This window comes from Vicia villosa, unplaced genomic scaffold (genome assembly GCF_029867415.1).
Source record: "Vicia villosa cultivar HV-30 ecotype Madison, WI unplaced genomic scaffold, Vvil1.0 ctg.000663F_1_1, whole genome shotgun sequence".
NCBI classification, from domain to species: Eukaryota; Viridiplantae; Streptophyta; class Magnoliopsida; order Fabales; family Fabaceae; genus Vicia; species Vicia villosa.
The window spans coordinates 602,235-674,323 of record NW_026705295.1 but is presented as its reverse complement, the minus strand read 5'-3'; the positions used below and the strand labels follow the sequence as shown (position 1 = coordinate 674,323).

Here is a 72,089-nt window from a genome sequence, read left to right as displayed (position 1 = left end):
GTGAAAAGTGACTTATTTTTAAATTAAAAAAATATATTCAAGAAGTCGCCACTTTTAACGAATTAAAAATATAAACTGAAGCTACTGTGATTCGAATCATGTACCAGAATTAGTTTACCTCTCGGTTTTCAACTAAAATCAACGGAATAGATTGTATATTTTTTAAAGTAAAAAATCATGGCGGGTCTAAAAATTATACTCCCTTTGCCCCAAATTATATTCCCCTTGTCCCAAATTATATGTCACTTTATAATGTCAATACACATCATTAATGATTTTTTTGCCTAATATATCTTCTACTATTTATTTCTTTTTCTACTTTTAGTTCTTTTAATTTTGATTTGCAATATAATTATTGAAAGATATTTTTGTAAACTTTTGCATAAAATGATAATTATATTTCTCAATTCGTGTGAAATGGATAAAACATCTTCCTTCGATTTTTTTATATGTGAGGTGAAATCATTAGTGATAATATATATATATATATATATATATATATATATATATATATATATATATATATATATATATATATATATATATATATATATATATATATATATATGGCATATCATATGAGAATGACTTTTTTATATGAGAATGTGAGAATGAATCTGAACCATTGGATTTTAAAATAAATGGTGGAGATTATAAGTGAATCTTTTTTTCTCTCTCCTCCATTATTAAAATAAATGAAGTAGGAGAGAGAAAAAAGATTTAATCATAATCTCCACCATTTATTTTAAAATTCAATGGTTCAGATTCATTCTCACATTCTCATATAAATATGGCATTCTCATATGATATGCTCTCTCTCTCTCTCTCTCTCTCTCTCTCTATATATATATATATATATATATATATATATATATATATATAAAGTGAGAGTATTTTATAATGAGAGATCAGAGGAAGAAATATCAACCATTGGATTCATCAAGAGAGATAATGTTAATACATTAATGAGGTTATTAATTTCTCTCTCTTAATGAATCTAATGGTTAATATTTCTTTCTCTCATCTCTCATTTAAAAATGCTCTCACTTGATATGTTCCATATATATATATATATATATATATATATATATATATATATATATATATATATATGGAGCATATCAAGTGAAAGCATTTTATAATGAGAGATGAGAGGAACAAATATCAACCATTGGATTCATCAAGAGAGAGAAATTAATAGCCACATTAATGTATTAACATTTTCTCTCTTGATGAATCCAATGGTTGATATTTATTCCTCTCATCTCTCATTATAAAATGCTCTCACTTGATAAGCATATATATATATATATATATATATATATATATATATATATATATATTAGTAGTGATATTAGCACATCATTACATATCTATTGCAATTCGCAATGGGTAACAGGAGTCTTAACTGTAATAGTAACTGCCCTAACTGCTTTCAGTTATTCAGTTACTAGTATAGTGCTACTGTACAACATCCCCATGTTAGCTTAGCTTGTTGCTTGTACATTATATATATATATATATATATATATATATATATATATATATATATATATATATATATATATATATATATATATATATATATATATATATATATATATATATATCATAATGTGCACCTTATCAATACATGGGGAATATTACCTTCTCCCTATTTTCTGCACCACTTTCAGTTTATAATATGGTATCATCGCAATCCACCTAATTCCTCATCTTCTTTCTTCTTCTTCTCTCTATGCTTTTCATGCACCTGCTTCTCCCTTCTTCGATCCATTTTCATGGCGCCTCCGCGAAATCACCCTCTATCCAACAATGATGTTGATTATGTGTACTATATTCACCCCAGCGAAGGACCTAACTCGGTCAAAATCACCCCTCTTCTCACTGGTTCCAATTACCTTTCATGGTCTCGATCAATTCAACGTGCACTTTGAGCCAAAAATAAATTAGCATTCATTGATGGTTCGATTGAAACTCCAACATTCGTTGATTTGAACTTTGCAGCATGGCAACGGTGCAATTATATTATTCATTCTTGGCTTCTCAATTCTGTTTCTGAGCCTATCGCATAAACCATCGTTTTCTTGGAAAACTCTCTTGATGTTTGGCTTCATCTTAAAGAAAGATTCGCTAAAGCGGATTGAGTTTGTGTTGCTGCTCTTCTTGTTGAACTAAACACAATGAAGTAGGGTGAAAGATTTGTTCTTGATTACTATACTTCGATGCTTGGTCTTTAGGAGGAACTGAACTCACATCGTCCTCTACCTGCATGCACATGCATGCAACAATGAAGATGTGAAGCAATGCATTCTCTCGACTGTTCCGTGTTGAAGACCAAATCATTCAATTCCTCACAGGTTTGAATGACCGTTTTTCCGTTATTAAAACTCAAGTCTTACTTATGGAACCTTTACCATCCATTAATCGTATTTACTCCATGGTTGTTCAAGAAGAGAGTAACCATGTAGCTTTACTTCCTAAGCCAGAGATAGTAACATATCTTGATGAATCTGACACACTTGTTAACGCTTATGATTCAAGAAAATTTCCAGATCGTAATAAGCCTTCTTCTGGTTACAAGAAATAAACTCGTATGTGCGCCTATTGCAATCGCTCTGGGCACACCGTGGATGTGTGTTATCGAAAACACGGGTTTCCTCCTCATTTTGGTAAAAATAATGCTTCTACAAATTCTGTTAATTCTTCAGGTGCAGAAGATTGTTCACAGTTGCATGCTGAAAATGGTAGTTCATCAACTGTTCAAGCCAGCATTACTCCAGATCAGATTTCTCAGCTGATTAGCTTGCTCCAAAATTCGACTCTATTGCCTCATCCCTCACCTCCCAACCATACCTCTAATTCTAATCAAATTTTCATTCTTAATGAACCTAAACCAAGTAACTCATCAAGTATCCATTTCATCTCTAACTTGATTTGTTATTACTCATGCATATTCCAGCTTCTGGATTCTAGACTCGGGAGAAAACGATCATGTATGCTCTTCCCTTAATTTCTTTTACACTTACTCTTCTATTCCACCAGTTAATGTCAGCCTACCTAATGGCTCTTCAGTGATAGCCAAACATGCTGGCACAGTCATTTTTTCTCCACATTTATATCTCACAAATGTTCTTTACATTCCTGAATTTTCACTTAACTTGATTTCTGTTTCCAAAATGTGTAAAGCTCTTCATTGCACTTTAAATTTTTTTTACCACAAGTGTATTGTGCAGGACTTGAAAACGCAGAAGATGATTGGTTTGGCTAATGAAATCGATGGCTTATACAAACTCTTGCATGATGGTAACATTCAGCTTAGTCACCCAGCCAAACACATTACCTCTCCTTCAGCTTTTTCAACCAGCATTAATAAAGTCTCTACTATACCATTACAATCTTTATGGCATTTTAGATTAGGGCATTTGTCTCATAATTGTTTTTCTAAAATGTATCAATTGTATTCCAACATTAATCATGATAATAAAGTTGTTTGTGACATTTGTCATTTTGCTAGACAAAAGAGATTACCATATCAGCACAGTAGTTCTCGTGCTACAACTCCTTTTGAGTTAATACACTTTGAAATATGGGGACCTTTAGCTATCACATCCATTCATGGCCACAAATATTTTCTAATTGTCCTTGATGATGTCTGTTAGAATCCTAATTGTACATATTTTGTTCATAGATTTTGTGGTATTCCTTAACTCTTTCACCAAGTTTTGATTCCTTTTAGTGTAATAGTATATAAATAAATAACATTTTGTTTAGATTGTACATAAGTTAAGTTTTATGACTTTTCTTTTATCTTTATATAGGTATTGATGATTTTGGCAAGCTTGTATTGAAAGGCTTTGATGGAAGGAGCTTGGAAAGAGGTCTTTTGGCTGAATGAAGAAGATTTGTATCAGCAAGTCCGTTCAACGGACCATAAGCGCGCTTATGCATCAAAATTTCAATAACCCCGCTTGAAGCGAGGCTTGGCAGAAGCAAATCACGTTGTTGAGTCCGCTTAGCGCAGCCATCTCGCTAAGCGGAGGTTGAAGACAAAACAAATATTTTGGGATGTCCGCTTAGTGCACCTAGGCCGCTTAGCGGACCTACTTTTAAGCCACATGTGGCTAGGCACTTAAGATGATATTTTTGAGGGTTTTCCACCAACTTTTTCATAACACTTTCTACCACAAGTTAGGGCAAGAGAATAGAGAAGAGAAAAACCATTTCAAGTGTATCTTCAAGATTTCAAAGCATCTTTCTTCATCTTTCTTTGAGTTTGATGCTACCAAATCTTATTTTGTTGCTTGTTGTTGAAACTTCCATGGCTATGGAGAGCTAAGTTTCATCTTGTGTCAAGATTAGAGGTAGTTAGTTTGTAAATATGTATTTTCTTTGATCTTTTGTCTATGAACTTGGTTGATGACTAATATATGGTGAATATCTTGTTATTCATGTTCTATTTGTTGTTTTGGATCACTATTGAGAGATATATTTCAAATCTTGACCTAAAGGATATTCATCTATCAATAAACAAACTCTAGAGATACATTTGTGAGTTGATAATCACTTGTATCAAGCTTTTAAGATTATCATGTTGATTGTCGGCATGAGAGATCATCTGACGGTTAATATGATAATAATCACGATATTGCTTTAGAGATAAACAGTATTGAGAGGATACGAGGTTGTATTATTTATTAATAGGTTCATATACATGATTATTAGAATACATATGAAGCAAACTAATGAACACTAATCTTGGCACAGTTTTCTCAAATCATTTTCAAACCCTATTTTATTGTCTTTATTTACTTTTCATGTTTTTTACATTTTATGTCACCAAACTTTTACCCAACCTTAGCTCAAAATATACTAAACTATAGAACAGCGGTAGTATCGCATCCATCCCTGAGGAAACGATAAAGGAAATACTTACCCTGTCAACAATTTCTCACGTTTTACATGGATCATCCTTTTAAAATCCAAAGCTAAGGTTTCTCAACATGTTCAACACTTTGTTACCCTCGTATAAAACCAATTCCATACTTGCCCTAAGTTCATTAGAACCAATAATGGTCCAGAATTCTTAATGCGTTCCTTTTACATGGCTAAAGGCATCATTCATCATCGATCTTGCGTAGAATCTCCCCAACAGAATGGGAGAGTTGAACGTAAGCATCAACACTTACTCAATGTTGGTAGAGCCCTTTTGTTCCAATCACATCTCCCTAAATCTATTTGGTCTTATGCTATTTCTTATTCCACATACATCATCAATAGAATCAAGACTCCCCTTCTTAACTATGAATCCCCTTACCAAAAACTTCATAATACTTTCCCTAATGTCAACCAGATCAAAGTTTTTGGGTCTCTGTGCTATGCTTCTACCTTACAAAACCATCGCACCAAACTTTGTTGTAGAGCAATAAAATCCTTATTTTTAGGTTACCAACTTGGCTTCAAAGGTTTTGTCTTACTTGATCTTTCCACCAATGAGATATTTATCTCCAGAAATGTCACATTCTATGAGCATATTCTACCCTATCAATCTTCCTCTAATGATACTTCTCCATCTTGGGAATATTTCATTGACATTCCCCATCTATGCCCAGTCCTAAGCCTACCACTTCATCTGACTCAGATGTCATTCACACCTCCACCTCTACAGGCATTTCTCCCCATAATCAACTCACTTATTCTAATGCTGAAACCTTTGTTGACATTGCTCCAAACTCTCCTCCTCCTTCACCCCCTCGTGTTTCCTCTCGATCCCGACACAAACCTCCACATCTGCAAGATTATGTTTGTGCCTCATTTCATGATGATCCTCACCAATCATCCCCAGGTACACCATATTCCATCTCTAATTTTTTATCTTATTCTAAACTTTCTTCTGCTTATCATCTCTACACCTTTTCTATTACCACACAAACTGAGCCCAAAACCTTTAATGAGGCAAATCGGCTTGAATGCTGGAGACAAGCTATGAAAACTGAGTTAGATGCTCTGAATAATACTGGTACTTGGACAATTGTCGACCTTCCATCAAAATGTCAAACCAATTGGCTGCCGGTGGGTCTACAAAATTAAGTATCATGCATACGACAGTATTGAAAGGTTTAAAGTGCACTTAGCTGCCAAAGGTTATAATCAAATAGAGGGTTTGGACTACACTGACACTTTCTCACCAGTTGCTAAACTCACAACTGTGAGACTTGTCTTAGCTTTGGCTTCAATCAATTCATGGCATTTGCATCAGCTCGACGTCAATAACGCATTTCTCCATGGAAAATGGCATGAAGATGTCTACATGATTGCTCCTCCGGGTGTCACTACACATAAGAAGAATCAAGTGTGCAAACTTTCCAAGTCACTCTACGGCCTCAAGCAGGCTAGTCGTCAATGGTATGAGAAGCTGACTTCATTACTTGTATACCACGGATATCAATAAGCTACTTCCGATCATTCCTTGTTCATCAAGTATTCTAACACCAACATAACAATTCTTTTAGTCTACGTTGATGATGTTTTACTTGCAGGGAATTCTCTTGAAGAGTTCACATTCATTAAGAACACATTGCATGCGGCTTTCAAAATCAAAGATCTTGGCATTTTGAAGTATTTTCTTGGCTTAGAGGTTGCACATTCCTCTCAGGGTATTTCCTTATGTCAACGAAAATACTGCTTAGATCTTCTCACGGATTCAGGATTACTTGGTTCCAAACCTGCCTCAACCCCTTCTGATCCTTCCATCAAACTTTGTTTTGATGATGCTGATCCCTTTCCTGACATCCCAGCTTATCGTAGACTCATTGGTCGTCTCATATACTTGAATACCACATGTCCCGATATCACTTTCATCACTCAACAGTTGATTCAGTTTTTATCAAAACCCTCAATCACACATCATAATGCTGCATGTCGTGTGCTTCGGTATCTCAAGTCTTGCCCTGGTAAAGGTTTGTTTTTCCCACGTAGTTCCAGATTGTGTTTACTTGGTTTCTCGGATGCAGACTGGGCTGGTTGCAAAGACACTCGTCGTTCCATTTCTGGATCCTGTTTCTTTCTTGGACAATCGCTTATCTCGTGGCGCACCAAAAAGCAACAAACCGTCTCCAGATCTTCCTCTGAAGCAGAGTACCGTGCCTTGGCTGCTGCCACATGTGAACTCCAGTGGCTCCTTTACTTGCTTCGTGACTTGCATGTTACTTATGAGAAACCGCCTGTTTTATATTGCGACAACCAGAGTGCTCTTCATATTGCGGCTAACCCCGTTTTTCATGAGTGTACTAAGCACTTGGAGATCGATTGTCACATCGTTCGTGAAAAATTCATGCCTGGTGTTATGAAACTTCTTCCTATTTCCTCCAAAAGTCAACTTACTGATTTTTTTACCAAGTCCTTATTACCACAACCTTTCAACTTTCTCATATCCAATTTGAACTTGATTAACATTTATCAAGTGTCAAATTGAAAGGGACTCTTAACTATAATAATAACTGTTCTAACTGCTTTCAGTTATATATATATATATATATATATATATATATATATATATATATATATATATATATATATATATATATATATATATATATATATATATATATATGGAATATTACTTTCTCTCTATTTTCTGCACCACTTTCAATTTATAATAAGGAGTGTTGCCCCCATTAAATCTTTAACCCAAGTTAAGTATTGTTATATATACTGACACTAGAAAAGACTTCAATCATATACGTTTAACATAATAAAACTAAATTTAAAATTTTTCAATAAATTATTAGTTGGGTTGTTTATACGGATGAATTAATAAAAAAATGTTTGTTTTTTAATAAAGACGATTATAGATACAAAAATCGTCGGAGATATAAAATTTATTTACATTTTGTCTTTTTTAAATATTTAGTTATAATATAATTTTTATTAAATATTTTGATATTATGAAAATTTATTTTAAAAAATAACATTATATTTTTATAGTTTTAATTTTAAATTTTACATTTTAATATTATATTGAAAATAATAATAAAAAATATTAATTTTATTATTTTAATTTATAATAATTATTACTTCTACAATGTTAAAGTTCTGGGTTGGTCCCTGATTTCACTAATCATATCTTAATTGTTTTCTTTAAAACTTATTGTTTCGAGTTCAAATAAGTCATGCAAACATCATCATATATAATTCTATGAATGAGCAATCCATAAATGAGTAACTTATTAGCAAATCATTCTGCATGACGAACGAACTGTCCCACAAATTAATTTTATATATCAATCATTCATAGCAATCATAATTAAAAGATGATGAAATGGTCATTGACATTCTCACCATTAAGTTTGAAACAAACCATTAAGTTTTTAGTAGGTTAAATTAATTATAACGTGTTTTAAATGTAACATATATCATACGCAATTGCTTACATAAACTAATATAATAATAGTCTTCATCAAAGCTCATCAAATCAGTACTATAATTTATGATTAATTAGTTCAACAATGAAATTCAGCAGTCTAAGTTCTAACTAGTAGCTAATATAAACGTTAAAATAAAGAATAGTTTACTTAAAGAGGTTCAAGAAGTTATAATTGTGATTTGGAAGCTTATAAGTGAATAATTGCCCCTATAGTCTAGGATGATGAATAAAATTGTTACTATAGTCCAAGAAGTTATATTTTCACAATTACTCAATTTTGTCCCCAACAATTTTCGAAAAGCCACCATTTTAATAAGATTACCACACAATTCTCTCACTCTCAAAACCCCACAAAACTTGTATGGTGTACATTTATTTTCTTAAAATTTTCCAACTTTAGTGGACATTTAAAAAAAATAATATTCACATGAATTATTTTTATCTTTTGAAAGGTCTAATATTCATATAAAATATTTTTTTAAAAAGTGAGTGGATAACTCAGCTGTTGTATACGGTAGTATAGTTAAAAATATGTAGAGTAATGGTATAGAGTTATTATAACCTAACTTTCTGAATCAGACACATTTTTTATCACTCACTAAAATAAGGTAAACTACCTTCTGATCAGTCAATTCATAAAAAATAATTTTATAAATAATTTCCTTCCTTTTATATCTTTGAAAACTATGGATTTGTCAAACACGTTGATGACTAAATAGAGGTTTTTATCAAACAAAACTTCATAATTACGGTCACAAAATTGACTAATGCTCAATCTACTAACCAAACATTATTAATAGAGGTTAAGGAATTACCAATAGTACTCATACTAATGATCTTCCCTTTTTGACCTCCTCCAAACCCCACACTTCCTTCCTCTTTTAGAGTTAGGGTTTGGAACATATGTTTTTTTCATGTCATATGTCGTGAGCAGCCATTTTCTAGATACCAGGACTCCTGCTTTGTTTCTCCCTTTAAGCATATATGTAGCAAACACAATTTCAAATTTAGGTACCCATAATGTTATGGGTCCTTTAATGTTAGTTCTGACACACTTTATTTTATTTTGAGCCTCTTTCTTATAGTAGGGTCTAGACTCATTCCAGACTTTTTATTTATAATTTTTTTGTCTTGGATAAGTCTTAACTTTGGCTTCTGAACCATTTAGAACCTTTGGTCCAAAAGTCTTGGGTTTTGGTTTCTTCAGAGCCTTTGACTTGAGAGTCTTGGGTTCTGGTTTGTTCAGAACCTTTGACTTGATAGGCTTGGGTTATGGTTTGTTCAGAACCTTTGACTTGAGAGTCTTGGGTTCTGGTTTCTTCAGAACCTTTTACTCTTGATTCTTAGGTTATGGTTTCTTCAGAACCTATAACTCAGCCATCTCAGATTTTGATTGGTTCAGAACCTTACCATATTAGCAAAAGGCACAAAATAAGTATCCAACTCTCTTTGAGTAGTGCTTGAAGAAGAGCGGTATGAGGGTTTTTTTAAGGTAAGAACCTTGGGTTTAAAAAAATTTCATTGTAACCTAGAGCTTCTCCTTTGCTCTTACTTACTCCATGGATCATGGAAGCAAGTTTTTTTCTTTCAAAACCAGTTATAATAAAATCTTGAAGATCTGTTTCATGCTCACTCAAGGGTTTATCGGCATCTTATTGAGCAATATGATCTCTTTCTAGAGATTTAATTGTATTTTGAGAAGAATTTAGTTCTTCTTTTAGAAGATCATATTGCTTTTTCAATATTTTCATGTGTATTGCCTTGTCATCGAAATGACTCATAAGGTCTTGAATACAAGAGATATGATCAGAACGAGATAGATTAGAAAATACCTCATCTTCTTCTTTAGACTCGAAGCTTGAATCTGATTTAGATTCTATGTCAGAGGATGTGACAGCCATTAGTGCCAAATTGGCTTTGTAACACCCTTCTAATACCCCGTATAAATGTTTAACAATAATCAGAGTAAAACATGAAAAGGGCATTACAACTTCCATATAATTAAAACAATACTCATGTCATGCCATAAAAGAGAACGTTAAACCAAAATTATTCAAATTATCATGTTAACACAGCGGAAATATCTTTAACATCTGAATAATTCAACAACCAAAGTCATAGACTTAAAACACCACCATAATTAAAACACCCAATAAAAAGAGTTTAACAAGTAACTCTAAATAACGTCCCCAGTGTTACACGACCAGAGCATGACACGGACCCAACCGACTCTAACGAATTACTTGACGAGCTAATCCTCACCAAGTACAAAAGCTACTCCTCAATCTAAAAAATAACAACAGTAAGGGTGAGTCTCATTCACATTTAACCAATGTTATAAGATATAGATAATAAAACATCAATCACATATTATTCACCCAATTACAGTTACGATCAGATTCACAACCACCCAATTAATCACAACCAATACACAATCACACGTATTATAACATTGGATAATCTTCCATTCATGTTATAATAACACAAGTAGCCTAATGCAATGCAACTATATGCATGTGATACCAATTCTGAGATAACCCATCTCACCGATCCACCATCGTCAAGGATACGGCGACACCCACTCACTAATTCCACACAATGGGAATTAGCTACCACTATCCACCATCGTCAAGGATCAGCCACATAATGATTATGAAATGCATGTATCAACCATAACATGTTCATCATCAACATTAACCAATCAAATGTCATAATCATCAACCAACCCAATATTCAATAGTCACACACAGTTATGCTATTTCTCAACCATAATAAAATACATATTTTACATCAACAATATATTTATATTAAACACCAATTACAACCACAACATCATAACAGGTAAAACATTCATTAATGTACCTGTACGCATAAACCACCACAACCAAATAAAATTGAGTGTTTTAAAATAAAATCGATTCACGACCCAAAACACTATTTTATTATGTAGATTATTTTATTAGCTTCACTATGCTCAAAACGGCACCAAAATCCGATTTACGGTTTAAAAGTTAGGAGTTTTCAAAGTTAAGAAAAATTTAGAAAAAGTACGTGGAACCCGGTTCCTCCCTACGTGGGAACCGGTTCCTGAAATCCTTCAGAAACTCCTCTCTGGTTTTTACTACTAGGAACCGGGTTGTACCTACATAGGAACCGGTTCCTGCTGAACAGAAATCCTTCGCTTCTGATTTTCACTACGGGAACCCGGTTCCTCCCACCTGGGAACCGATTCCTGACGTTGCTGTAGCAGAAAAACTCCATTTTTCCAACACCGTAGAAACCCGAATCCACACCAATTCGCACCCAAATGTATTATAACACCAAAACAGCAACCACAAACACAATTTAACACATTTATAATACATTTCAACCATCCAATTAATACCATACATGATCAATACAACATTATCAATCAATTCTCCCAAAACCTAACATTTCTACAACCTAAGCATAACTCAGTTGACATAAATAACATGTTCAATTCCATCTTACTACCTATAATCCCATAATAGAAGATAAATGGAAGAGTCCCCCCTTACCTGAAGGTTGATTCTTCGCTCTTCCTCTTTTCGCACTTCTCTGCTTCTCTTCTCTTTCACGTTCAAACTTTCTCTTCTCCTTGGTTCTATTCCTCTTTTCTCACAATCCCTTTATTTTGTGAAAAATAAAATAAAATAAAACCATTCTAATTAGTAATAGGGCCTACCAACACACCCCCTCTTTACTAATCACAGCTCAAGCCCATTTGCTTAATTTCTTAATAATTCTTAATAATTCCAAATAATTCCCCATAATTCAATTAAATTAATTTTAAATTAAATTATGAAAAATACGGAGTGTTACAGGCTTCTCCTTCATCTTTATCTGAACTGTCTTCATTATCAAGTTCATCCCATGTTGCCATGAAACTCTTCTTGAATTTACTTCTGAAGCTGTCCTTCTGGAAGCCTCATTTCTTTGGTTTGTCTTTCTACAGATCAAAACAACCAGCTTTAAAATGACCAGGCTTCTTGTAGTTGAAACATCTCTTATGATCATTCTTTTTGTCTCTAGAACTAGAGCCTCTAAAGCCATTACTTCTACTAAAGAATCTCCTGCTCCTTTTAGCTAGTTGTTGAACCCTTTTGATGATAAAGGCCATTTCCTCATCATCAGAGTCACCATCAGAACCTTCTTCATCAGAAGCTTCTTCTAGTTTCTAGAATTTTAAGGATCTGACAGCTTTACCACCAGATTTCTCTACCACTAATTTTAAAGCAATGATTTGGATTTCTTCATATGCTCATCTCTATTCAGCTCCATCTCATGGCTATGAAGGTTTCTTATTAGACTTTCAAGGGTCAACTTGTTCTGGTCTTGAGCCTCCTGAATAGTTGTGACCTTAGGTTTGTATATAACATGGAGACTTCTTAAGATCTTCTTAACATGGTCAGATATGGTATAACTTTTATTCATAATATGAAATTCTGATACAAGAACTTAAAACCTAGAGAACATAGTTTCAATATCTTCATCATCCTTAATTCTGAACATCTCATAGTATTATACTAGAAGGTTGGCCTTTGCCTTTTTTACTTGTTGGTTTCCTTTATAAGTAGAACACAAAGACTTAAAGATAGTCTTAGCATTTGAATCATCAATGATTTTGATGTGCTCTGTAGCGGTAAAAAAAATACCTGAGCATAATCGCGCGCTCGAAATATAAAAGAGTCGCCACCAAACTTTATTTATTCCAAGAAGGAAAGGGAAAATATCGATAAAACCCGCGAATAAAAAAGAAAGGATAGGATGGTCATCGCAACCAAATTTAGGTTCGGGAATCGATTAAGCAAGGGGAAGGTATTAGCACCCCTCACCTCCATCGTACTCGATGGGACCCATTTAGTTAGTTTCGTGTTTGAGTGTTAGCGTGATGTTTGCATTCTTGAGCTTATTAATCGAGAAAAGGTAAAAGAAAAGGTTTTTAGGATTTTTTTATTATTACTGTGAAGAAAAAAAAGAAAAGATTTTTTATTATTATGCTCGCCAAGACGTTTGTATCTTGTGCCTACATATTCCCTCGTGCAATGGGAAAGTCAGAGCAACCGTAGTTAGGGTGGAGAACCACGAAAGGTTTATTGGTTAATTTTAGCGAGAGGTACTCGATCGCTTTCAAATGGAAATACTACGCGCACATGGATATGAGATCACTACAAGAATGGATGACTAAATCAAGGATAAAACAAGATTTTGGCCATCATCGCATTCGAGTGAAAGATATTCGATCTTCACATGTGGAAGTATGTTCGCATTGAAAATTGACTAAGTGTCTCATTTATGAAAAGAGTTTTAAAATGAAAAGGCCATAAGGCAAAAGGTTTGAATAAAATCGAAGATTGTTTTTTTTAAAGGGATGTTTAGTGAACCTTTTGAGTATAGGTGTGCACCTAGCGCGTTGTTCACCCAAGATATTCAAAAGGATGCGAGTCCAATTGTCACTTGTTATCCACGTTGGTAAAAGAGGGTGTTCGCAGACGTTTAGTAAAGGATTGAGCATAGGTGTTCACCTAGCGCGTCTTTACCCAAGGTGTTCAACAGGAGTGAGTCCCATTGTCACTTGTTGTCCTTGTTAATAAAAGAGGATGTTTGCGGATGTTTAGTAAAGTGTTTGAGCATAAGTGTTCACCTAGCGCGTCCTTTACCCAAGGTATTCAATAGGAGCGAGTCCCATTGTCACTTGTTGTCCTTGTTAATTAATTTGTTTTGATTCAAAGGATCAAGGTATTCAAGAGGTGTTCATTTCTTGTCACTTGATCACTTTGATTTGATTAATGTATTTTAATTCAAAAGATCAAGGTATTCAAGAGGTGTTCACTTCTTGTCACTTGATCACTTTGATTTGATTAATGTATTTTAATTCAAAAGATCAAGGTATTCAAGAGATGTTCACTTCTTGTCACTTGATCACTTTGATTTGATTAATGTATTTTAATTCAAAAGATCAAGGTATTCAAGAGGTGTTCCCTTCTTGTCACTTGATCACTTTGATTTGATTAAGAAAGGTTTTAAGAAAAAGGTGTTAATCCAAAAGAATCGAGGTATTCAAGAGGTGTACACTTCTTGCCACTCGATCTTTCGGTATGGTTTAAAGAAAGTTTTAAAAGAAGAAACTCGACGTTGGATCGAGAAATTATTTGACGACTTGACGTTGGACCAAGGTTTATTGATTTTTGGATTGAGATTAATCTAATATATTTTGAAATATAAAGGAGAGAATAAAAATCTAATTTTAAAGTAAAATATTTTTTTTTGGATTTTTAATAGTATGAGAAATAAAATCTAAATCCTAACATTAACATATTTTTGGTTATTTATGAAATATTCTAAAACAAAAAAAACAAACAAAATTATAATGTCAATAAATATTATAGTAAGAAAATAATAGAAATGGAGGTGCAAACTGTAAAGTGGGCGCTGGGCCTCACATTTTTTATAAGAGCAGCTAGCAAGCAAAAGAAAGAGAACGATACTGGGCCTAAGAATGACCGGCCCAGCTTACTAGCAAAACCAAAAGACAAAAGGAGGAGAGATTCGGGTGGGCTGAGACTGTTTAGGCCCAACGTGAACTAAAACAACAGCCCTAAACCTATGAGGGATGGCCGCGCCTCTTCGTCTCTCAACATGATCTCTTTCTCTTTTCCATGCTAATCTATCATTTCTTCTGCAGAAGAGAAAACGGCGCATCTCTCAGACCCTCACTATCTCTCACGATTTCGTTCTCTCTCGATGCTTTCAATGAACAAACAACAACAACACTGATTGGCCCTCTCTCGGTTTTGCTCGCGGCTCTCTCTCAATCGCTCTCGTTGTGAACAAAAACAACAATGATTGGCCCTCTCTCAAATTCGAATCAAATATTCCTCTCTGCTATGAACTCACGACAACAGAAAGACCAAGATTCTAGAAACTTTGATTTAAACAACCAAAACTCAACAACATTTTAATATCCAAATCAAGCATTTAGAGATTACAAATTCAAACCGCAACAATACGATAATATGCTACAACAACACTGAATAAAAATGAGGGAAAATGAAGAAATACTCACTCCAATCGTTCTGGGAGGTGACGATCCACTTAAGGTAATCTCGACTCCTGTTGTTCTTGTTGTTTTTCGAATTAGAAAATATTGGCACAAAGAAAATTACCGGGACGAGTCGCGTACTAGGTCGCTTTCTTTAAGATGTTTCACCGTACTGCCAGTAATAATGCAAAGCAGTTTGAAATACGATGACGTCTCCAGGATAAAACATCCCGTTCAGATAATTCGACAATCACTTGCACTATGATGTGTCGTTCGAATTACACCTTCAATGGTTTAAAAACCAGTCGTAGTATCTGGAATAAATTCCAGTCGAAAATCAGAAAAAGAAAATATAGATGAAGCAGGGTAGAGAGAGGAGGAAGAATTTGGTTGTGAATTCTGGAGTCGTGAACAAATGAACGAAAGGAATGTATTTATAGCCAAAAAAGAATCCAACCGAGTGGAACAAATCGTGGGCGAAAATATAGTGGAAGAGTTGAACCGGCCTAGTCAAGGTAGCCGTTATTGACTTGGTCAGCAAGCTTGGAGGACAAGTAAACCTAGTCAAAATATAGGTTAAGACTTAGTCTTATGACACGTCACCAATTCGTATTAATTAATATTAAATATTAATTAATTTCATATTTAATAGTATTTAATTTTTACCGAATTAATTGATTATTCAATGATAATTAATTTCCATTAATTCGGGTTCCAAAAAATTAATTCATGTAGACCGAACCGAGCCGAGCCGTCCGGACGGATGGACGGCGGCGGCGCGCGCGCGTGTGTGTCTTCTTGGCACATTGGTGTGTCCTCACTCCTTTATAAAATTGTAGGTGCCCTTGGGCCCAACAACAATTGTTCAAGTTGGAATATATATACACTACTAATATTTGTGTTCCCTCCAATGTGAGACTTAAAATGAACCTTTTCAAATTCATCTCCATATTAGCTCTTACTTGTGTTCATTTATTGCTCATTTAATGTCAATAAATCTTTCCAACTCTTCCTCCAAGTTATCATCATTCCAAGTATTCCAACAATCCCCCACTTGAATTTAAAAGGTGATTTTAGAAGTACGTTAAACGTTTCTAAGATTGTGCATAAGCAAAGGTGTCTACGACTTGAACCTTTGTGTAGCAAGTAAGATTCTGATTCAACAAGAGTGACACTATTGTCTTGAACTCTATCTCAGACATCAGACCTGCACACAACCTTTTCTTAAGGTGTATTCTTGATAGCCCGTGCTTTTAATGGCCCTGCACGTGTATCCCGGTTTAGTGAAGGCTCTAGGAATTCTGCCTCGAAATTCCATAGGAACCGACCTCAGTTCCATAATCACATAGGTGAGTCTACCAAGAGTACTCCTGTAGCCTAGGTACTCCCTCATAAAGAGTATAGATCTCATTAAGAGTTTCTATTATCTCATCCTCTTATTACTTCAGGATTCATGCTTCTCATATTTACTCTAGCATGATCTCTACATATTACTCACAACTTGTTATTACCCATTGAACCTATTTCTTGAGATCTCCAGTCATTTAGGTCGGGTTACCATCATGAGCTACTCAGTTCTGTATAGGCATTAGTCCCATCTTCTTGGATGTATTGTGGACTTTCTCTCTAGCTAATCCTTTCGTCAAAGGATCTGCTAAGTTTTCATCAGTGCGTACATAATCCACTCTTACAGCTCCTTTAGAGATACAGTCTCTAATAGTGTTGTGCTTTCTTCTAATTTGACGTCTTTTACCATTATAATAACGGTTATCAATTTTTGCAATAGCCGCGGTACTATCACAGTGGATCAACACAGCTGGCATAGATTTTTCCCATAAGGGAATCTCAGATAGCAAGCATCTTAACCAACTTGCTTCTTCACTAGCTGTGGCTAGTGCTATCATCTCAGACTCCATGGTAGACTGAGCCAGGATGGTCTGTTTCTTTGATTTCCAAGATACAGCTCCCCCAACTATACTAAATATATAGCCACTAGTAGCTTTAGAATCATCCGATAGGGTGTTCCAATCTGCATCACTGTACCCTTCTAGTACAGTAGGAAATTTCTTATAATGTAGGCCGAGATCCAAGGTCCTTTTAAGGTACCTCATGACTCGCTCAATAGCTTTCCAGTGCTCATTGCTCGGCCTACTCGTAAACCTGCATAACAATCCAACGACATATGCAATGTCAGGTCTAGTACAATCAGTGGCATATCTAAGACTGCCAATGATGCTCGCATATTCGGATTGTCTGACACTTGAGTGCATGCTGGCTTACAATCAAAGTATTTATATTTCTTTAAGATCTTCTCCACATAGTGAGATTGATCCAAAGAAATTCCTTGTTCGGATCTTGTGATCTTGATACCAAGAATCACACTCGCTTCTCCGAGATCTTTCATATCGAAATTTTTGCACAATAATGATTTCATAGCATTAACGGCATGAATGTTTGATCCAAATATGAGCAGATCGTCTACATATAGACATATGATAGTGCATATGTGATTCTGAGATTTATAATAAACGCATTTGTCACTTTCATTCACTTTGTATCCATTCGATATCATTAAGTTATCAAACTTTTCATGCCATTGCTTAGGAGCTTGTTTTAGTCCATACAGAGACTTATCTAACTTACAGACCTTGTTTTCTTGTCCATGGATCACAAATCCTTCTGGTTGTTCCATATAGATTTCTTCTTCTAAGTCACCATTTAAAAAAGCAGTTTTAACATCCATTTGGTGTACTATTAAATTATAAATAGCAGCAATTGAAATAAGTACCCTAATGGATGTAATTCTAGTGACTGGAGAGAAGGTATCAAAGAAATCTACATTTTCTCTTTGTCTAAAACCCTTGGCTACAAGGCGAGCCTTGTATTTACCAATAGTTCCATCAGGTTTTAGTTTCTTTTTCAAAACCCATTTACAACCGATTGGTTTGCATCCAGGAGGCAAGTCTACTAAGTGCCAGGTCTTGTTAGACTCTAGAGAATCTATCTCATCATTAATAGCTTCTTGCCATAAGTCTGCATCCAGCGATGACAAAGCTTCTTGAAGATTTATTGGATCTTCTTCTACAATATAAGCCGCATAGTCAGGCCCATAGTCTTTAGAGACTCTTACTCTTTTACTTCGTCGAAGTTCTGTTGCTACATTGTCGTTGCTTTCTATGCTTCTTATCACAGGAATGTGACTCGATTGAGTGCCCCCACTATTTCTCAATTTGAAGGAAAATTTGTCTTCATAGAAATCAACATCATTTGATTCTATGATCACTTTTGCATTTAGGTCATAAAATCTATATGCCTTACTGTTTGCTGCATACCCAATGTATACACATTCGCATGCTCTACTAGCGAGTTTAACTCGTTTAGGATCCGAAATTCTGACATAGGCCAGACAGCCCTAAGTTCTCAAATAAGACAAGTTTGGTTGTCTTTTCTTTAATATCTCATATGGTGAGATCTTAATTTTTGACTTGGGTATTCTATTCAGGACATAGCAAACAGTCAATAAAATTTCCCCCCACCAGTGAGGTGCAGCACCAGAATTCATCATAATTGCAACAACAAGTTCAGTAAGAGTTCTATTCTTTCTTTCTGCTTTACCATTCATTTCAGGAGAATATGGAGCAGTCGTTTCATGTACAATTCCATGTTTAATATAAAATTCATTGAATAACCCAGAATCGTATTCAGTTCCCCTATCACTACGAAGTCTCTTAATCTTCTTATTAAATTGATTCTCAATTTCAGTCACATATATCTTAAACATGTCAAGCGCTTCACTTTTATTTTTCATTAAGTATACATAAGTATAATCAGAGCAATCGTCAATAAAAGTGATAAAATAACGTTTACTATTTCTAGTTAAGGTTCCATCTAATTCACATATATCAGAATGTATAAGATCTAGGGGATTAGATTCTTTAATTATTGATTTATGTGAAGTCTTAGTTATTTTAGCTTGACTACAATATTCACATTTATTAGAATCATTCACTTTTAATTTAGGAATTAAGCCTAAGTCGCTTGCATTAGAAATAACTCACTTATTAACGTGACAAAGTCTAGCATGCCAAATATTAAAATCACACAAAGAGTAAACGGAAGGAGAAACTTTATTAAAATCAACATTCAACTTAAACATGCCATCAGCGGCGTACCCTTTCCCAACAAAAATACCATTCTTAGTGATGGTGTACAAATATGCCCCTATGGTTTGACTAAACCCTGCCTTATTTAAAAGAAAACCAGAAACAAGATTCTTCCTAATTTCAGGAACGTGCATGACGTCCTTCAAGATCAAAGTCTTTCCTGAGGTGAATTTCAGCTCAACATCTCCAATTCCAGCAACATTAGTGGTGTGAGCATCTCCCAACAGCACTTTCTTATCTTCAGCAATGGTGTATGTCTTGAACATAGCACGATCATAGTAGACATGACGAGAGGCGCCAGTGTCTATCCACTAACCATCACTTCCATCTACCATGTTGACTTCAGTGGTCATAGCAACAAATGGCTCATCAGTCATGTTAATCTGAGCATTTGAGCCAGCAACAGGTTTAGGCCTGCTCTTACATTTTTTTGCCATATAACACAATTTTCCAGAATTGTAGCAAGTGAAAACCGGAGCGTCATTTCTCTGAGGTGGTGGTTGCTGCCTAGCAAATGGAGCAGATGGGGCCCTAGAGGGATTCCCATTCTTAATTCGGTTCACAGCATTGCGGTTCTGATTCTTTAATGGTTAGCCAGTAGGCTTCAGAACCGCACCGAATTTCTTTTTGTTGTTAGTAACAACTAAGACTTCATATTTTTGATCTTGTCTCCGAGCTTCCTCTTCAATTCGGAGGCGAGTAATCAGACTCTCGATTGAAAATTCTTTTGTTTTATGGCGAAGCACGTTTTTGAAATCTTTCCAACCAGGGGGCAGTTTGTCAATAATTACAGCAATTTGAAATTGTTCATTGAGGGGCATACCTTCAGTAATTATTTCATGAGCTATTTTCTGAAGTTCGTGGCTTTGAGCTTCCACAGATTTTTCATCCACCGTCTTGTAGTTCAAGTAGCGGCTGACAGCATATTTCTTCGCACCAGCTTCTTCCGTGCCATACTTCTGTTGGAGAGCTTCCTAAACCTGTTTAGCAGTGTTGTGATTACTGTAGTAGTCATACAGGTCATCAGCAAGACTGTTCAGAATATGATGTTTACATAGGTAATCATTTTCTTGCCATAGGGCAATTTCTTTTCGGAGCTGTAAGTTATCTGCTGCGGCTTTTTCTTTGGCAGCAGAGTCTCCATCAGATGTTTTGGAAACTCCATCCTTTTTGGAGGTTCCGTCTGATTCAGTAGTTGACTTACCATTAGTTATTTCGATTGATCCAGAAGGAACAATAGGGATATCCTCAGTCAGAACGTGTGCAACCTTTTTCAGAGTTAAGAAAAACTTCATCTTTGATTGCCAACGTTTGAAATTAGATCCCTCAAACTTGAATGGTTTGTCATTCACAGAAGCAGACGCATTAGTACCGATAATTTCCTAAGTAGCCATGGCAGTTACAAAAACGTCTTAAAATTGTTGTTTTTCGAATTAGAAAATATTGGCACAAAGAAAATTTTCGGGACGAGTCGCGTACTAGGTCGCTTTCTTTAAGACGTTTCACCGTACTGCCAGTAATAATGCCAAGCAGTTCGAAATACGACGACGTCTCCAGGATAAAACACCCCGTTCAGACAATTCGACAATCACTTGCACTATGATGTGTCGTTCGAATTACACCTTCAGATGGTTTAAAAACCAGTCGTAGTATCTGGAATAAATTCCAGTCGAAAATCAGAAAAGAAAATATAGATGAAGCAGGGTAGAGAGAGGAGGAAGAATTCGGTTGTGAATTCTGGAGTCGTGAACAAATGAACGAAAGGAATGTATTTATTGCCAAAAAAGGATCCAACCGAGTGGACCAAATCGTGGAAGAGTTGAACCGGCCCAGTCAAGGTAGCCGTTATTTACTTGGTCAGCAAGCTTGGAGGACAAGTAAACCTAGTCAAAATCTAGGTTAAGACTTGGTCTTAGGACACGCCACCAATTCGTATTAATTAATATTAAATATTAATTAATTTCATATTTAATAGTATTTAATTTTTACCGAATTAATTGATTATTCAATGATAATTAATTTCCATTAATTCGGGTTCCAAAAAATTAATTCATGTAGACCGAACCGAACCGAACCGAGCCGAGCCGGCCGGCCGGACGGACGGCGGCGGCGGCGCGCGCGCTTGTGTGTGTCTTCTTGGCACATTGGTGTGTCCTCACTCCTTTATAAAATTGTAGGTGCCCTTGGGCCCAACAACAATTGTTCAAGTTGGAATATATATACACTACTAATATTTGTGTTCCCTCCAATGTGGGACTTAAAATGAACCTTTTCAAATTCATCTCCATATTAGCTCCTACTTGTGTTCATTTATTGCCTATTTAATGTCAATAAATCTTTCCAACTCTTCCTCCAAGTTATCATCATTTAAAGTATTCCAACAGTTCTACTTTGATTCTCCTTCTTCTTCGGACTTCGGTATGATTCTGAGTTTTTGTTACTTCCACTTCGTGATGGCTTCAAATCCATTGGTGGTGTGAGTTTAAGGTTGAATGAAGGTTATGTGATTGAAGGCTGTGGACTTGCAATTTATCAGGTTTTGCTTTGGGAGGAAGCTTTGAAAATTAAGCGTGATTCTCTCTGTGTGACTTCCCCCCTCTCTATTGTTTGTGTCTGTGTGTTGCAGAGTTGAAAAGGTTGATATGGTAAGGTAAGGGTCTGGGAATGGATCGATTTGGTTATGAAGATTGGAGGAAGACTAGTTTTGAATCTAAGCAGAGTTTCTGTTCTTTTTTTTCCCGATTTGTCTTTTCCCTTGCTGTTGTGATGAATCTTGTTTATATAGGCTGAGATTAGGTTTTTAGATGTAGAATTGGGGAAAATTTGGGATGAAGTTTGAACTTTTATGGAAGTTGAATTTGGTTATTTTCTTGTGCAGGTTTTGGTTTAACCATTTTTGTGCAATTTTTGGATGCATTGTGCAGAGCTATGGTGCAGGGTAGCAGGTTTTTGGCATGGCATGAATAGAGATGTTGAGATGTGAGAAGATAGAAACACAAATATGGCTGCATCAAAAAAGCAAACGTGAAAGACCCCAATTTTTTTAATTATTATTTTTTATTTTAACAATTACAATAAAAAAGGGACATAATAATAATAATAAAAATAATAATAATAACTAAAATAATAATAATGATGATAAAAAAGTGTTAAAACAAAATAGAGAATAAAAACTAATTTTTTTTTTTGAATTCAATGAAGAATCTCTCCCTTTTTATGCTTTTGTACATTTTGAAGCTAATTGAAAACAAAAATAAACCCTAAATATAAATAAAGATAAAATGCTACTAATCTTAATAGATGAACAAAGTCAAATTAAAAATTAAGACACAAATTTTTGAGATATATATTTTTAAAAAGATAACAATAAGAACAAATATCTGTCTAAAAACAACACTCATATAGAAAATATGCAAAGATGCGAATGCAAAGTTATTTTTTTGTTGACTTTAGAACCAAAAATCAATTTTTTTTCAAAATATGCGACGATGTGATAATTGAAATGCGCGGGGCAAAAATTGGGGTATGACATGCTCATAATGAGGTAGAGCATCCACCATAATGCATTTAACTCTATGATGTTTCATGCAAGTTTTCTTATGAGCTGGTGTGAGAGTTTTCCTATCAGTTGCCATTCCAACACCATTTACTTCGATGTCAATGCCATCTTCAAGGATATCCCACAACTCATCATCAAGACCAATGATATATGTGTACATCTTTCTTTTTCACCATTCAAACTCAATGGAGTAACCACTGAATGTAGATGGTTTAGTTGAGTAATGAATCTTCTCGGTAGCACTGTAGTCATAAGGTATATTCTTATTACTTGGCTCAGTGCCAACCATCTATTATATTTTTCTCTTCACGATATTTTTGTGTATCACTGTCAAGTGTTTAGCACATACCATGCTCTGATTCCAATTGAATGTGAGAATAATACACAATAATGGGGGGTTGAATTGTCATAGATAATTATTTCAACTTCTCAAAAAACTAACTTTAGAATATGAACAAGTTCAGAATCTGATCTTAGAGACGTTAGCAGTGGAATATAAAGGTTCAGAAGCAAGGCAAAAATAAAGGATAACACACATAGTTATCTTAGTTCCTTTCAAAAATCGGTATTAGTCCATCCCCCATGTACTACAAGAGATTTTCACTATAATCAAACAAATTACAACTTTGCTCAAGAAAACTAGCAAGAGACTAACTGCTCAATCACACTAGAAAGAGACTTATGCTCAAGCTTACAGGTAAGAGGCTTCAACTACTCAAGCAAACTAACAAGAGACTTCCTACACTATTAAACAAAAATAGATAACAACTGCACCTGATATACAATCAGAGGTACAAAAATAGTACAACATACACACAAAGATTATTAACACTTAAGACTTCTAAGATATACAAAGATAAGAACTCTTAAGAATTTGTGCAAAGAATCAACTCTGTTCACGTTAGCTAAATATAATTGTATAATGTGTTGATTTCTTCCTTCAAATATTCATCTACTTTTATATAGGAAAAAAGAGACGTTGGAAGATTTCTTGCACAAGTGGTATTTTCTTAAAAGCTTTTCGAAAAGATACGTTGGAAGTTGTTACAACCTTTTTGTGAAACACCTTTATCTAAAACACCTTTTTCATACTAGGTATCTACTGAGTTATCAGAGCAGACACAATGAGATAAATCAACTATTCTTGAGCCTTGCGCTATAAAGATCTAGTTGACATTCTTCAAAATATGGCTTTGACAAAGTAGATTTGCTTCAAAGTCTAAGTGTTGTACAGAAGCTGAGTTCCCTAGTCTTGGTCTTCAGAGTCTGAGTCTTTAGCTTCTCTTCATATGCTCTTTCAGGGTCAGAACCAAGTTAAATTTTCGCTTATGATCATGCACACTTGAAAATATGTTAATATACCTTATTGTTCTTTTAGTACTTTATCATCATAAAAACTTAAGGGATATGAACAATTTTGTTCCAACAAAAACAACCGCAACTAATATGTTGGTACTGCTTTTTAAACCAATCTTATATGATTCAAATTATGTTTGTAAATATATTTGTTAATAGCTAAATGAAATGTTTTTATGGATGTTTTGCAGCACTTTCCCAAATGTGTAATTAAGAAATGTCCCAGGCCTAGGCTGAAGGAGATAAAACTGATTGATGTTGAAACTGATCAATGTTACAACTGCATAATTCATAAAGCTAAAACAAACAATCCTAAAACTGATAAAAATGAAAATTTTATTGGAAGGGGTTTGTATAAGTTCGCCAAGAAAAAGAAGCTTTGCGTTTATTATTTTTTAGAATCCGACGGTTTTCAAGATTCATGTTTGTTACTTAGAGAAGGAATTGATATCCGATGTTGCAAAGTTCTATTCAATTTCTACTACCAAGATGGAGTTATTTAAGTGGAAGTTTGTTTTTTAGCTATAAAGTTTTGTTGTCTCTAAACTATTTGTTAACTTTTCACTCAAGTTTTTGTATTACACTTTGACACCTTCTCAAGAATGTTAATTAATTTATTGTAATTTAATATAATTACTGTTATGTTTAAATTAACAAATCATTTTACATATTTCAATGGTATTACGATACTCATTTTTAACTTAATATGAAATATGGAATATATTCATGGATGAACCAAAGTACTCATTTCGTAGGCCCAAACCTAAAAACTTAAACCTTCTAGCTAAACCAAATTTTTGAGAAGCTTTGATAATGTTTGAACTATTCATGCTGAAGTTCAATTACCCTTAAACTGAAACCCTTATCATTTTTATATGAGAATTTATTTGTACACCCATATAGGGTGAAAAACATCCCTGAAAATCCCAAAATATCCTTCAGAAATGCATCTCCGAAGGCACCCATATCATAATTTTAAAGATTTCGAAAAATGCATCTTCGAAATCACCCTTAATCAGATTTCAATAATTTCGGATATGCATATCTGAATTCACCAAGAAGTTGTTTCGGAGATGCGTATCCGAAATATGCAGATTTTCAATGATTCATTTCTTTCCAAAACAACAACATAGTACAATTAAAATTAAAACCTCCTACTATTCGATAAAATGTAATGGAAATAAAAAATACGCAAATATAGATTAAAAAGTCGATACTATAATATGGAAGTTGATACTATAATGTTCAGATAAGTACTCAATGTAAAAATATTACAACACCGGATAAAGAGTCATAAATAAAACATAAATAGACATCTACTACTGAGCATGCCTAATGTGAACTCCCTGCGATCGCCTCTGACTCCTATACCCTACCGCATTGGACGCCTCACCGACCATCCTCTGCACTATGGAAACCGCCTCTGGACCTCCCTTCTCAATGATCCCTCTCCAATGCCTCTTGCCCTATCGAGTGTATCCGCTGACAGGTCGACAAGAGATCAGTGACATGGTCATCCTCGTCCTGCTGGTTCTCCAAGAGCTCCTCATGTGCTGGCCTAGGTGGACGCCCAGGAGCATCGGGTGTCATGATAGGATGTGACTCCTGATAGAACCATGTCACATACCCATATACACAGTGTCAGCTTTGGGTGGCCCGTGTACGCCGATACTCCTCTAGGACTAGATGATGCGCCTAATTCTCAAAGATAACAGTGAGCTCCCCGCGGGTAACGATGTCAGGAGAAACCTCAAATAGAGACCTCGGTATCATCTGCACAAGTCCAAAATGTCACATGCATCGTTTAGGCAGATACCTGACCATTGTGCAGCTCTCTCGCGCCGAGCTGAAGTTGTTTGCGTCTCCCTACCGTCTAAGTCGAGCAGTCGGTGCCTGGTTGCCTGCCATTTTCCTGAAAAAGTGCAATCGATAAGACTTTAAAACAAATTTGAAAATAAAAAAATACAGTTCAGACCATATTTCGGAAGTGCATCTCTGAAACTGGTCAGAGGTGATTTTGGAAATGCACTTCCAAAAACACCTGCGAACAACCATTTTTGGCAGACCTCCATTTCTTGCTCAAACTTAATAAAAATCCAATTTTTACCAACTAAACACTATCATTGACCTACAATAACTACACCCTACAACCTTTTTCTAATTTTTAACATCCCTAATAACATTTCCAACTTAGAGTTCAAAGTTATGGAAACTTAAACTTCGTTGAAGCTTTAAGTTGATTTTGAATGGGGATTTGAATGTTTGTCTATGCTTGGAATGAGTTGTAGAGCAAGAATCCTTTGAATGCAAGTTGGCACAAATGGGTTTGTTGGAAAAAAGTTTGTACTAAAGAGAATGAAAATGAAGGGGTCTATGTTTGGGTTTTGTAAAAAACGCAACAGTTTTCGAAGATGCATCTCCGAAGACACCATTTAAAAAAAAAGTTATTTCGGATATTCATATCCGAAAACAATTTTTTAAAAAAAAAATGTGTTTTTGGATATGCATATCTGAAATCACCTTTTTTTAAAGAAAAATATGCCTTTGAAGATGCGAATTCGAAATTTAGGGATATTTTGAGGATTTCACAATAGGCTATGTTAAAACTCATGCAATGTAAATTTTAGGCTATGTTTGGGAGTTTGGAGGGGAGGGAAGGGGAAGACTTTCAAAAACGAAATTTTAAAAAAATATAGAAAAATATTTGACATTTTTTGAAAAAATAATTTTGTTTAGAATGATAAAAGAGTCATTATCATTATTAAATTTTTAATTTTCAGAATACTATAACAACCTAAAAGATATTTGAAAAATTTATGTAAGCCCTTCAAAAGCCTCCTTCAATACAATTTTTGAGTTTTCTATTTTATGGGGTTTTTGGTGTTATGAATAAACTCAAACCCTCCAAAAGTCTCATACCCAAAATCTTTTTACCCTTTTCACCCAATTCTTCCTATTTTTCAAAGCCCTCCCCTCCCTTTCCCTCCAAACTCCCAAACATAGCCTAAAGGTCTCATAATTTTAAAAATAGTTTTAAATATATTTTTTTAAATATTTATATTTTATTATCAATATGAATTGACACATGATTTATGATTAATCTAATGATTGTGAGATATTAAAGGGATGAGACATATTCTCATATTTTATAATTTTAGTTTTTTGTTATTTATTAATTAAAACACTTTTCTATTAATATTGCGATAATTATTCAATAAACTAGTTTCCTTAACAAACAAACTTCACATAAAACAAACAACAAAAATCATTTAAATAAATAAAATTTTATTTAAAATATTTATACAATATTTTTTTTGGATATTAATATTATTTACCATTTTAATAAAATAATTTTATTTATTTATTTACATTTCATTTTATTAGAATTAATTTTTAAAATTAGAACAAGATCTTCAAATAGTTTAAGACAGTCCTGATTGGTCGATTTCAAAAATTGCATGTAATTGAGAAAATTTTACTTTGTACCCCTACACTCGTCTCTGTACCCCTACAATTTTTTAAAATACCAATTTTAACCTCTAAAAATATTAACTATTTTACCATTTTACTTTTACCATTCAGTTAAAAAGTCAAAAAAATTTGGAAACTGCACCCCTACGAGCATCAATTTCGGAACACTTTATGTAAGTAATCCGGTATGCAAATTTACAAACCGAAACTCTTTCTTCAAGTCTTCTGGTTCACCAAAAAAATCTTCCGGAAGCCTATTAATAACTGTTTCGGTGAAATGAGAACTGTTCTGGACCGGCCCAATCCAGTCAATTGGGCCATTCCCGCCTTCGGCCCAACACGCTTCAGGACGCACATGGTGGTTTCCAGCCGACCAGATTGGGCAAACATGCCAAGTAACCAACCACGAGGACCCCTCGTGCTCGGTAAACAACTAATCCACGCGTCCCCTAAATATCCGCCCTAAAAGGAGGCGTCCAATCCGTTCCAAAACATCCTATAAATAGCCCTCTACATGCAGAGGGCAAGATAATCTTTTTCTTACCACTAAAACCCCATTACTTTGTTGTACCTTGTGGAATTTATACTTACTTTAGCATCAGAGTGCCTTGCAGGTACAACACCTTTTTCTCCACATATGTCATCCCGGACTTCAAGCCTTCATTGTTGCCGGTCATCTGATCTGCTCGGTAAGATCAGTGGCGCCGTCTGTGGGAAATCTAGCTCCCCCGTTCCTTTTTCTTGCACCTTCTTGATCCATTCTTGCCTCTTGCAAGAACCCAGGAACCAAAGCTCTAATCAAATCATTACTCATGGCCGGTAATAACTAAGATCCCTCGTCAATAGACGCTGCAATTCTCAAGAAAAACGACATCTCCATCGTTCCTCCATAAAGAAACACCATTCCTCGAGACGGTGTCACCGCGTCCCCGTCCCCTAAGGATCTTCAAGATGATCAATCTCATCGTTTCGAAGATCCCAGCGGGAAGGACAACCACGAAGAAAATCTGGGCAACCCTTTCCTCTCCAAAGGACAACCTCCTCAGGACCAGACCATAAACGCTGTCCTAGCTGCTCTTGCCCAGACCAATGCGCTCTTGCAACAGCAAAGTAACCGGATCGAGGCCCTTGAGCAGAAGCGCCGCTCAAGAACTCCCCCCGATCATAAAACTCGTTCTCGGCATGAAATGATCACCAAGAAACGCCCACGTTCCCCTTCTCCCAGGGAGAAGGCGAATCCTTCTTCCAAGAAAGGGTCGAGCGAGCAGCGTCCCCGACACCATTCACAGTCCCCTCGGCCAAGAAGAAAATCTAAATCACCTCCGGCCAAGCACGACGACAACCGGAGGCGACGCAGGTGTAGCCAGAGCCGATCTTTTTCTCCATCCGCCAGCGACGACAAAGAGGAACGCCATGGTCCTCTATCCCAGTCAATCTTAGAGGCTCCCTTGCAAACCGATCTCGAAAAACCCCCTCCCTTAGGGACTTATGACGGGACCACAAATCCGGACGAGCACATTGAGAACATTGACGCCCTTCTCGACTATAGAGGAGTGCCCAGCGCCATTAAATGTCGTTTGTTCCCGACCACCCTGTGAAAAGGAGCCATGACTTGGTATAAAAGTTTGCCAGATGAGTCCATCACGTCATGGAGGGTGCTCGGAAAACTTTTTTCAGACATTTCACGGCCTCCCGAAAACACCCAAAGTCAGAAGCCTCCTTGGAAGCCATTATCCAAGGAAAGGACGAGTCTCTACGGGCGTACATAGAAAGATTCAATAAAGAAGCCGTACAGGTATCCACCACTGCCCATATGAAGAAGTTCTTGCTCGAGCGCGGCCTCCGACCATGCTCGGACTTCGCTAAAGCCGTCGGAATTGAAACACCAGCCACTCTTGACGAATTCTTCCTCAAAGCCCAAGCCTACATTCAATATGAGGAGAAAGAAGCCGCCCACGCCGTCCGCAATTCCAGGCACGAAGAGAGCAGTAAAAATGCGCGCCAAGATGAGTTTCGTCGGGGAACTGACAAAAAGAAAGATGATAAAACTCGGGACCCCAAGGACTACAAAGCCCCTGCGGGGAAATTCCGAGAGTACACCCCGCTGAACTCCTCAAGGGAGCGCATCTTAAACGAATGCGCAAACACCGAGTTTCAGACGGGCAAGGTCTGATTCCCTAAGAGCATGCCCGCTCAACCAAACGTTGATAAATCGAAATTCTGCAGATTCCACAAAGGCCACGGGCACAACAGCGAAGATTGCATCCATCTTAAGGATGCCATAGAGATATTAATCAGGGAGGGACATTTGAAACAGTATGCGAAGAAGCAGAAGGCCACTAGAGAAGCTAAACCAGTCACCGAGGAAAAGCCGGCGGAAGATATGCCCGCCATGCAAGTAGCCATGAGCGTTACCAGGCCAAAAGATTTTTACCTCCCTGACTGGGCCAACGCAGCAACCACCTATTCCTCCCATAGCACATGGGAAAGATTCCCGTCCGCGATGGTTATATCAGGCGGGGGTTTCAGCAAACTGGGCGTCGGATCCGTGAAACGCAAGTTCGACGAGCTAATCTCGGCCAGCGCGAACGTAGCCTCGACCTTCGACCACGCCAAAGGCAGTCCCTCCTCAATATCTTTCTATCAAGAAGAGTTGCCCGGAGGAGCACCTAACGCGACCATCCCTCTCCTCATCCGAGCCCGGATGACTAATTTTGACGTGCGACGCATATTGGTCGACCAGGGAAGTTCAGTGGACATCATGTACTCCCAATTGTTCAAAACATTGCAGCTGAATGACAGTCACCTTACACCATACGTAGGATCTGACCTACAAGGATTCAATGGCACAGTAACCAAGCCGTGGGGATTCGTGGAACTCATAGTTTCGATCGGGTCGGCAGAGACCACCAGGGCAGTGAAAGTCCAATTTCTGGTCATCGACTGCCCGTCAATATACTAGTGCATCCTCGGACGCCCCACTCTGGACGAGCTAATCGCGGTTCCCTCAACCGTACACCTCAAGCTCAAATACTATACAACCAAAGGACAAGTAGCGACACTCAACAGCGACATCAAAGCAGCCAGGAGGTGTTTTGAAGCCTCCACCAAAGGCCTGAACGCGATAAAGATACCGGCCCAAGAGAAGACAGCAACCAGCGCTACTTCAGAAACCAACAAATCTATGCCCCGCATCGACACTGCCGACCTCGACAGTCATTTTTTGGGAGAACTCGAGCAGAGCATCAACTCGGACGCATCAGAAGGGATCCTCCGGCCAATTCCAGACAGAGACTTTGAACTCGTAGCCCTCGGAGAAGATCCGACCAGGGGAGTCAAGATCGGATCAGACCTGCCAGACCTGGCCAAAAGGCAACTCAAAGCTTGCCTCCGTGAGAACGCCGACCTATTCGCCTGGAGCACTGCAGAAATGCCCGGACTTGACTCAGAAGTAGCTTGCCATCACCTGACCATCGACTCGACCTGCAAGGCCGTCGCTCAGAGGAGAAGAAAACAGTCACCGGAAAAAACGGCTGCGGCCGAACTAGCTGTAAAAGACCTCCTAGAGGCCAAGTTTATATCTGAGGCCAAGTACACTACTTGGCTCTCCAATGTTGTACTTGTTAAAAAATCAAATGGAAAATGGCGCATGTGCACTGACTGCACTGATCTTAATAGGGCTTGCCCAAAAGATGATTACCCTCTCCCTAACATAGATAAATTAGTCGATAATTCCGTTGGTTTTAAATTACTTTCATTCATGGACGCATATTCCAGATATAATCAAATACCCATGGCTAAAACTGATAAAAAATATACGGCCTTCATGACTGAATCAGGCAACTATTACTACAACGTGTCACAGGAAAAATCATCGTTTTGTGTGATGAGACACCAGATGCCTTCTTTGGGCTCGAGTGCTCAAGAAAAAGATTTTTCTTTGTTTTTGTCACGACCAAACTTTTTATTGTTTCCAAAGTAGGAAAAGGAAAAAAGCTGCAATAACCTTAAAAGTGGGGGAGAGATTCCGGGTAAGAGGGTTGGTTATACGAAGGGAAGGTATTAGCACCCAACGTATCTATAGTACTCTATAGGCTTCTTTGTTATGTTTTTCATTCTATGTTATTGTGGAGGTTCTGTTGTGAAATAGGTGGGACCTAAGGTGTTTGTTTGATTATGCTCGCAAAGATCATCGCGATCCTCTGCATACATATCCCTTAGAGGGAATCAGAGCATCTGTAGCTCGGGGTCTACGGGTGCTAAGATTTGAGTGGTTTGAGGGAGAAGTTTTGCTCGCCAAGGATACGACCTTGTGCCTACGTATTCTCAAAGGGATGTTGAGTAAGTCAGAGCAATCGTAGTTCCCACTTATGCTAGTGGAAGCAAAGGATAAGAGACAAATGTCATCTAAATGTTCGATGTATCTAATCTATATCATCACATACATCTGTTTGTTTTTGTTTGAAATCTTTTCATTATAAGCCCTGGGCTGTGCCACTTATGGCGCTTAGAATGATAAAGATGTTTTTTGTTTAGTCAGCCTTGTGGCAAAAACAAGTTTGATTAGCCAGCCTTGTGGCAAAAACTTTCAATGAAGTCAGCCTTGTGACAAAAAGTTTTGATTAATCAGCCAGCCTTGTGGCAAAAGTTTCGACGAAGCCAGCCTTGTGGCAAAAACTTTGATTAATCAGCCAGCCTGGTGGCAAAAAGTTAGATTGATTAGCCAGCCTTGTGGCAAAAGAGTTATTTGATTGATTGATTGTCTGTGATGATATAGATGAGATACTCCTATCATAGAGATGATAAATGTCTAATCTCCTAGGGCATTTGTTTTGGATATTGGGGATGCTTATAAGAAGCCCGTGGGTCCTTGTACGAAGCCCAAGAGGAGGCTATCCGAGGGTCCTTGCATTGTAAGCCCAAGAGGAGGCTATGGGAGGGACAATCGAGGGTCCTTGCATTGTAAGCCCATGAGGAGGCTATGGGAGGGACAAGTCGTTTGTACAAAGCCCAAGAGGAGGCGTGGTATAGTTGGTTTGAGCTCTTAGAGCAATTTCACCGGGAAACCATACTCTATGTCCTAACCTAAACTAAGGGAGATTCTTTGCACGAAGACCAATAGGAGGCTATGGGGAACCTAGTGTTGTACTAAGTTGAACAAGTATATATAACACGATCACAAATATGAACCAGTACGAACAAATATGAACAAGTACATGAACAAATATGAACAAGTATGAACAAGTATGAACAGTTATATATGGCAAGGTGTGTGTATACAATGGAGTTTATGAAGGAAATATACCTGTAAGCATGATCCATTTGTAAACACGGGGCTCGGGACTTATACTCGGGGAGAGGCCCATTGAGTTTATTCAAAAGCTATGTAAACAAGTATTTACAAAAGGGCTCGGGACTTAGACCTACATGGAGGCCCATGGTATTTTTGGGAAGATTTAAAGAAAACCTTCATTTTTGATTTGATATTCGAGGTTAAAAATCAAATTGATCGAGGTATGTACAAAAAGGTGTATGTACAATGAAATACCTAATTTCATGTAAGGGAATGGGACTTATACCTATGTGGAGGCCCATGTTTTATTTTATAAAACAAGGTTGATTGTTTTGTTAAAAGCGCGAGGTTTCGTCGTTTGAAAACAGTTTGAAAGTTTTGAAAGAAGTTTTTAAAGAAAAACTGTACAAAGAAAAAGGAATGGGACTTATACTCTCTAATATTCGAGAGGCCCAGTGTTTTGAAAATAACTTGATCAATCAAAAAGATTTAATCAAGAGTTTTTGAAAAGAAAACCAAAAAAGAAAAAGGTTTATTGTTTTGAAAAACCGTGATCGTTTGTTTTAAAAACAGTTTGAATTTTCTTGAAAGAAATTAACTTAATTTAAACAAAGACAAATCTTATGTTTAACTAAGACCTAAATGATTAGGATTTGGTCACAAAAATATTTACAAGTGATTATGTTTAAAAAATCAAATGAAAAATAATATTTAAAGTATTTAAAAAACACTTAAAAACAATTCATTTTTAACCTAATAAAAATATACCAAATAATAAATATTTTTTGTGATTTTTTTTTATATTCATAAAATATATATATTAAATAAAGAGTGTACAAAAAATGAAGTGAAAATGAATTAATTTGATTGGTTAATTAATTAATTAAAGTTTGTGTAAAAATGAAGAAAAATAGTGTTAAAAAAAATGGTTTGTCTTCACAAGGGTTTGAACCCACGCCCTCTCTCTCACCAACCAAAACACTTGCCAACTGAGCTGCGCGCGCAGCTTGTAAGTAACACACTTCTATTTAATTATATTAAAAAATAAGAATTTGAACTTTCTGAACAAAAAAACGCGCCAAGAACACCATCCCCATTTGATTTTGAAATTCTTTGAAACTGGATTGTTTTGATCGAGTAGATAGTCTATCTCACTCGGTTTTTCATAAGGAACATAATGGTGATCTTTAATTTCATTTATTCTCACTCTAAGGCTATCAATTTTCTGATGAACACGAAGAACGCTAATTCTATGATTCAATCTGAAATTGTGTATGATTGATGAATTATGAAATTGATTGAGGGTTATTGATCAGTGATAGTGCAGAAACAAGATGGCAACTCAATTTTTCATTTATGATGCATGTATGATGGAGTTTGAAGTTCAAGAGAGCTTACCTTAAAAATGCCAAAACTGAGAATCGAATTCTGCAAATGAGAGGTTCCAGATGTTGTTTCTTGATCTGGACAGCTTCAATGGACCTTAGGGAACATGTTTGAGTGATTGGAATGAACTGGAAACCTCTTGATCAATCTATGGTACCCGATCTGCAGTATGGCTCAAGTGAGGATCAAGCTTGGTGATTTTGGTGTTTCAGATCATGGATGATGGTTGGAACAGTTCATATGAAGTATATGGATGATGTTTAGAAGGTTAGTTTGGACAGATATGGCTTGGTATGAAAATTGGCATGTTAAGGCTCACTTTATGCAAACATGGAGGTTGAAGAGTGATTCTGGGTTTTAGATGTTTTTGGGGTGTGTGAGTGGATCAAACACATCCCATATGATGTTTATGAGTTGTGGGAAACATCACTTTGCTCAGAACTTCAAAGGTTTGGAGGTTGGAATTTCTCCCTCTTTGAAAAACTATGAAACTTGCATTCTAAGAAAGGAAGAGAAAACCTATAATTTGTAAGGTTTTGGTGTGATTTTGAATGAAGTTTGGACCTCTATTTATAGGCCAAGGATTCTGAATGCAAAGCTTTGCAAGTTGATCAAAGAATGGTGATTTGGCATTTGGAGATAAAATGGAATCTTTACATTAAATGCAAATGGTTAAAAGTGACTTAACCATGGTTAATCTTCCAAGCTTCTTATCCTCTTCCATTCTGATCTTCAAATCAGAAAATATCTCTCAATTATTGCATTGATGCATCATTACTTGCATTATAGGTCATGTAGTAATGAAACTTAGTGAAAATGGTTTGAAATTTCAAGTGAAAATGATCACTAAATGCATAATTCAAAGCCATAGCTATGCTCCATATTTTTTCATGCTCTTGGACATTTTGGAAAGCTCATGTTATGTGCTTCAAAACCCTAGTTGAAAGTTTCTTCAAGACATTTAAGGAAATGGGTGAAAAAGATCCATGAACTTTGAAGAAAGTGAGATTTTAAGTGAAATTTTCAAAAGATACCAACTTTGAAGCTCCATATCTCTTAAATGGTTGATCTTTTGGAAAATCATTTTATGTGACAAAGTTGTTCATTGGATCAAAATCTACAACTTTCATGTTGGAAGTTGTTTTCAGTTTGTAGGTGAAATTTTGAGTTATTCCCTTCCAAAGTTTGGAAAAAACCATTGAAAAACACTTAGAAAATTTTCGAAGTATGAAAGTCAAACTTTTGACTTTTTGATTCTTGATTGATTTTCTTGATTTTACTTGATCAAATGACTTCATATATCATATATTGATGATTTGAAACTTCAAAAGTCAAGGTTGACCAAAATTTCCAAAAAGTCAATGGTGATCTTGTACAGTTGACTTTTTCAAACGAATCGTGTTTCTGGAGATTTCAAATGAACCAAACTATCCTCACCAAATGAATGGTATGAATGAATCATGTTGAGTTATTGGAGGACCTTGAGCCATGGTTTAAGTTGTGGCACCATGTTCTGTTTAAAAAGTCAGTTGTTTAGGTGTATTAGGTCAAAACCCTAATTGTCGACCTGATGAAATTGATGACTGTGGATCTTGAATTGAGATACAATCTCTATTGAATATTGTCATAGGGATTATTTTAAGATGATTAAAACCTTTGAGTGATCCCCTGGAGCTTTTTAGGGTTTCTAAAATGTGATCCCTGATTTCAGTCCCTGATAGTTCAAAAACCCTAATCTGGTGATTTGAAATTTCACTGTTGATCAGTCCTTGTGTAGGGGATGTCCTGAGCCAATAGATTAGGTCAAAATGATGTACTTGGGGTCTTGAGGTCATGTCCCAAGTCATTAGGTCAAATCCTGAGCAAAAGTCAGGGGTATGCTATCTTCAGTCAAAACCCTAATCTGGTTGATTCAAAGTCTCTGAGCTTGTTGAAATGAATCTTTGAGGACCAAATGTTGATTGTTGATGAAGATGGTTCTTTTGAGATGAAGGGAAAACAAAACCCTAATTGATTGTTTCTTGTACTGATGAGGGATTTCTTGTTTAAACCCTGCTGAGTCACAAGCAGCAAACACAAGTTATGCAATTTGTTAGAGATGCAAATGATGCATATGCAAATGATATGAGGTGGTATCTTAGGTCAAAAATTGGGGTATGACACAACGTAATGCCTTTCAGTCTGAAGAACGCTGGTGCAACGTACCAGCGCATGATGAACAAAGTCTTTCAAGCAGAGATAGGTGATATGCTCGAAGTCTATATGGACGATATGATCGTCAAATCCCAACGGGAAACCGATCACGCTGCTCACCTTAAAAAGGTTTTCGAGCAAGCCCGAAAGTGCAAAATGAGATTCAATCCAGAAAAATGCACATTCGGCGTCCGCGCAGGAAAATTCCTCGGCTTCTACTTGACAGAAATAGGAATCGAAGCCAACCCAGATAAGTGCAGGGCGTTCTCAAGCTTGCCCACTCCAAATTCAAAAAAGTCAATCCAAACCTTGAATGGCATGCTCACATCACTATCCAGATTCGTGGCCAAATCCGCGCAGCATGCCCTACCACTATTCAAACTCCGCAAAGAGACCACATTCGAATGGACGGAAGAGTGCGAACGCGCCCTCTCCCATCTCAAGCGGGCATTATCCAGTCCACCAGTTTTATCTAGACCAGAAGCTGGAGAAATCTTATACCTCTATCTCACCGTAGCCACCGAGGCCGTTAATGCGGCCTTAATACGAGAAACCTCGGAAGGCCAGAAACCCATTTACTTCACAAGCAAAGCACTCCAGGGCCCCGAGGTCAGATATCAACAGATCGAAAAGGTCGGGCTCGCGTTAATAACCGCGGCCCGAAGACTTAGACATTATTTCCTAGCACATACCATAGTCGTGCGAATTGAGCAACCCGTAAAACAATTGCTTGCACGCCCTGACATGGCCGGGAGAATGCTCTGGTGGTTGTTGTAACTTGCGGAGTTCGACATCAAATACGAGGGAAGAAAAGCCCTTAAAGCACAGGTCTTGGCAGACTTCGTAGCCGAAATGGCCTTCCCCGAAACAACAAACAACAACGCTCGAAGGTGGACCTTATATGTGAACGGTGCTTCAAGCTCAACCGGCAGTGGAGCGGGGATTATTCTTGAAAATGGAGAAGGCAGCCTCATAGAGGTATCCCTTTCACTATCATTCTCGACATCCAACAACCAAGCAGAATATGAGGCCCTGCTAGCCGGGCTGCGCCTCGCAAACGACTTAGAAGCCGAAGACATTGAGGTATTCACCGATTCTTAACTGGTCGCATCCCACATCTCGGACGAATATCAGGTTAAAAGCGAAGCCCTCGCCGAATACCTGACCCTTGTGAAAAAAAGGCTGGCCCGATTCAGGAGTGCCAGAGTAAAACATATCCCAAGGGAACACAACGCACGAGCAGACGTCCTATCAAAACTAGCGAGCACAAGAAAGAAGGGAGGTAACAGATCCGTAATCCAGGAGATATTGCCAAAACCCAGTACCGAGACCTCATCTTCCCTCTAACTCATAAGCGCAATTGGGGACGCGTCCTGCTGGATGATCCCCGTATACAATTACTTAACAAGTGACCTCTTGCCCGCCGATCCGAAAGAGGCTTCCACCATCCGAAGACGAGCTTGCTCGTACGTCTTAGTCGAAAATCGCCTCTACCGGCGAGGATTTTCCATACCTTTCCTCAAATGTGTAGACGAGGGCATAGTCCCCCACATACTCTGAGAGATACACGAAGGAATCAATTCCCAACATCTAGGAGGAAGATCACTCGCTCGGAAGGCTCTCCGAGCAGGCTACTATTGGCCGACGATGCAGGACGACGCCAAAGAATATGTTAAGAAATGCGACAAATGCCAACGTTTCGGGGACATGCACCTCGCGCCCCCCAACGAACTCAAATTCTTATCGTCTCCCTGGTCATTCGCGTGGTGGGGGATGGATCTCCTCGGTCCGTTCGTGACCGGAAGCAATCAGAACAAGTATCTCATAGTTGCGGTCGACTATTTTACCAAGTGGATCGAGGTCGAGCCACTGGCCAAAATCACATCCTTGAATGTACTCCGCTTCTACAAAAGAAACATCCTCGCTCGGTTCGGGGTACCATTAGCTATCATCACCGACAACGGCACCCAGTTCACAGACGGACGCTTCCAAGAATTCGTCACGAAATTAGGTACGAAGCAACATTTTGCGTCAGTCGAGCACCCACAAATGAACGGGCAAGCAGAGGCCGCCAACAGAGTAATTTTGAGGGGCCTCAAAATAAGACTAGACGAAATAAAAAGGGGATGGGTAGAAGAGTTGCACAGCGTCATATGGGCTTATCGCACCACCCCACACTCCACTACCGGGGAGACCCCCTTCCGACTGACGTATGGAGCGGAGGCCGTGATCCCCGTCGAAATACATGTGCCCTCTAGACGCATCGAAGAGCCACTCGAGTCAGAGGGAAACACCGAGGCAATCAGGGAAGAGCTCGACCTGGTCGAAGAAATTCGCAATGGGGCCGCCCTACGAGAAGCTTCACTTAAGCAAAAAATCGCCCTAAGACACGACGCTAAGGTCATTAAAAGAGAATTTAAAATAGACAGCCTAGTACTAAAAAGAAACCACAAAGATTCCCGAGAAGGCAAACTGGTCGCGAATTGGGAAGGCCCCTATCGTGTTCGAGCAAGGACAGAAAATGGGGCATACTACCTGGAGAACTTGCAAGGAGAAGAACTCGCTCGACCCTGGAACGCTGAGAAACTCAAACAATACTACAGCTAATAAGGTGCAGCCCGGTACGAGCCGAGCACCTCTAACTGAAACAAAACAACGGGAGCCCGCTCTCTTAATCGAGCAGACTCTTTGTTCTTTGAGGGGCCCTAAATACAGAGCATCCCCGTCGTAAGCACGTACCGTGACGGAAGAACTCCACACTCGCGAAGGGACCGTTCACGCCATGAGCCCCGAAGCTCAATACAATGAAATCTGAGACTCACCATATGCCAGGCACACGTCCCCGACAATCGACCACAGTTCCACACACTAGGCGATTAACACGTTATAAGTCGAGCAAATCTTCATAAAATGCAACATAAATACATAAAGGAACAGCAACAGTATTTTATTCATCATTCATGAGAAATTACAAAACAAACAATTTAAAAGAAAACACGTCATTCCTCCCGATTGGCAAATTCCTCCGAGTGAACATACTGATACCAATCTTCATTCCACTCGGTCTCGGAACCATCCGCGTCAATCACGACTCTCACACCAGTCTCCCGAGCACGAGCATCTGAACTCAAAGAGCCACGAGAGCGAGAAGCGGAGCCAGTCGAAGCCTTCTTCTTCTTGTTCACCTTCATCACCCCGCGAGAACGCGAGGATGAAGACACTTTTTTCACAGTAGCTCCACCCATTCCTGCAAGAAATGAAGAAAGAAGAGGTCCACGAGACCTCCTTTTATAAGGGAAGAAGGGGAACAATAATCTTGGGAAACGAATGTGCCGTTAATGAATAAAGACATTGGAAAACGATAACGCATCTCCCAAAAAACTCATAACGCACGCGCACAAATCCCAAAGAAACTCACAAAAGCGTTAAAAACTAAGTGTGTTTAAATAAAAACGGGCAAACAACCCGAAAATGTGCCCAACTACGGCCATATAGACCGAGCTGGTAAATTGTACATACAGGATCAAAACGGGGGGCATACCCCCCCAGAAAAACAACATTACAAAATAACGGGCACGCAGGCCCCACACTTAGACAGAAACTTCAAACACCTTCCTTGACTTGGACATCCTCGGCTCCCTGGATCACGGGCCCCTCGCCGAAGGCCGGAGAAACAATCTGGTCGCCCTCCACACGGTGGTAAGGCCCGGTACCTTCGACCACCAACTCCACCCCCAGATTCTTCAATTTAAGTTGGGCCACAATGGAGTTATAGGTATCCTCGGCAGCCGCCACACAATCGCTCCCCAAGACTCTGATATATTGAATCAATTCTGCCCGGGTTAAAAGAGCCCTCTCCTCTTTTGATTCGTCCTTAGCAGGAGTCTGAAAACGACGAAGAGATACCTCCTTAACCGAAGAAGACAGCATTGTTCTATACAAAGTCCTAGAGAGCATGGTGTATTGACCTTGGACATCCATCAGAGCAGCCTCCTTTTGGGCCAGACGAGCCTTCACCGTGTCCAGTTCCTCGCCCTGTTCCCTCAGTAATCAGTCCTTCTCCTCCACGGCCGAAGCATCATGCACGAGGAACCTCTGACAAACAGAAGGATCCAAACCCTCAATATGCAAAGATTAAACACGCGAAATAGTCAAGGAAGGACCACCTTCGAAGAACCTGGGCTAAAGAAAGCAAGAAGGAAGGGTGAAAATGTCAGCAGCCTCATCTTGAGTAAGATCCGCGGCTTCAGTTCTCTGGCGCTTGTGGCAGACCAAGGCATCCGGATCAGGCTTAGGGCGGAGAGGAGAAGGAAGAACCGTGACTGGCCTCAAGGATTCACCCTGATCTGGAGTCCTGGAGGGGGAACCAGGGACGCGCGCAGAGGAGGAAGAAGCACCCGACCCGACAACCGGGGACCTTTGCACAGCTGCCAACCGAGGATCAGCACTTTTCTTAACAGTTCCTTTCAACTTGCTGGCTTGCCTCAGCATCCGGTCATGACGGGCACGATCCATTGACTCTGCGAAAAGAAACGGAAAAAACGTGAGAATTCTGCCCCTCATAAAACCAGTAAGGAGAGAAGCTACTAAAACAACAAGAGCTAAAATAAAAAACAAAACAACTTAAAGATGATACCCAAATAAGCAAACGCTCCCTCGTCGGTACCCCCAGCTAGAAGCTCCTTAATACTAATCACCCCTGGCTCTCTGATCGGCTCCCCGTCATCACCAAGGACAGGTACCCCCGAGCGGTCCACCTTAGCAACAACGGGAAGACCCTGCACAAACTGCTGAAGAGCAGCATAATCCCTTCGAGAATCATCGTCTAAATCCGAAAGCCGGGTGATGTATTGGTCGGTCCCATACCTAAAATGGTCCCGCGACCAGAAAAACGTGAACTTATACCGACAAGAGGTGACGGGCTCCCCAATATCATTGAGCACCGGGTGACCGTTAACATCCAAAGTCGGCACGCGATCAAAGACACTTTCCCGAGCTTCCCGAGAGTGAGGGCGGATGAGGAAGAAGCAGGACTTATAGCCCTTCAAAGAGTCAGAATAAGAATTGAAAACCTTTCTGGACTGCTTCAGAGACACCCATCCATAGCGGCCGTCCTTCACCGTACGCTGAACACAAAATATATAGAAAAATAGAGAAAGCGTCGCCGCTATCTTCAAATGGGCACAAACCAATTCAAAAGCTCGAATAAAAGCAATTGAATTAGGGTGAAGCTGCCCAGGGGCCACCTCCAAATGGTGAACACCGCCACTTGAAATTCAGTAAAAGGGGCACGAAAACCCATCTCCCGGAACACCACCTCGTACATAGGAATTAAATCGGGGGTATACACATCACAGATTCGGTCGTCTTCGGCCGGAATAAGAACCGACCACCCTTCACCCACCTCAGTAAAAATATCATAATCATCCTCCAAAAAGTAACTCTCTATGTCCTGTGCCTCCTGATGCACCCAGACCCGCTGAGGCGCCTCTTGCCGGGCAGGAGGGGTGGAGGACGACGAATCCGACGCCATCGGACGAGTTTCATCGGCCATTTTCACCTGAAACACATGAGAGAACAGTGAATTCGACAATCGAATCAAATCCACCCTTCCACCATCTTCCAGAGTGAAAGGGCACGTCAACGGCCCATAGACCAGATGAACCACGTCCTTGCCCCTCCATAAACACAAATTCCGAGCCAGACAAAGTTCGCGCCCGGGAAAAGGGCAAAAACGCAGAACATCTAACTATGACGCAGAAAACACCAAAAGCATAATCGAGCGTCTTTCGACGGTACAAAAAGCTGGAATCTAAAGATAAACTCATCAAAACACTCATGAACGGCGGAGAAACCTCCTATCTCCGTTGTACGCCACCACATTCATCATCTATGTTCATCAAAAAATCTTCCTAAAAGCTTACCCTAACCACATGCCATCGATTCTAAATAAAGATCAAAGCATAAAAATGCAGAAAGCAGAGATCACAGGTTAAACTTACAGTTACGATTTTTTATGAAGAGTTGAGAAATCTGTAACAAACACCACTGCAAGAGAAAAGAGTCGACGGAGGGAGAACGAAGCAAACGAATTTGAAAAGTTTGGAAAAATGAGGGTTATTCTCTATTTATAGGCTACTTAAGTCCCCACACGCGCCGCACGTGCCAGACTATGCAGAGGGATGGTCATCATTAACCCTACAACCTAGATAATTGATTGCCTATCATTTCGCATTAAATGCAACGTTCCCAATCACCAACTTTTCGTAAGCAACACGCTTCCTCACTCCCGACCTGACCCTTCCTCTCCTCGGAAATAAACGGCCTACCTCCCTCGGATAGACAGGGCACGGACCCTCAGATCAACTTCTTATAAGTCGTAACTCCTCTGACCTGAAGCAACGACTTGGGGGGCTCCTGTTCTGGACCGGCCCAATCCAGTCAATTGGGCCATTCCCGCCTTCGGCCCAACACGCTTCAGGACGCACGTGGTGGTTTCCAGCTGACCAGATTGGGCAAACATGCCAAGTAACCGACCACAAGGACCCCTCGTGCTCGGTAAACAACTAATCCACGCGTCCCCTAAATATCCGCCCTAAAAGGAGGCTTCCAATCCGTTCCAAAACATCCTATAAATAGCCCTCTACATGCAGAGGGCAAGGTAATCTTTTTCTTACCACTAAAACCCCATTACTTTGTTGTACCTTGTGGAATATATACTTACTTTGGCATCGGAGTGCCTTGCAGGTACAACACCTTTTTCTCCACATATGTCATCCTGAACTTCAAGCCTTCATTGTTGCCGGTCATCTGATCTGCTCGGTAAGATCAAAAACCAAACCGAAACACTTGATCAAAGTGTTCCGGTACGCTTTTTTCCAAACCGGAAGACTTGACCAATGTCTTCCGGAATACGTTCCCGGAACGCTTTAATTATGTCTTCCAGGTTTTTCCATTTATTTTTTATTTTTTATGTTTTTTTTTCATTTTTTTCTTTCAATTTTCATGTTTTTTTTCAGGTATGGAAATCCCGCTCCAGATTTGTCAAAAAAATGAGCCAACTGTAGATACCACCAATGTTTTCACTACTTCACAAAGATTTGTCACACGGGAAGAGGTTATTCGATGGGTTAAAGAGACTGGAATCAACAATAAAGTGACCGTTATCATCACCCGTTCAGACACCAAAACAGGCAAAAGAGGAAGAAGCAACAAAGTGATATTTGGGTGCGATAAAGGGGGGAAATATAAGGATAAAAGTGAGACTTAAAGTGCTACTAAGAGACGTGGATGTCTATTCAAAATCAGGTCGACACCGGTAAAAGATGGTTCTGGATGGAAGGTTGATGTAAAATGTGGAGTTCATGATCATAGTTTACCAGATAGATTAGAAGGTCATTCTTTTGTTGGTAGGTTGACAACAGATGAGAAGCAGGATGTTGCTGATTTGACAAATAGACATGTTCCGCCTAGACACATATTGATTTCCTTGCAAGAGCGAGATCTTGAAAATGTCACTCGGATCACCCAAATATACAAGCATAATAGTGTGATAGAAGCAGAGATAAGAGGTCCAAGAAGTGAGATACAACTGAGGATGAACGGGTCCTGCATCAAATACAGGAACTGGAACCTCTCTACGCGCACGAGGTGGAGGCAGCACCAACTGAGGATGCGATACACGGTAATACCACTGTAAATATCCATCAACCGTCTCATAGGGTGTCTGACAGGTGCAGTGTCTCTAATCACATCCACCATGATCCGGTCATAGCCAATCCACTCCACAGCAATGTCATCATCGCTCATCGTATCAGCGGGAGGTGGTGGTGGAATATACTGACGAAGACCAAACTGACGAAGACACCTATCAGGTAAGTATGGCACATGTATGTCACCCCAAACAAGAAAACCTCTATAGAGAGATAGCTCGTTAAAAGGAAGGTGACGTCTGTGATCCTCGAATGGGTGCCATACGACGTTTGTAGGTGTCAGCTGGTCCAAAACCGGTCTCAACTCGTCCACCTTCATGGCTCCTTGCTTGTAGGACCATCTCATCGCCCGAGGAAGCCCACGGTTTTCAGATGGACGCCAGTTCTCTCCTTTCCTTCCAAGTGTAGGAAAATACTTATGAATCCAACACTGTTACCGAATAAAAATATAACATATAAATTAATATACATATATTAAAGAATATAAATAAAAATATATGAATTAACATACAATTAATTAAAGGATAAAAATTAAAATAACATAAATACCTGTAGAAGAGTAGGATATCCACCTAACTACTTGCAACTAAACATAGATGCATCTCCAAGATGTTGGTAAAGAGTGACCAGTGCAGCAGATGCCCAACTGTAAGCACTGAGTCTCTCTAAGTCTCTGAAAAGCAGCAAATATCGGGCCTGGACAAGAGTGAAAGTCTTGTCCGCAAAAATCGTAGAACCCACCAACATCATAAGATATGTCCTGGTAGCAAAAGCCTAGCTACTAGCAGCACGATACTCCACGTATCTATCATATAACCACTGCAGTGAATAATAAGCTCCCCGACAATCACGCACATGTTGAGCCATCTCACCCCTCTCCACTCCCAAGTAGTGGATGCCGAGCTCAACAGCCATCTCCTCGGCGACATGCTCCTCAGGATACCAGAACAAACCTCTAATGGGCAAGTGCAGCAGACTGGCAACATCGTCCAATGTAATCATCATCTCACCAAATGGCATGTGAAATGACGATGTCTCTATATGCCACCTTTCCACAAATGCTGAGACAAGATTAACGTCTATCTTGGTCAGGCTAGTCCTCTGGAGACAAGTAAGACCTGACCTAGACACCAAAGCCTCCATCTCTGGTGGGAGCATCTGAGGAACTTTATCCTGAAGCTTCGTCCCATATCCTGCGACTTTGAGCTCCTTTTTACGATCTCTTTCCTGAAAATAAAAAAAATACACATTATAAAATATAATAATAATTTAATTTGAAAATAATAAAAGTAGAATAAAATAAATAAATTTATTTTACATACCTCCCCGAACCATAGACGACGAGCAACATGGTCCTCGTATCGAACAAGTAATGATCGATCCGAAGGTCCTCCAGGATACCCGACTGGCTGTGGTGGCTCCTGTGGTGGCGGAACTGGTACAGAGGGACCAACTTCATCTGCTGTGCGGCGGCGTCGACTAGTAGGCCTCCCGTCTGTTCCTAGTGTGCGCATGTTTCTATCCTAAAAATAAAAAATTATTAAAAAAACCATGGAAAAAAAACGGAACAATTCAAAAAGGTGTTCCAGTGTGTTTTTTTCTTGAACCGGAACAGTTGTCAAAAGGGTTCCGGAATGGAAACTACTGAACCAAAACAGTTGCAAAAGCGTTTCGGTATGAAGCAAGCGAACCGGAAGACTTTTGTAAAGCGTTCCGGTGTGTGTTGTGTGTGAACCATAACACTTTTTGAAAGGGTTCCGGTGTGTTTTCAATAAACCAGATCACTTACCTCAACTGTTCTGGTGTGTGCCAAATGTGAACCGGATGCCTTCTAGAAAGTGTTCCGGCTTGTCTTCTGAAAATATTTCAGAGTGTTTTCGAAAGTAAATGGTGAAAAAGTGAAAATGAAAAAAAATTTACTTATTTATATGAGGATAATTTCGTCCAAAAAATTTTACAGTCGAGGTACAGGAACAATTTTAGAATACAAAGTAAAATTTTCTGTAATTAAATGTGATGTTTGTTGTCTTCCAAAAGAGTGAAGGTGGGCTTCACATTAAGAAACCTCACCTTATGAGTGAAATTTTTTATTAATAAGTCTGTTGATCTCTAGTGTAAGATCCTCAAACAAGTACGTGTATGGCAATGACCTACTAAGTTTTTATCCTTATTGATACTCTTTCATTTTTATATTATTAATCTTATGCAATGTTAATCTTCTTTGTTTCAACTTCAACCTTTTAAAACAGACATTATTTCTTATGTAATCTTGAAATCCAGAACTACGTAAAAAAAAAAAAAGTCTCTATTCATTCATAGTGTAACAACCATATAAAATACACTAACATTATCTACTATACTATGCAAGTTAGTTGGCTTATCGCTAATCCGTTAAGTAATCACAGTCAATTATGAAACGACTAATCAACTAAGAAAGCGGCTAATAAACTAATGTATACTTATTGTTAGTTTAACATAATTTACATTTGTTACAAAATATGTCGAAAATAAGGCGGTAAATTACATTTGTCACAAAATCTCATAATCTAAGATAAGGTAAACGGATAAGAAAATCTGAAATGTGAAAGTAAACATAAAACAACACAGTATTACTATGTACTACAACAACATTAGAATCAGAAACAACGTTGTCTTAATATCCATACCAACAACAAGAAGATGCTATATACAATATAGTAGTTGAATTGAAACCTTCCATTCTTCACTCTCTTCAAAAACAGTAATGGAACTACACTGATAGGTATGGCAACTATTACACGTGTTCCTTTTGTTTCCGCTACCACACATTTCCCCAACCAATGCCATAAATACTCCTTACTGGCAACGTCAATTCCTTTACCAGTTTCTTCTTCCTCATTAACCCTATCTTCTTCTTCTTCTTATTCTTGTTATTCTACTTCATCTCTTTCACTTTCAACAACAAGAACTCTTAAGGCTGTGAAGAGGTTTGGAACTAGAACTAGTCCTGTTGTTGCTATGGCTCAATCTTCAAAACCTACTGTGCTTGTTACTGGTGCTGGTGGTCGCACAGGTTTGGTCTTTTTGTGTTTTGCTATCACGGGTTTGCTTCAAATTTTTTGCTTTTTGTTAATTGCTGTTGTAATGTGTGAAAACTGTGGAGTTTGAATCTAGGGTTTGTGGATTTTTAGATTGTTGGAATATGTAGGGTTTTTTTTTGTTGACATGGTGTTATTTTCAGGGCAATTGGTTTATAAGATATTGAAAGAGAGGGCAGACCAATATGTGGCTAGAGGGTTTGTTAGGACAGAAGAGAGCAAGCAGAAAATTGGTGATGCTGATGATGTTTTTGTTGGTGATATAAGAGATGTTGACACTCTTGTTCCTGCGATTCAAGGTATTGATGCTCTCATTATACTGACAAGTGGAGTGCCATTGATGAAACCGGGATTTGATCCGACACAAGGGAATAGGCCGGAGTTTTATTTTGATGATGGTGCATACCCGGAACAGGTACTACTAGTCTTTGTTTGGATAAACATGTTAATTAAAGGCTTGTATACAAGTGTATATGTGTAAATTATTTCTATAACAAAAGTAATATAAAGTTAAATTGTTTTCATATAAGTTATGTAGTTGTTAAAAGTAGAATAGAGTGAGGGCCCTGCTTATGAGGATAAACGCAACAGGGTTTAAGTGTGCTGATTGTGTGAAATTAGTGAATGATCTCCTCAACCCTGGAGGTTGGGGTATTAATAGCCAAGACTATGGGCCGGATCAAGAGATTGAAGCGGTCTTCCCTCAACTTCCGAACTAGTTCGTGGGAGTAGGGGAGGAGTGGTTTCCTTAGTAGCCTTGTCCAAAATTGGCTTTTTCAGGGACACCTCATCGGCCACGTATTGAGGCCGGTTGGCTTGTGATGGCCATGGGCTGGGTCAGGCGACCCAAGCTCCGGCTAGTGATGGTCAGGGTTTATGTTGGGTGACCTAAGCTCCAGTTGGGCGACCTGTGGCCTGCCTTATCGCGTCCGCCCGTTCTGTATTCTAGCCGTTTCATAACACCGGCCTTTTGAGTTATGGACCGCTCCCTATTGAGTTAAGGCCCAATCGGGATTTCCCAGTCCAAGTTATAAACTATTTTAGAGAGCTTATGGAAGTAAGCTGAAAACAAGATATGAACATGTAGTAAGTTGTTTCCATAAGCTCTTCCAAACTGCTCACAAATACTTATGTTAGCAGATAAACTTAAATAAGTCAACCCAAACATGTTTACATTTTCCTTATACTATGCTTAAGTTGGCAACTTCTTCCTTTTTATTGATATTTTAGTAATTTTGTTATATTAGGTTGATTGGATCGGGCAGAAAAATCAAATCGATGCTGGTGAGAATTCATTTCTTTTTTCCTCCATTAATCATAGATTATGATATAAACTAAACATGTTTGTTGTATTGAAATTTTTTTATTCTACTTGAACAGCTAAGGCTGCAGGAGTAAAGCAGATTGTGTTAGTCGGATCTATGGGTGGAACAGACCTTAACAATCCTTTGAACAGCTTGGGTAATGGAAACATATTGGTATGTAATGTTTCCTTCAACATCATTCTGGCCTAATTTTTTGGAGAAAAAATGCAACTTTTGTAAAGAACGATGTCTTCATATTGGTTGGTTGCAGGTTTGGAAAAGAAAGGCTGAGCAATATCTGGCCGATTCTGGTGTTCCATATACGATTATAAGGTGCACCAATCTCTATCTGATATCTGTGATTACCATATGATCTTTACTCCCTAAATGCATCAATAACTTAGTCTTTTTCTGAGCCAGGGCCGGTGGCTTACAAGACAAAGAGGGAGGTATCCGGGAACTCCTTGTAGGGAAGGATGACGAGCTTCTAAAGACTGAAACCAGAACTATCGCTAGACCTGATGTTGCAGAAGTCTGCATTCAGGTAACTTTTTTTACTATCTATGTATTGGTAACAAAATAAGTTCGCAAGAATTTAAACTGCGATTCTTGCTCAAGTATGTGATTTGGATGTTCCTTGGTTAATCAGGCTCTAAATTTCGAGGAGGCAAAATTTAAGGCATTTGACTTGGCATCTAAACCTGAGGGAAAAGGTTCGCCAACGAAGGACTTCAAGGCATTGTTTTCCCAGATCACTACTCGTTTTTGAATCCGAATGTTGTTGACGTTATCTTAATATCCTTCTTATTTACATTCTGGATTGAACAATAAATCTATCACTATATCTAAAGCAAATTCGCATTGTGTTTTGGCAATTTAGAAAACGTTTGTATCTGAAGAAAATTATAGACTTCCTCAATTATGTAATCCTTGAGAAAAACTCATGTCTACTTATCAATGCAACAATTCATTATCTTCATATTTCCTTCCTAGTGTATTCTCAAATGTTTATCATTGCATATGATTGAAGACTAGTTTCATGAGACAAAAAACAAATACACAAATTTCAAGTAATGTGTTAAAGTGTAAATTAGATTTAGATTTAATTAGTTTCAATTTAGTCTCAGGAAATTAATTAGTTATTCTGTTAGAGTAATTTGCTCTAATTCAACTATATTTTCTTGTATATAAGTCCTCTAATGGCCCATGTAACTAATTGAATCTTTGTAATAATATCCCATCTTTTTAGTCTTTTTTTGTGTTAGTAGGATACACAAGTTAACATGTTATGAGCTGCATGAGATATCACTTTATCTTCATTCTTATTAGATGTTTCATCATATTTGGTTCCTCAGATTTCACTCTTATCAACTTACCCTTTAGTAAGCTAAAATGCATTTCTTTTCAATTGTCCCTTTTGTTTTTTTATCCTCCCATCGATGGTGTCATTGATGACGGAACCATAACATCACATATATCTTCACACCGATCAACATTAATCCCCGAACCAACCACCATTAACAATTTCATTCCTAATCAAAACCCTAATGTTCATCGTAGCTATCTATTTGATATGTTGGACACATTTTTCATGCATCCCTTAGATAATCCTGGACATGTAATCGTTTCTCCATCCCTAAACAACTTACTCTTGGTCGAGATCAATCAAAGTGGTGCTCAAATCGAAGAACAAATTAAAGTTCATTGATAAACCCTAATACGCCTAACAACCTCTGATCGAACGGTTAAATCGAAGAACAAATTAAGGTTCGTCGATAAACCCTAATACGCCTAACAACCTCTGATCGAACGACCATGGTGTGGGATTGTTGTAATACCATGGCCATGACATGGATTACAAACTCCATAGATGTTGATATTGTTGAAAGTGTCTTTTGGATGAAGTCTATTCAAGAAATGTGGCAAGATCAAAAAGTTCGTTACCGTAAGGGAAATATCTTATGTATCTTTAATTTGCAAGAAGAAATATACTCTCTGAAGCTAAGGTATCAATCCATCACATAATTCTCCACTAAAAAATATGTGGCAAGAATTAGAGAACTTCCATCCCATCCCAATATTCAATTGCTTTGTTCAACGCTCTTGCCTTCTTCTAACAACAATAAGAAATTATCACGACAATGACTATGTCATTCAGGTTCCCTTAGCATTTGTCTTTCACTTAATTCTCATAATAACCAATGGATTCTAGTCAGGGTCACAAATCATGTGTACCACTCTAGTCACATATTTACTCACTTATTGAGACCATATTTGTTATAATTTGGATTCTTAATGGAGCCTCTATTACTACTTCTCATTCAGGTATTGTATAATTTGGATTCCCTGCACAATGATTTTTAATAGCTTACTTCTTTCCAACCTTAATAATAATAAAGTTATGACTAGTCATAGTACTAACAAGAATATTTCTACCACCTGTAATCACGCCATTCATAATTGTAAATTGTGGCATATTCTCATGAAACTCTTGTTCACATTAATAAAGATTTCAATTTACATCTTACATCTAAACTAATTTTTTTCTTGACACATGTTTTTATCAAACAAAAAAGGTTGAACATTTGGGGTCCTGTTTCTATCCCATCCATGTCAGGCTACAAATACTTAAGAATTGTTAATGATCACATCAGATTTTGTTGTATCCATCTAATGAAACTCAAGTTTAAGACATCCTTTTTAATTTAATCCTTTATTCAATATGTTGGAACTCAATTTTATAAAACTTTCAAACCACTAGGCTCTTAGAATGGCCTAGAACTTCATATGAAACCAATTGACTCTGCAAACCAAGTTGCTAATGTAAATTAGGCTTAGATTTTGATTAGTTTCCGTTTAGTCTCTTGCGAAATTAGTTATTCTGTTAAGAGTAATTTGCTCTAATTCAGTTTTTTTTAATACAAGTCCCTTAAGGGTCCATGTGACTAATTGAATCATTATAATCAGATTCCATCTTCTTTTATTTGACAGCCAGATTCCATCTTCTTTTATTTGACAGCCAGATTCCATCTTTTTATTTAATTCTATTTTGTGATACCATTCGATGAAACTTGTGTCAGTAGCTTACACAAGTTAACATCATGCCTCATCTGATATGAGAATCTCAGCAATAAGTAAACCCTAATAAAAAAAATATTTGAGCCATTGTATTATCAATAATGACCTTGGACCCCATAAGCTCCATATATTATGCTAAGGAATTATAAGCTTGAAAATTCTGTTTGCAAAATTATTCTTTGTTACACTATTTGCTTGGCATCTTGTTTTCCTAGAAAAGTCACCATACTTGTAATCCCCCTTCAAATTCCATGCACTTGACTTGTTGGTTTGTTGACTGTATTTTGAAAAACTGTCACTTTCAAAAGTCTTATTCTTGTTTTCCACTACTATGAATGCATCAAAGAGGTTTTTGTTTGCTGTCCACATGAAATCAAAGTAAATATTCAGTTTCTTTTCATATTCACCTTTTATCTATTCCAATTTAGTGCCTAAAAAGGATATTTTTTTTTTTAATGATCTGTCACTATATGATGTGAGATATCATCATCACATTGATTCATTTCACACTGTAATCAATGATTTGATGAAAAATACTTATGTTTTTATTATAAAGAATACAAATTAAATACTAATAAATTGTCACATAAACAATAGATATTTAGATTTACTAACAATGGTTTAATCCTTAGCTAGTGTCCCGTTAAGCTAGCTCAATTGATAGCTGTGCAGCAACATCCAATTGCGGAGGCATGGATTCGAACTCGTGACATTTTACTTATTCACTTTTAAAAGGGAAAATTTCAGCCACTAGTTTATCAGACAAAAAAAAATTGAGATAGAAACCTCAAAATAAACTATCACAAAGATTGAGACAGAAACCTCACAATGAGTCACAGCAATGAAAAAAAAACTTTTTATTACATGTCAAAGTTGTCAGTAACATTACATTGAATCATGTTCATTTGAAAATCATCAATTTAGCTACCAAACTACAAATTGAGCATACACTATTAAACTATTTCAGATTAAAGTTAATCCAAATTACATTGCACAACAATGATAAAAACCAGCATTGTTGACTAGAACTGAGAAATGGGGTCTCAAGCAGTACCTGATTTCCTCATATGTCAAAAACTAATTCACAAAGCACAAGTAAAGTGTACTCGAACCGTCTTAATCAAGCAGGTTTCCAACAAGAAAGCGCAAACACGATTCGCCCTTTCCAACCTTGCAATAACCACTTGCTATCTTCATCGATTACAAAATCTTTGTGGTAGCTAGTTCTTACTTTCTCCACTGCCCTTTCTACCGTCTTTTTTCCGAAAGTTTGTTGTGAAAACCCGGCTCGTAGAATACGAACTTGCCACTGCCTATATGTCTCTGGTCTCTCTACTCTCTCGCAACCTTCACAAGCTGTAACATTCAATGCTTCCTTCCCGAATATCTCTTTCTCAATTAGCATCCTTTCCCAATCCTCCCGAGGCACAATACTTTCGAGCATATCGAAAAGTGAAGAGAAGTGAAACAACGCCTCTCTAAACCGAGTCACAAAGAAAGGCGCATTAAAGGCTCCGTTCGTAATGCCATGAATGAATATATCAGGCTTGATCCTCCTTATCAAATTGAGGAATTTGTTCCTCGGACTGTCTACTACAACGGATTCATCCAGCAAGTTTTTACCGCGATAAAAACATGTAACAACAAGGTATTCGTCTTTGTCGATCTTAAGTTCCTCGAGCTGAATGGTCTCCCACTTTTTCGCTATGGCATTATACTCAAACGGCACTTTAAAAGTTTCAGCATATGCTGCCAAGCGCGAACCGGTCTCTATAATTCTCTCTGCAGGCCTGAAACCGGGTTGTGGAAAGTCTATTCCTGTAATCCGAAGCTTTGGTGGTCCTCCGGGCCGTAACGAAAGTCTTTGTATTAAGGTAGGCCATTGGAAACCATAGAGGATGCCAAAATCTACAATATGGACCCTCATTGAACTTTCCGCAGAGTTCATTATAGTAACATTTGAGACGAAACTAGTCATCTTTCGAAAAGGGCAAGCAGCAAGGTATAGATGATAAGCTTTCAGATAATTGGCAGCCGATGTTCTTTTACTGATTAGTCCTTTATAAATCTGGCTTCCAGTACCAGCCAAACGTGCCTCAAGGCCATCGGCAAATATATTAGCCAACCGCTGATTTCCATCTCCGAAAGGGTTCGAGTGCTGCCTGATCTGCTTCAGCAATTCGTGCGCACTTTTATGGTCGTCTGCTGCAACAGCCTGTGCACAAATAACAAGCAGTGTTCTCAAATCAATCACTTCCTTTTTTCCGTTTTGTTTTTTACCTTTACCTCGTCCTTTTCCACTAGTACGAGCTTTCGATTTATTACTTGGCACCATATTGTTCTTAGTTTGCAATGCCTCACGACGAGCCGTAAAATGCTTCTTACCATCTCCTAAACTATGAAGTAGGATCGCATCGGCCAGATTTGACCTCAACATAGGATCCGAGTAAATCGCCGCTTGCTTGTTGCTTCTATTTTCTTCGACGTCTCCCTCATCATCATAATGATGCTTCCTTCCCTTAGAAAGAAATGACTTTCGCTCACCCTTCTCCACCTTAACTGATAATTCATCTTTCGCCACTTCAGGCTCTAGTATCGAAAACTTAGCAACATCGAAATTTTGAAAGAGGCCATTTCCACTAGGGAGAAACTTATTAGCCTCCTCAACACCCTTTTGAAATTGCAAAATCGGTTGACTCCCGTTATTCTGATCAGAAACATGTAAAATACTATCCGGAGAATCCAAAAGCCCTTCCACAGTACTTTTTACGCTATTTGTAGAGCTATGAGATGATTGTGAAACACTATTTCCTTGAAAATCTGGTTGAGGAAACTGAACTTCCCTCGAGTTACCGCGAAAAGAATTCTTTGTAAAAATGCAACTAAGATCACCATCATTAACACAAGTACCATAATCATCAAAGAAGTTACTATCTCCAACACACTCATTTTGATTACAAACACTTGTAAGTTGTCCTAATGGCGAAACCGAAACCGAATCCGGGTACTTTTCGCCTATTACTTCATAGAACGATTTCTCAGCAATCTGAAGATCTAAAGAATCTTGCAACATACATGTCTTATCTTCCATATCTTCTTCCATAAGGATGTTATTAATGTAATTCAAAACAGCATCAGAAAACTCACAGTCCTCAGGAGACGGTTCCTCGTGCGTTGAAACCGAGGTTATTGTCGAAGATGGCGTACAATCAGCCGATACCAAATTGGAACCAAATTCAAATCTCTGATTCTGAATAACTGGATAAGATTGATTCCCAAACCGGATCTCATTTGTGGAACCACAAAACCCATTGAGATGTGGATCCATCATAATCTAATTCTGACAAGCTTTTTACATAAAAAATTCAATCTTTAGTCCTAAAAAGTCTTCAAATAAACGACCCTTTTCCTTCAAAATCAAAACAGAATCATCAAAATTCATCCTAAACCCTAATAACATAAATCATGAATTGGGGTGCAATAAAAACATATAAAAATTGAAACTTTCAAAGATAATATTAAAAAAAAGACTAAATTTTTACACTTCAATAGATGATAGTATTACACAAAGAGATAAAGTATAAAACATGAAGATCAATAAGTGGAAGGAAATCAAAGCAAGAAAAATGAAGAACAAGATAACAAATTGTGATAGTAATGGAAAATAAATAGGTACTATTACATGAATAAAAACAGAAAAACTATGGATAATGGAAGCATAGTGGAGATAGAAGTGAGACAAGTTTGTTTGTTTACCTTTTCTGGAGAGAAGAGACCCACCACTACAGAAACAGCACTATTTCCCAGAGAAAGCAAGTGTTAGAGAGAGAGGGGGGAAAAGGGCGCTGAAAGAGTTAAGATCTGTTTAGTTTCACTTTCATGTCAAAGGTAATCATTGATTTTTTAATGGTTAGACTAGACAGAGAATCAAAATATAAGCTTTATTTAATACATAAAAAAATTTTATTATTATTTTTTTTAATAGTGAAATTTTGTCAACAAAAAAAAAAAGTAGTGAAATTTGTATTTTATTGTTTAAAGTTTGAATTTTTCTTTTAACCATAAATTCTAAGTAATAATATTTAGTTCTTGCTAGGTAGTGTTTTAGTGGTGAATTTTAGTGTTTTTGTGTTTTTGTCACCAATAAAAGCTTATGATTTAGCATACTTATACATTTATTCCCTTCATTTTTTTATTATAAATAAATTTTAATTTTTTAAATTAAATAAATAATTAATATATTTGATTTATATCTAACTTATATAAACATCAAATACATCCGTTATTTAAAGAATTAAAAAAATTGTTTATAATAAAAAAATAGGAAATATATGTTTGATCTAACTCATTTAGTAGAAAAGTCAAACTTTTCAAAGAGCTTGTTTAATTAAACAAGTCAAACTTTAATTTTATAAAAGGTTAGGAAGCTTATTAGGTCATCAATATATATAAAATATAAAATAGTAAAGTAATCAACTTCTAATTAAGTTTGGAGACTAATGATATTCCTAATTTATCATTTTTTTTCTAAAAAAATTACACAACTTCTCCAAAGTCTTAAAGTCTGCCCTTAAATGTAATTGACAAAATAAAATACCATTGACCAATCAAAATTAAAGATACTTTCAAGTAGCTGTTCATTTCAAAGCAAAATTCAAAACCATCACAAAACTTCTGGCTATTGCTTTTATCTGGGTAAAAGCGTGAATGAGCCTTTGAACCTTCTTAACATCAACTTCACATCTCCTTAATTACAACCTTTAGTACCTCTCTCTTTTCTCAACCTCACTCGTCTACTTCATTTCCTTCATCATTGAAAATAATACTCGTCTCCATACAAAGCGTTTTTCAGGTACTGAATGAGTTCATATCGTTTTGCTTTTGAAATTCGCTTTTGTGTTGCATGGTTAACATATATGCTTTTGAATCAAGTTTTGTGTTTTATGCATATTTTCTGGCACTCGTCTCCATACATTTCGTTCTCCATGTAATGACGTTTTTTTGTTTGCAATCTTCTTTGTTCTGAATCTTACCAAATACAAAAGATTTTCTGTTTTTCATGTTTATTTAATTGTGTTATCATGTTTATTTGGTTGTGTTGTCATGTTTATTTTGTGATATTATGCATATTTTCTGGTATAAGAACATAAGAACATGGTTTTATTGTTAACATCAAAGCTTTTTCTGAATCTTACCACAACAGCTTTATCTTATGTTTAATGTTAACAACAAAGGTTTTTTTTTTTACTATTTTGGAATTGTTTTTAGAACCATCTGTTAAGTTGTTTTCATGCTTACTTAAGTTACAGACTAAATGTATTTTATGTTATTTCCTGTGTTCCATTTTATTTCCAGCTTGTCTTACTTAAGTTTTTTTCTATGCTTAAGTAAGTTGCAGACTAAACTTATTTGATGTTATATTATGTGTTCCATTTGATTTCCTGCTTGTCTTACTTAAGTTGTTTTCTTGCTTACTTAAGTTGGTTTCTTACTTAAGTTGTTTTCATGCTTTATCTTATGCTTACTTAAGTTCCATTTGAAATTCATTTTCTGTGCTTCAGCTTATTGCTTAATGTGCTTCAACTTATGTTCTTTTCCATGTGCTTCAGCTTATTTATTTCCAGCTTCCAGTTTATATGGTTTTGATGTTTTTTTTCCAGGATTTCTGTTTATCTTCGACTTAACTTTTCTAGTTTATTGTTTCATAATATCCCTACATAATGTCAAGACCAGTCCAACTTATAAAAGACTTGACACCTGGTCTTAATGTATGGAAAATAATTGTCCGTGTTATTGACCTATTATCATACCCTAATTTTTGACCCTAAGATCTCACCTCATTTACAAATTCTCATTTGCGTCGTTTAAAAGTAAAAATAACCGAAAATCACATTTCATGCATTTTTCATTGCCTCAGACATCTTTTTGAATCATTCTCTACGGTCTTCTGAATAAAATTTGTGTTCTATAGGCAGACAGGTAAAAATGACTCTACATAGTGCGGAAAATTAGCAGGCAAAATATTTTGAGTTCTGATCTGTAACTAGTCATTTTATGAAACTACGCGCCGCATAGTTCATTTTGGTGTGCTCGTTTTATTTTTTTTCAACGTTGTTTGTGGTTGCATTTTTACCTGTCAGGGTCTGTTTAACCGGATATTTTTATTTGTGATTTTAAACTTTTTCAGATATTTTTATTAAACTTTGTCGCGTGTAGGTCACGATGGTATGTTTTTTTATTTTCCAAATCAAGCATGTGTTCGACTGTTATTTGTTTCGGTCTCTCTTTTATCACTAAAAAATAATAAAGCTCTCTCCACTCACATTTCATTACTCCCTCATCACTGTTCACGTAACCCTCTCACTCTCTCCGCTGAATCTTCACCATAACAGCCACCACATGATAACAACCTGATAATATACCATTCACTATTTTCGCATTACACAAACTTCAAATAACCATATCACCTTCTCATACCACACATCAAATGATAGAAAGGGGCTTAGCAATTGTTACCAAATCTAGGGTTAGCCATTGAACAAACACAAAACAAGAAAAATGTAAATTCTGAATTCTTTCTTAGCTTCTCCAAGAAGATAATGAGGCTATAAATACTAGTACATAATTCTGCTGAAACAATAAACCCTAATGGGCCAAGCCTAACTTAGACAAAATATATTAAAGAAATTAATATCTAATAACACCCCTTTAATAAGTAATGTAATCCTGCATTCTTTTGGGCTACTTTCTTGAACGAATGGGCCTTCTATCACTACTATCCGGCCCAAGGACAACCTTGTCCTCAAGGTTGGGCTAACAGACGTGTTGGGTGGATGAAAGGAAGTGGACCATTGAGAAGTATCACATGTTGAGTTTGGAAGATGTGTAGGGATAAAATCAAATAATAGTGGGTTGGGAACAGTTGGAGGATCAGATAAAGGAGTGGGAGACAGCTCATTAATATGCGTGGGAACCAATGTCACGCGTGTCACTAGTGATTCACGAGGTTTCAAGGTGGCAAAGGATAGATCTTGAACGGTTGGCAAGGAATCCAAAGCATCTTGTGGTGGATAAGGAGAGAGAAGAGTCTTTGGAACTCACAAGTCTTGTACCTTGAAAGTCTTCAGACGTACTTGAAAGGGCTTCAGTTCCCATAACATTTTTTTTGAAACCCTTTATCTCTAGGTCTTTGCCTTCATAAATTTCATCTTCACTAAAATCTCTCTCTTTTCCTCTGAACACATGCTTCTCCTTTTATATGGATGAACCTTGCTTCTCGTTTTGCACTTCATCTTGAGGTATTTTGTCTGTAAGGGTTCCACTGTCACAAGATCTCGAGCCTGATACCGAAACCGAAAGTGGGTTAAGTATTTCCTCCTTATCTGGTATGTTGTTTCATGAAAAAATTTGTGGTGCATGTTGTTGATTGGTAGATATTTGCTCTTCTATTGCATGGAAAGCTTCCAGATTCGGAGGAAGGGAACGAAAATCAGAAGATGAGTTATCTTCATGATAAGCTTTAAGCTGTGAGACATGGAGGACAGGGTGGATCCGTGAGGATGGTGGAAGATCTAAATCGTAAGCCACAACTCTGATACGGCGGCGCACAGCGAAAGGACCGAAATAACATGGTGAAAGCTTCTGTGAATGGCGGCGTTGGATGGAGGTCTGTCGGTATGGCTAAATAACATGGTGAAAGCTTCTTCTGATCTGATGTTTGTGAATACAACGTATGAATATCATCAGAGTCAAACAGCTTGGTGCATAGCATCTTCTGATCTTCTGACCTTGAAGTGCTTCTGAGCGTGATACCATCAGAACTTCAGTGCTTCTGTTCTCTTGTTCTTCTGATGCTTCCATAGACCCATGTTCTGATTCTGCTTCGACCATCTTCTGATGTCTTGCCAGACCATGTTCTTATGTTGCATGCTGAACCCTTTGAGACAAAGCTTCTGAGCGCTGAATTATGCGTACTCTTTATATATTTCCTGAAAGGGAAATTGCATTGGATTAGAGTACCATATTATCTTAAGCAAAATTCATATTATTGTTATCATCAAAACTAAGATAATTGATCAGAACAAATCTTGTTCTAACAATCTCCCCCTTTTTGATGATGACAAAAACATATATAAATGATATGAATTTGCGATCAGAAAGAACAGACGGCAAAAGACAAATTACACAGCTATAGCATAAGCATATGAATATGTCTCCCCCTGAGATTAACAATCTCCCCCTGAGATAAATAATCTCCCCCTGAAATAAATACTCAAAGAACTTTAATAAAAGACTTCCCTGATTATTTCGGTAGAGACGATCATATAAGCTTCTGTCTTTAGAGAATTCATAGCTTCTGACTTCTGCTTCCATTGGACAGCTTCAGAACTAGAATTTCCTTAGATCCCTAGAACACTCACAGCTTCTGATTCCTGCTTCCATCTAGGACAGCTTCAGAACTTGAATTTCTTTGATCTTCTGAACATTCACAGCTTCTGATTTCTGCTTCCATTCAGGACAGCTTCAGAACTTGAATTTCTTTGATCTTCTGAACATTCACAGCTTCTGATTTCTGCTTCCATTTAGGATAGCTTCAGAACTTGAGTTTTCTGGATCTTTAGAACATTCACAGCTTTTGAATTTCTGCTTCCCTCGGATAGCTTCAGAGCTTGAATTTCTACCAACATCACTTCATGCTAGATTTGTATCAGAACATTGTTGAATGTACCAGAGCATCATCAGAGCATCTCTACATCCTGAAATGTTACAGAATAAAAACTAAACGACAAAAGTCAGCATGAACGAGTTAGAACATAAAATGTATATTCTAACACATTATATGTATCGGAGCTATAAAATTATATGTATCAGAGCCATATAGGCTAAAATAATGTATCAGAGCAAATAGAATTTTGTCAAAGTAAATAGACAAATATAGATCAAATTCTATTATCAGTGCTTCTGATTCATTCTTCTTTCTTGCTTCTGATCTCTGAAGCTTGACAGCACTCGGCTTGCTTCAGTTTCCATGGTTTTGCTTCTTGTGTTTGCTTTGAAGATTCTCTTCACTTCTTTATACCTGCAAAACACTTAAACCATATAGAACTTGCAGTTCTTGTTAGTAAATGTGTGGGAGCTTTACCCAGCAACTGATAGATTAATCAAATCATTTATCATTTATCTTCTCCCCCTTTTTGTCATAACATCAAAAAGAATATTTCAAAAGATTCAGATGCATAAAACGACAAATAAAATCACTGGAATGTAAAACAAATTTTTCATTGATAGTCAAAAAGGATATTACATGAAGATGTTTAACAAGCAGATGCAACAAGGAAAAGAAAACTACAAAGACCAAAACCTAAGACCCTAGCTAAGACAAAGTCTGTGCCAGCATGCCATGAAGGAGTGAAACGCCTCATTGACTGCTTCTTGGGCTTCCAGGCGAGGGATCAGGGAGACTTGGTTCTGATGCAGATCTTCCACCATCTTTACCAGAGACAACATTCTCAGCGGGTGAAGATGAAGAGATTTCTTCGGAATGGATTAAGGGAGAGGAAAGGTTAGATGAAGAGGAAGCTGAGTCTTGAAGGTCGAAAGATGAGGAAGAAGATGGAGATGATGGAGGGCTTTCACCAGGGGGATGAAACACACGTCTAGAATAGTTTCCAGACAACATTGCTTCGAATGGATTCACCTTGAGAGGATCATAGGTGATTTTGATCTTTTTGGGTTTGGAAGGAGATGTTTCAACAGCTTTTCTTTTGTTGATTTGATCATTTTCATGGTTTCCTGGGCTTGATGAAGAGTTCATAATGGATTTGCAGATAATGAACAGCTAGGGTTTGATATGAATGCAGAAAGATAGAGTGAATAGAGAAAATATGAGAGGGAAAGAGAAGTGTTTGAAGAGTATTTAAAAGAAAATAAAATGAAACGAATGATGAGTAGCATTTAATGTTACGTGACGTGAGGAGAGATAATAAAGACAAATGAGGTGACTAGCACAGTTACCTATGGTCGGCGTCCCTTCAACTGCACGCACGTTTATCCATGAATAGTAACGACAGGTTTACCATCCCGAGATAAAACGTAACAGCTGTTTTGCTTTAAAAGAGGTTCTGAATCAACTTAGACAATGAAACGTTAGTAATAACCGAATCATAATTTCTAAAAGATTTCAATCAGAACTTCTGATATATAAAAAAAATGATCCATTTTCATTTCAGAAGATACTCATACATAAGAACTTCTCATCTTCTCATTCTGGGCATAAATCCATACTGATGTTCTTCAGAATGAACTTAAACCTATCTTCAGCCAGGGGTTTTGTAAAGATATCAGCCCATTGATGGTCTGTATCAACAAAGTTTAAAGATATAACACCCTTCTGAACATAGTCCCTTATGAAATGATGTTTAATCTCAATATGTTTAGCTTTTGAATGAAGAATAGGATTCTTAGATAAACATATAGCCGAAGTATTATCACAGAATATAGGAATGTTACTCTCAAATATCTGATAATCTTCTAACTGACTCTTCATCCAGAGCATCTGTGTACTACAACCAGCAGCAGCGACATATTCTGCTTCTGTTGTTGATAGAGCAATAGTTGCTTGCTTCTTGCTATACCAAGAGATCAAATGACTTCCAAGAAATTGGCAACTTCCTGAAGTACTTTTTCTTTCAATTCTGTCTCCAGCATAGTCAGCATCGCAGAATCCTACTAAGTTGTATTCTTTAGATTTTCTGTAAACTAAGCCAACATTAGTAGTACCTTTCAGATACCTTAGAATTCTCTTAACAGCAGTTAAATGAGATTCTCTAGGATCTGATTGGAATCTAGCACACAAACAAACACTGAACAGAATGTCAGGTCTAGAAGCAGTCAAATATAGAAGAGATCCAATCATACCTCTGTATAACTTCTGATCTACCTTCTTACTTACCTCATCCTTACCTAGAATGCATGTTGGATGCATAGGAGTTTTGGCTTCTTTGCAGTCTAGAAGATTAAACTTCTTCAGAAGTTCCTTCACATACTTGGTTTGGTGAACATACGTTCCTTCTGATGTTTGATTTATTTGTATTCCAAGGAAATACTTGAGTTCTCCCATCATGCTCATTTCAAACTCAGCCTGCATAGACTCAGCAAACTCCTTTCCAAGTGTAGCATTAGATGTTCCAAAAATAATATCATCTACATATATTTGACAAATTAAAATATCCCTTTTAAAGGTTTTACAAAAGAGAGTAGTGTCCACTTTTCCTCTAGTGAAACCATTATCCAGAAGGAAAGAACTTAAGCGTTCATACCAAGCTCTGGGAGCCTGTTTCAATCCATACAATGATTTCTTAAGTTTAAAAACATGATTAGGAGACATAGAGTCTTCAAAACCAGGAGGTTGATGGACATAAACTTCTTCATCTATATAACCATTTAAGAAGGCACTCTTAACATCCATTTGATAGAGAGTGATGTTATGTTGAGTGGCAAATGAAATTAATAGACGAATAGATTCTAACCTGGCCACTGGTGCAAAGGTTTCTGTATAATCAATCCCTTCTTGCTGACTATAACCCTGAGCCACCAGTCTGGCTTTGTTTCTTACCACTTCACCTTTCTCACTGAGCTTGTTTCTGAAGACCCATTTTGTACCAATTATATTGAATCCATCTGGTCTAGGAACAAGATCCCAAACATCATTCCTTGTAAACTGATTCAGTTCTTCTTGCATAGCAATTATCCAGTCTGGATCTTCTAGAGCATGATCAACAGAAGTTGGCTCGATCAAAAATACAAGACCTAATTGACAGTCTGCATTGTTCTTAAGGAATGCTCTTGTTCTGATTGGATCATCCTTCTTTCCAAGAATGACATCTTCTGAATGACCAGAGATGAGTCTGGATGATCTTCTGACAGATGGTTCTTCAGAAATGCTTAGATCCTCCAGAGAAGCTGATACTTGATCTTCAGATTCTTTGCTTCTGAGAAGCTCTGCTTCTGATGCGTTGCTTCTTGGCTCAACAACTTCTGATATATCAATATCACAATCTGCAAAATTATCAAACTGCTTTGGTTTTTCAGAACCAAGCTTATCATCAAACCTGATATTGATTGATTCTTCTACAATCAATGTTTCAGTATTGTATACTCTGTAGCCTTTTGAGCGTTCAGAATATCCAAGAAGGAAACATTTTTGTGCTTTGGAATCAAACTTACCAAGATGATCTTTAGTGTTCAGAATAAAGCATACACATCCAAAAGGATGGAAATATGAAATGTTGGGCTTTCTATTCTTCCACAGTTCATAAGGAGTCTTATTTAGAATAGGTCTGATAGATATTCTATTCTGAATATAGCATGCAGTGTTTATTGCTTCTGCCCAGAAATGCTTAGCCATATTGGTTTCATTGATCATGGTTCTGGCCATTTCTTGCAGAGTCCTATTCTTTCGTTCTACAACCCCATTTTGCTGTGGAGTTCTAGGACAAGAGAAATCATGGGCAATACCATTTTCTTTGAAGAACTCTTCAAAGGATCTGTTCTCAAATTCACCACCATGATCACTTCTAACCTTTATGATTTTACACTCTTTTTCAGATTGAATCTGAATGCAGAAATCAAAGAACACTGAATGAGTCTCATCCTTGTGTTTTAAGAATTTTACCCATGTCCAGCGGCTATAATCATCTACGATGACTAATCCATATTTCTTCCCTCTGACAGATGCTGTTTTGACTGGGCCAAACAGATCAATGTGCAAGAGTTCTAATGGCCTTGAGGTAGAAACAACATTCTTGGATTTGAATGCAGGTTTGGAGAACTTGCCCTTCTGACATGCTTCACAAAGAGCATCTGATTTGAATTTCAGATTAGGGAGTCCTCTGACCAGATTCAGTTTGTTAATCTGAGAAATCTTTCTCAAACTAGCATGACCTAATCTTCTGTACCAGACCCACTGCTCTTCAGAAACAGACATAAGACAAGTCACCTTCTGACTCATAAGATCTTGCAGATCCGTCTTATAAATGTTGTTCTTCCTCTTGCCTGTAAATAGGATTGAGCCATCCTTCTGATTTACAGCCTTGCAAGACTCTTGATTAAAGATTATATCATAACCATTGTCACTCAATTGACTGATAGATAAGAGGTTATGTGTTAATCCTTCTACAAGAAGTACATTAGAAATGGAAGGAGAGTTACCAGACTTTATAGTTCCAGAGCCAATTATCTTGCCCTTCTGATCTCCTCCAAACTTGACTTCTCCTCCAGACTTAAGCACCAGGTCTTGGAACATAGACCTTCTTCCTGTCATGTGTCGCGAGCATCCAGAGTCCAGGTACCATGACATGTTGTGCTTTGTCCTTTTTGCAGTCAAGGATATCTGCAATAGGAATAATCTTATCCTTAGGTACCCACATCTTTTTGGGTCCTTTCTTGTTAGATTTTCTCAAGTTCTGATTGAACTTGGGTTTAACATTGTAAGCAATAGGAGGAACAGCATGATAATTTTTAATGTGAGTTTCATGATATTTCCTAGGTTGTGTCACATGCTTTTTGGTGTGTGTTATATGAAAACTTTGAGCATGTGAAGTGTGCCTAATATCATGGGAGTGGCCATACTTGAACTGATCATACAATGGCTTGTATGTGATTTTCATTTCATCAACAGGTTCAAGTTTGTATGGGGTTTCACCCTCAAAGCCAATGCCAACTCTTTTGTTTCCAGACACAGCATATATCATAGAAGCTAGCTGACTTCTGCCAATACTTCTAGATAAGAACTTCCTGAAACTTAAATCATATTCTTTCAGAATATGGTTTAGACTAGGAGTGGATTTTTCTGAATTAGAAGGAGATCCAACATTATTGGATAATTTTAAAAGTTTTTCTTTTAATTCAGAATTTTCCAACTCAAGCTTCTTTGTTTCAAATTCAAATAGCTTTTTCAGCTTTTTGTATTTGAGACTTGAGTTCCAGAAGTTCAGTTAGACCGGAAACTAACTCATCTCTAGTAAGTTCAGAAAATACCTCTTCAGAATCTGATTCTGATGTAGATTCTGATTCGTCATCTTCTGTCGCCATCAGCGCACAGTTAGCCTGCTCATCTTCAGAGTCTGAATCATCTTCTGACTCATCCCAGGTTGCCATAAGACCTTTCTTCTTATGAAACTTCTTCTTGGGATTTTCCTTCTGAAGATTTGGACATTCGTTCTTGTAGTGTCCAGGCTCATTGCATTCATAGCACATGACCTTCTTCTTGTCAAATCTTCTGTCATCAGAAGATTCTCCACGTTCAAATTTCTTTGAACTTCTGAAGCCTCTGAACTTTCTTTGCTTGGTCTTCCAGAGTTGATTTAGCCTTCTGGAGATCAAAGACAGTTCATCTTCTTCTTCAGATTCTGATTCTTCAGGATCTTCTTCTCTAGCCTGAAAAGCGTTAGTGCATTTCTTGATATAAGATTTTAATGCAATAGACTTACCTTTCTTTTGAGGCTCATTTGCATCCAGCTCTATTTCATGACTTCTCAAGGCACTGATGAGCTCTTCCAGAGAAACTTCATTCAGATTCTTTGCAATCTTGAATGCAGTCACCATAGGACCCCATCTTCTGGGTAAGCTTCTGATGATCTTCTTTACGTGATCAGCCTTGGTGTATCCCTTGTCAAGAACTCTCAATCCAGCAGTAAGAGTTTGAAATCTTGAAAACATCTTTTCAATGTCTTCATCATCCTCCATCTTGAAGGCTTCATACTTCTGGATTAAAGCTAGAGCTTTAGTCTCCTTGACTTGAGCATTTCCTTCATGAGTCATTTTCAAGGACTCATATATGTCATATGCCGTTTCCCTGTTAGATATCTTCTCATACTCAGCATGAGAGATAGCATTCAGCAAAACAGTTCTGCATTTATGATGATTCCTGAAAAGCTTTTTCTGATCATCATTCATTTCTTGCCTTGTCAGCTTTACGCCTCTGGCATTTACTGGATGTTTGTAACCATCCATCAGAAGATCCCATAGATCACCATCTAGACCAAGAAAGTAACTTTCCAGTTTATCTTTCCAGTATTCAAAGTTTTCACCATCAAATACCGGCGGTCTAGTATAACCATTGTATTGCTCAGCAGAGCCAGATGTAGATGCAGGTGTAGACTTTTCACTTTCATCAACCATCTTTTACTGAAGCGTTTTTCTCTTCCTGAATCTTTTCTAAACACGGTTAAGTGCTTGCACCTTAGAACCGGCGCTCTGATGCCAATTGAAGGATAGAAAAACACTTAGAAAGGGGGGGGTTTGAATAAGTGTAGCTTTAAAAACTTGACAGATAAAAATAAATTGCACAGTTATTTTTATCCTGGTTCGTTGTTAACTAAACTACTCCAGTCCACCCCCGCAGAGATGATTTACCTCAACTGAGGATTTAATCCACTAATCGCACGGATTACAATGGTTTTCCACTTAGTCAGCAACTAAGTCTTCCAGAGTCTTCTGATCACACACTGATCACTCCAGGAACACTGCTTAGATACCCTCTAAGACTTTTCTAGAGTATACTGATCCACACGATCACTCTAGTTACAACCTGCTTAGTTCACTCCTAAGACTTCCTAGAGTATTCTGATCCACACGATCACTCTAGTTCCTTACAACTTAATGTAATCAATTCTAAGAGTATTACAATTGCTTCTTGAAAGCGATAATCACAACTGTGATATTTCTCTTAATCGTTTAAGCTTAATCTCACTAATATATTACAACAGCAATGTAGTGAGCTTTGATGAAGATGAAGATTCTGAGTTTAGATTTGAACGGCGTTTCAGCAAGTTTGATATGAGTTGTTTTGGTGCAGAATCGTTAACCTTGCTTCTCATCAGAACTTCATATTTATAGGCGTTGGAGAAGATGACCGTTGAATGCATTTAATGCTTTGCGTGTTCCGTACAGCATCGCATTTAATGTTATACGCTTTTGTCAACTACCTCGAGCCTTGTTCACGCTGTGTCTACTGACGTAGCCTTTAGTAGCTTTTAACGTTCCTTTTGTCAGTCAGCGTAGCTTGCCACTTGTACTTTCTTCTGATCTGATGTTTGTGAATACAACGTATGAATATCATCAGAGTCAAACAGCTTGGTGCATAGCATCTTCTGATCTTCTGACCTTGAAGTGCTTCTGAGCGTGATACCATCAGAACTTCAGTGCTTCTGTTCTCTTGTTCTTCTGATGCTTCCATAGACCCATGTTCTGATTCTGCTTCGACCATCTTCTGATGTCTTGCCAGACCATGTTCTTATGTTGCATGCTGAACCCTTTGAGACAAAGCTTCTGAGCGTTGAATTATGCGTACTCTTTATATATTTCCTGAAAGGGAAATTGCATTGGATTAGAGTACCATATTATCTTAAGCAAAATTCATATTATTGTTATCATCAAAACTAAGATAATTGATCAGAACAAATCTTGTTCTAACAATTCTTTCTAATTTCTGCTTCAATGTTGTAAGGATTTCTTGTCTTTGTTGCAAGGTGGCTTCTAGATCCGGAACAGTGGTGAGTCCTTTTTGGTACTGAGGAAATAATGGAGGGTGGCGGCCGTACAGAGCTTCAAACGGGGTCACTTTGATGAGGGAGTGATATGCGGTGTTGTGCCAATACTCTGCAAGGTGTAAGTAGTTGTACCACTTTTTGGGTTTTCTCTTGTAAAACATCTAAGATATGCTTCAATACATCTGTTTCTAACCTCTGTTTGACCATTCGTTTCAGGATGATAGGAAGAACTAAATTTCAAACTTGTGCCCTGAGTTATAAATAACTCTTTCTAGAAAGTGCTCTTAAAAATAGGATCTCTATTCGAGACAATGGAGGAAGGAATACCATGTAAACGACAAATCTCAGTGGAGAAATGCTTAGCGAGGTCCTTATCTGTAAAGTGAGATGGCAAGGCAAGAAGATGCACAAATTTTGTCAGTCTATCGCAAATGACCCATATAACAATATGGCCGAAGGATGAAGGTAAGTGAGTAACAAAGTCCATCGACAATTCATCCCAAACAAGAGTAGGAACTTCCAATGGTTGTAATAACCCCAGTTTTTGTTTTGGTCTGTATTTGTTGTGTGTCCTCTAGTGTAACCCTTATTTGGTGATATCCATATCGAAGATCGATCTTAGAAAAAATAGTTGCTGAACCCAATTCATCAAATAGCTCATCAATGGTATGGATAGGGAAACGGTCGCGTATAGTTACTACATTTGGGGCTCGATAATCAACACAAAACCTCCAAGTACCATATTTTTTCGAAATAATAAGACCGGGGAGGAATGTGAGCTGTTGTTGGGTTTGATGATACCTTCCTGAAGCATATCAGAAATGATTGAAGTCGTTGCTTCTTTTTAAGAATGGGGGTATCGATAAGGTTTCACATTAACAGGGGCAATGTTAGAGAGAATTGGAATATGGTGATCATGTGGGCGAGGTGGAGGTAAGCCTTGTGGTTGTTGGAATATTGAGGAAAAGGATTGTAGTATGGAAGTGATTTTTTTGTGTAGGGAATTTGGAATGTTTATGAGGGTATTGGTCTGTTTAGGCAAGGAAAGTGATTCAGGTTCAGGTGAAGGTTGGTAAAGGAGAAGATGGATAGATACAGTGGAATCAGTGTGTAGGAGATAAAAGATATTATTATAAGATGAGTGTGTTAGGGCAGATTTGGGGTCTCCCGTGATAGTAATATCATTGTTGTTGTGTGTGAAAGAGATTTTTGGGATAGAGAAATCGGCCATGAGAGGACCAAGTGTGCGCAACCATTCCATTTCTAAAACAACATCAGCTCCCTCAATTAGTAGTAAGTGGAAAGGAATTGTAAACAAATTGTTTTGGAGGGTGATTGGGACTTGTGGGCAGAGGCCAGAACAAAGAAATTTAGAACCGTTACCCACCGTGACGGAAAAGTTAGGAATTGGTGTAGTGGGAAGTTTAAGGTGTTGGGCTATACAAGGCTGGAGGATATGTGTGTACTGCCCGTGTCAATGAGAACTGTTACTGTTAGACCGTTAACGAGTCCTGTAAATTTAAAGGTTTTGGGCAAAAATTGACCCATGGCGGCTTGAGGGGAAAGCTGAAAGTAAGTTTCCTCAGGTTCATTAAAAGGAATAACATCTTCAATAGGCGCCAAGGTCTCTTAGGGGGATGACTCTTCCTCATCAACCAGCAATAATAAGAATTTACCCGCTGAGCATTTATGTCCCGGAATAAACTCTTCATCACAACTGAAACATAAGCCTTGGGCACGCCTTTCTTGCAATTGAGCATTGGATACTTTTCTTATAGGAAGCTTAGCTGGCTGGGATGTATGATAGGTTTTGGGGCTGCAATAGATTGTGTGGAGAGTGGTGTGGTTTAGGCTGGACGGGATAAGGAGTGGAAAAGGGTTTTTGAAATTTTGGTTTGGCTTCTCGTATTTTGGATTCAATAAGTTTAGCTAGCCCAATGGCTTGAGAAATTGAAGTGGGTTTTTGAATAGCAATTTCATTTTGGATATTCGGATTTAAACCCGAAAGGAAACAGTTTAGGATTGCCTCATGGGATAAACCTAAGACTTGATTTCCCAATTTTTCAAAAGCTGCTTGATATTCCATAACAGATCCGTTCTGCCTTAACTTAAAAATTCTGCTTGGTGATTAACATACGTTGAGGGACCAAAACATAATTCTAACGCTTTTGTAAATGAAAACCAATCTACCAATTCATGACTTTGGTGCATCCATTTATACCAACATAATACTTCTCCTTTCATGTAAAAAGATATCATGAACAACCTATTTTTCGGGGGTAATTAGTAGAAATAAAAAAACTATTCCGCTTGGAATAACCATTCAAGCGGATTTGATCCATCAAACATTGCAAGTTCTAATTTAAGGGGGCAAAATGGGGGTAAGGGAGTAAAATGGGAATGCTGGTTGTATGGAATTTTTGGGGTAAAAGGAATGGTAAAGGGCTGAGTTAGAGAGAATCCTGCTGTTATGAATGGTAGGGTGTAAGGTTGTGTAAGGGAAAAGGGATGGGCGGTAGTACTGTACGATGGAAATGGCTGGGGCAGTGGTAAGGCGTTGGGTAGTTGAAACAGTAGCGTGTAAGGGTGGCTGGGTAAAATGGGTCGTGTGTCTAGGAGGAGGTGTGTGTGTGTTGGGGAAATAAAGGTGGAGAAATTAGGTGTGTGTAAAGGTCTTGTGGACGTTTGTTTAGTAATACTTGAAGAAGATGCAGATTGTGTGGGTTGTGGTAATGATGTTTGCTGCTCCTGTTGAGCTACCAGCTTTACCAAAATGGACATCATCAAATCATAGCGATTGTCCGCTACATGTTTATCCTTGTCCATTCGAGTGTGAAGTTTTCCTACCTACTGCTCCAATTCTGTAGCAGGCATAGCAAACCTTTCATCAAGCTGATCGCGACTTTGCGTGTCTATTAGACGGGATAACTGCAAGTGCACAGTCGTGTCGTGTAGTTTTAAAAGATATCGAATCCACAGGGACTATAAATCGACCTACCGTTATCTAAAGTTACTATTTAAAGCTAAGGCTAATGATATTTGGGGTTTTTTTATAAATGGGGAAACTAAAATCTTAAATCTAGGTAAAATATAATAACAAACGGATATCAGTATGTATTTCATCTATCTTAGGTGATCCGAAGTTCCATTGGCCAGATTCTAATTAAATCAAAGATCTTTACTAACTATGTTATTTAAAAGTCCTCCTCTCAAACTCTCGCTCTATTGATTCAGACTACGATCCTAACTCTTAATGTACGCTTTCGCCATCCCACCAGATTTAGAAACGCTTTTTGAAAACAACATAGTTAATAAAATGCTTGTTTTATGAAGTCGTTATCTACTTAAATCTCCTAATCTCAAACTCTCGCTCTGTTGACTCGGAACATGCTAATATCCCTAACGTACGCTTTCGCCATCCCGCGCGGGTTTAAAAACACTTTTTGAAAATAAATAAGT

General features: G+C 37.6%; 4 protein-coding genes across 5 annotated transcripts; 2 read left to right on the top strand and 2 right to left on the bottom strand.

The window, feature by feature from the left end:
• Window positions 1–29,685: 29,685 nt before the first annotated feature.
• On the top strand, window positions 29,686–30,210 carry LOC131630242 (uncharacterized). The gene has a single exon (XM_058901029.1). It carries the CDS (start codon window positions 29,686–29,688, stop codon window positions 30,208–30,210), a length of 525 nt encoding a protein of 174 aa, XP_058757012.1.
• Window positions 30,211–45,395: 15,185 nt separating this feature from the next.
• LOC131630241 (protein MAIN-LIKE 2-like) lies at window positions 45,396–46,135 on the bottom strand. Its single transcript, XM_058901028.1, has 2 exons — window positions 45,944–46,135; window positions 45,396–45,848 (listed from the first exon to the last, which is right to left on the bottom strand). Exons 1-2 carry the CDS (start codon window positions 46,133–46,135, stop codon window positions 45,396–45,398), a joined length of 645 nt encoding a protein of 214 aa, XP_058757011.1.
• A 1,103-nt stretch (window positions 46,136–47,238) lies between these two features.
• Window positions 47,239–49,981, top strand: LOC131630235 (uncharacterized protein At5g02240-like). The gene is made up of 7 exons (XM_058901021.1): window positions 47,239–47,673; window positions 47,842–48,113; window positions 48,946–48,982; window positions 49,079–49,176; window positions 49,274–49,335; window positions 49,423–49,546; window positions 49,652–49,981. The coding sequence occupies exons 1-7, from the start codon at window positions 47,385–47,387 to the stop codon at window positions 49,769–49,771; spliced, it is 1,002 nt and encodes a 333-aa protein (XP_058757004.1). The 5' UTR covers window positions 47,239–47,384; the 3' UTR covers window positions 49,772–49,981.
• A 2,166-nt stretch (window positions 49,982–52,147) lies between these two features.
• On the bottom strand, window positions 52,148–55,974 carry LOC131630234 (scarecrow-like protein 9). 2 transcript variants are annotated; one of them, XR_009292285.1, is made up of 3 exons: window positions 55,837–55,974; window positions 53,135–55,489; window positions 52,148–52,439 (listed from the first exon to the last, which is right to left on the bottom strand). XR_009292285.1 is itself a non-coding variant. In XM_058901020.1 (2 exons), exon 2 carries the CDS (start codon window positions 55,409–55,411, stop codon window positions 53,201–53,203), a length of 2,211 nt encoding a protein of 736 aa, XP_058757003.1. In that variant the 5' UTR covers window positions 55,412–55,489; window positions 55,837–55,974; the 3' UTR covers window positions 52,494–53,200. The 2 variants fall into 2 exon arrangements, 1 of the variants encoding a protein (XP_058757003.1); XM_058901020.1 differs by lacking the exon at window positions 52,148–52,439 and having other exon boundaries at window positions 52,494–55,489.
• Between the last annotated feature and the right edge of the window lie 16,115 nt (window positions 55,975–72,089).

What these genes read in the sequence shown, in the direction of transcription:
- LOC131630241 (XM_058901028.1), bottom strand. Translation starts at nt 46,135, where the DNA reads ATGCGCACACTAGGAACAGACGGGAGGCCTACTAGTCGACGCCGCCGC. An exon ending in GTCGTCTATGGTTCGGGGAG is followed by an intron (nt 45,849 to 45,943) that starts GTATGTAAAATA and finishes TTTTATTTTCAG; the next exon opens with GAAAGAGATCGTAAAAAGGA.
- LOC131630242 (XM_058901029.1), top strand. Translation starts at nt 29,686, where the DNA reads ATGGAGGGTGCTCGGAAAACTTTTTTCAGACATTTCACGGCCTCCCGA.
- LOC131630234 (XM_058901020.1), bottom strand. Translation starts at nt 55,411, where the DNA reads ATGATGGATCCACATCTCAATGGGTTTTGTGGTTCCACAAATGAGATC.
- LOC131630235 (XM_058901021.1), top strand. Translation starts at nt 47,385, where the DNA reads ATGGCAACTATTACACGTGTTCCTTTTGTTTCCGCTACCACACATTTC. An exon ending in TGGTGCTGGTGGTCGCACAG is followed by an intron (nt 47,674 to 47,841) that starts GTTTGGTCTTTT and finishes TGTTATTTTCAG; the next exon opens with GGCAATTGGTTTATAAGATA. An exon ending in TGGGTAATGGAAACATATTG is followed by an intron (nt 49,177 to 49,273) that starts GTATGTAATGTT and finishes GGTTGGTTGCAG; the next exon opens with GTTTGGAAAAGAAAGGCTGA.